This window comes from Zea mays, chromosome 2 (genome assembly GCF_902167145.1).
Source record: "Zea mays cultivar B73 chromosome 2, Zm-B73-REFERENCE-NAM-5.0, whole genome shotgun sequence".
Lineage (NCBI taxonomy): Eukaryota > Viridiplantae > Streptophyta > Magnoliopsida > Poales > Poaceae > Zea > Zea mays.
In genome coordinates, this window is record NC_050097.1 from 24,053,164 (window position 1) to 24,125,252 (window position 72,089).

At 45.1% G+C, this 72,089-nt stretch overlaps 2 protein-coding genes across 9 annotated transcripts; both read right to left on the minus strand.

Annotated features, from left to right (window-relative positions):
* Positions 1-16,864: 16,864 nt before the first annotated feature.
* On the minus strand, positions 16,865-17,723 carry LOC103646147 (uncharacterized). Its single transcript, NM_001330657.1, has one exon. It carries the CDS (start codon positions 17,565-17,567, stop codon positions 17,031-17,033), a length of 537 nt encoding a protein of 178 aa, NP_001317586.1. The 5' UTR covers positions 17,568-17,723; the 3' UTR covers positions 16,865-17,030.
* A 2,286-nt stretch (positions 17,724-20,009) lies between these two features.
* On the minus strand, positions 20,010-42,453 carry LOC103646148 (serine/threonine-protein kinase GRIK1). 8 transcript variants are annotated; one of them, XM_020548214.3, is made up of 13 exons: positions 42,210-42,453; positions 41,955-42,079; positions 41,277-41,672; positions 40,218-40,292; positions 40,099-40,143; positions 39,050-39,124; positions 33,252-33,339; positions 33,024-33,133; positions 23,003-23,098; positions 21,065-21,131; positions 20,768-20,883; positions 20,614-20,692; positions 20,010-20,494 (listed from the first exon to the last, which is right to left on the minus strand). In XM_020548214.3, the coding sequence occupies exons 3-13, from the start codon at positions 41,646-41,648 to the stop codon at positions 20,355-20,357; spliced, it is 1,263 nt and encodes a 420-aa protein (XP_020403803.1). In that variant the 5' UTR covers positions 41,649-41,672; positions 41,955-42,079; positions 42,210-42,453; the 3' UTR covers positions 20,010-20,354. The 8 variants fall into 8 exon arrangements, with proteins under 8 accessions (XP_020403803.1, XP_020403807.1, XP_035821106.1 ...); XM_020548218.3 differs by lacking the exon at positions 41,955-42,079 and adding an exon at positions 41,893-41,954 and having other exon boundaries at positions 42,257-42,403; XM_035965213.1 differs by lacking the exon at positions 41,955-42,079 and adding an exon at positions 41,893-41,954 and having other exon boundaries at positions 42,210-42,403.
* Between the last annotated feature and the right edge of the window lie 29,636 nt (positions 42,454-72,089).

Sequence of the window (72,089 nt, forward strand, 5' to 3'; positions counted from 1 at the left end):
CAACTAGTCCTGAGGACTTGTTAAAGACTCTATATGCCCTTGTGTTTGAATCATATCCTAGTAAAAAGCCTTCTACTGTCTTAGGAGCAAATTTAGATTTTCTACCTCTTTTAACAAGAATAAAGCATTTGCTACCAAAGACTCTAAAATATGAAATGTTGGGCTTTTTACCGGTTAGGAGTTCGTATGATGTCTTCTTGAGGATTCGGTGTAGATACAACCGATTGATGGCGTAGCAGGCGGTGTTGACCGCCTCGGCCCAAAACCGATCCGGCGTCTTGTACTCATCAAGCATGGTTCTTGCCATGTCCAATAGAGTTCTATTCTTTCTCTCCACTACACCATTTTGTTGTGGCGTGTAGGGAGAGGAGAACTCATGCTTGATGCCCTCCTCCTCAAGGAAGCCTTCAATTTGAGAATTCTTGAACTCCGTTCTGTTGTCGCTTCTTATTTTCTTGATCCTTAAGCCGAACTCATTTTGAGCTCGTCTCAAGAATCCCTTTAAGGTCTCTTGGGTTTGAGATTTTTCCTGCAAAAAAGAATACCCAAGTGAAGCGAGAATAATCATCCACAATAACTAGACAGTACTTACTCCCGCCGATGCTTATGTAAGCGATCGGACCGAATAAATCCATGTGTAGGAGCTCCAGTGGCCTGTCAGTCGTCATGATGTTCTTATGCGGATGATGAACACCAACTTGCTTCCCTGCTTGGCATGCGCTACAAATCCTGTCTTTCTCAAAGTGAACATTTGTTAATCCTAAAATGTGCTCTCCCTTTAGAAGCTTATGAAGATTCTTCATTCCAACATGGGCTAGTCGGCGGTGCCAGAGCCAACCCATGTTAGTCTTAGCAATTAAGCAAGTGTCGAGTTCAGCTCTATCAAAATCTACCAAGTATAGCTGACCCTCTAACATTCCCTTAAATGTTATTGAATCATCACTTCTTCTAAAGACAGTGACACCTACATCAGTAAAAAGACAATTGTAGCCCATTTGACATAATTGAGATACGGAAAGCAAATTGTAATCTAATGAATCAACAAGAAAAACATTGGAAATGGAATGGTCAGGAGATATAGCTATTTTACCCAAACCTTTGACCAAACCTTGGTTTACATCCCCGAATGTGATAGCTCGTTGGGGATCTTGGTTTTTCTCGTAGGAGGAGAACATCTTCTTCTCCCCTGTCATGTGGTTTGTGCACCCGCTATCGATGATCCAACTTGAGCCCCCGGATGCATAAACCTATAAAACAAATTTAGTTCTTGACTTTAGGTACCTAAACGGTTTTGGGTCCTTTGGCATTAGACACAAGAACTTTGGGTACCCAAACACAAGTCTTGGAGCCCTTATGTTTGCCCCCAACAAACTTGGCAACTACCTTGCCGGATTTGTTAGTCAAAACATAAGATGCATCAAAAGTTTTAAATGAAATGTCATGATCATTTGATGCACTAGGAGTTTTCTTCTTAGGCAACTTAGCACGGGTTGGTTGCCTAGAGCTAGATGTCTCACCCTTATACATAAAAGCATGATTAGGGCCAGAGTGAGACTTCCTAGAGTGAATTCTCCTAATTTTGCTCTCAGGATAACCGGCAGGGTATAAAATGTAACCCTCGTTATCCTGAGGCATGGGAGCCTTGCCCTTAACAAAATTGGATAATTTCTTAGGAGGGGCATTAAGTTTGACATTGTCCCCCTTTTGGAAGCCAATGCCATCCTTGATGCCAGGGCGTCACCCACTATAGAGCATACTACGAGCAAATTTAAAATTTTCATTTTTCAAGTTCATGCTCGGCAATTTTAGCATCTAATATTGCTATATGATCATTTTGTTGTTTAATTAAAGTCATATGATCATGAATAGCATCAATATCGACATCTCTACATCTAGCACAAATAGACACATGCTCAACGGTAGATGTAGAGGGTTTGCAAGAATTAAGTTCAACAATCTTAGCACGCAAAATGTCATTGTTATCTCTAAGATTGGAAATGGAAGCATTGCAAACATCTAATTCTTTAGCCTTAGCAAGCAATTTTTCATTTTCAATCCTAAGGCTAGCAAGAGAATCATTCAATTCTTCAATCTTAGCAAGTAAATCAACATTATCATCTCTAAGATTGGGAATTGAAACATTACAAACATTAGAATCAACCTTAGCAATAAGTTTAGCATTTTCATTTCTAAGGTTGGCAATAGTATCATGGCAAGTGCTTAGCTCACTAGACAATTTTTCACATTTTTCAACTTCTAGAGCGTAAGCATTTTTAACCTTAACATGCTTTTTCCTTGATTAGGAAGTCCTCTTTGAAAGGGAAATGTGCCCTTGGGCCATTTCTAAGTATTTTGGTGATTGAGTGCCAACACAAGTGCTTAAATATGAATCTATACCCATGGATGGACATAGTACAAATCAAGAGTAAAGGTATGTTTCTAAGCCTTAGTACATTGTTTTGAAGACTAATATATTGTGTCTAAGTGCTTGAAACAGGAGAAATCGAGTCAAAGAAAAGTTGGATGTGTACAGCCAAAAGGCTGTTCGGTCTGGAGCACCGGACTGTCCGGTGGTGCACCGGACAGTGTCCGGTGGTGCACCGGACAGTGTCCGGTGCGCCAGGTTGCCTCGAGCGAAGTGGCCGCTCTCGGGAATTTGCCGACGGCGTACGGCTAAAATTCACCGGACTGTCCGGTGTGCACCGGACTGTCCGGTGAGCCAACGGTCGGCCGGGCCAACGGTCGGCCGCGGAATCCGTGCGCGACACGTGGCCGAGCCAACGGTCGGAAGGGGGCACCGGACTGTCCGGTGTGCACCGGACTGTCCGGTGCGCCAACGGCTCCCAGATCTGCAACGGTCGGCTGTGCCGTTTAAGGAAAGAAATCGGGCACCGGACAGTGTCCGGTGTGCACCGGACTGTCCGGTGCGCCCGAAGACATAAGGCAAGATCAGCCTTCCAGAATTGCTCTCAACGGCTCCTAGCTGCCTTGGGGCTATAAAAGGGACCCCTAGGCGCATGGAGGAGTACACCAAGCATTCCTACAACATTCCTAAGCACCAAGACATCGATCTCACGCATTTGTTTCATTTGTGATAGCATCTAGAGCTCTTGTTGAGTTGCGAACTCTTTGAGTTGTGTTGCGAGCTCTTGTTGCGACTTGTGTGCGTGTTGTTGCTCTGATCTTTTGAAGTCTTGTGTGCGTTGCTCATTCCCCCTTTGCTCTGTGTTCTTTGTGAACTTCAATTGTAAGGGAGAGAGGCTCCAAGTTGTGGAGATTCCTCGCAAACGGGATTGAGAAAAAGCAAGCAAAACACCGTGGTATTCAAGTGGGTCTTTGGACCGCTTGAGAGGGGTTGATTGCAACCCTCGTCCGTTGGGACGCCACAACGTGGAGTAGGCAAGCGTTGGTCTTGGCCGAACCACGGGATAAACCACTGTGTCATCTCTGTGATTGATCTCTTGTGGTATTGTGTTTTGTTGAGACTCCTTTCTAGCCACTTGGCATTTATTGTGCTAACACTTAACAAGTTTTTGTGGCTATAAGCTTAAGTTTTACAGGATCACATATTCACCCCCCCCTCTAGGTGCTTTCAATTGGTATCAGAGCCGTTCTCTTCAAGAAAGGGACTAATCGCCCGAAGAGATGGATCCTAAGGGGAAAGGAATCGTGATCAACGACAAGGAAAAGGAGTCTTTCGTCAACGAGCCAAAAGATGACAAATCCAACGACTCTGGCTCGGGCCACAGACGTAAAGATGGGAAGAAGAAGAAGACAAGACGTATCAAGGAGATCGTCTACTACGACAGCGACGAGTCTACTTCTTCCCACAAGGACGACGACTACGACAAACAAAAGACGGTTAACTCAAACTTTTCTTTTGATTATTCGCGCATTCCGCACAGCTCAAATGCTCATTTGCTCCCCATTCCACTTGGCAAGCCTCCTCACTTTGATGGAGAGGACTACGGATTTTGGAGTCACAAAATGCGTACACACCTATTTTCTCTCCATCCAAGCATCTGGGAGATTGTGGAAAGTGGAATGAAATTTGATAGCTCGGACAGTCCTTCGTGTATTAATGAACAGATCCATAAAAATGCACAAGCTACTACTGTGTTGCTAGCCTCTTTGTGCAGGGACGAGTATCACAAGGTGAGCGGTTTGGACAATGCCAAGCAGATTTGGGACACCCTCAAGATCTCTCATGAGGGGAATGATGTCACCTTACTCACCAAGATGGAGTTGGTGGAGGGCGAGCTCGGACGATTCGCGATGATAAGGGGCGAGGAGCCGACGCAAACATACAACCGGCTCAAGATCCTTATCAACAAAATAAGGAGCTACGGAAGCACGCGATGGACGGATCACGACGTCGTCCGCCTAATGCTAAGGTCATTTACCATTCTTGATCCTCACCTCGTGAACAATATTCGTGAGAATCCCAGGTACACGAAGATGACGCCCGAGGAGGTACTCGGAAAATTCGTAAGCGGGCGGATGATGATCAAGGAGGCAAGATACGTGGACGACGCCTTGAATGGACCGATCAACGAGCCTCAACCCCTTGCTCTCAAGGCAACAAGAAGCAAGGAGGCGCTACCTAGCAGGGTGGCACAAATTGAGGCGGCCGGACTTAATGATGAAGAGATGGCCCTCATCATCAAAAGATTCAAGACGGCGCTTAAAGGTCGCAAGGGACAGCCAAGCAAGACCAAAGCCAAGGGGAAGCGTTCATGCTTCAAATGCGGTAAGCTTGGTCATTTTATTGCTAACTGTCCCGATAATGAAAGTGACCAGGAACAAGGGAGCAAGAGGGAGAAGAAGAAGGCATACAAGAAGGCAAAGGGCGAGGCACATCTAGGCAAGGAGTGGGATTCGGATTGCTCCTCCTCCGACTCCGACAATGAAGGACTCGCCGCCACTGCCTTCAACAAGTCATCCCTCTTCCCCAACGAGCATCACACATGCCTTATGGCAAGGGAGAAGAAGGTGAGTACTCAAGACTCCACTTATGCTTCTTCTAGTGATAATGAGTCTAGTGATGATGATGACATAGATTATTCATGCTTGTTCAAGGGCTTAGATAGATCTAAGATAGATAAAATTAATGAGTTGATTGATGCTTTGAATGATAAGAATAGATTACTAGAAAAACAAGAGGATCTTTTATATGAGGAGCATGATAAATTTGTTTGTGCACAAAATTCTCTTGCTCTAGAAATTAAAAGAAATGAAGTGCTTTCTAGTGAATTATCTTCTTGTCATGAAACCATTGCTACTTTAAAAGGTGTTAATAATGATTTAAATGCTAAACTAGAAGTGGCTAGTAAATCTAACTCTTGTGTAGAACATGTTATGGTTTGCACTAGGTGTAAAGATTTTAATGTTGATGCTTGTAGTGAACACCTAGTTTCAATTTCTAAATTGAATGATGAAGTGGCTAGTCTTAATGCTCAACTTAAGGCTAGCAAAAGCGAATTTGATAAGCTAAAATTTGCAAGGGATGCCTACACGATTGGTAGACACCCCTCAATTAAGGATAGACTTGGCTTCAAAAGGGAAGCCAAGAACTTAACAAGCCATAAGGCCCCCATTCCCGCTAAGGAGAAAGGGAAGGCCCCTATGGCTACTAGTGCTAAAAAGAACCATGCCTTTTTGTATCATGATAGGAAAAATTCTAGAAATGCTTTTAGAAGTTATGATGCTTTTGATTCACATGCTTATGATTCTTATGCTATGACTGCTTCTAGTTCTCATGTTGTGCATGATAGAAAGGTTGTTATTCATAATATGCCTAGAAGAAATGTTGTTAATGTTCCTAGGAAATTAAATGAACCTTCTACAATATATCATGCTTTGAATGCTTCCTTTGCAATTTGTAGAAAGAATAGAAAGGTAATTGCTAGGAAGTTAGGGGCAAAATGCAAGGGTGATAAAACTTGCATTTGGGTCCCTAAGGAAATTGTGACTAACCTAGTAGGACCCAACAAGAGTTGGGTACCTAAGTCCCAAGCCTAAATTTGCCTTGCAGGTTTATGCATCCGGGGGTTCAAGCTAGATTATCGACAGCGGATGCACAAACCATATGACGGGGGAGAAGAAGATGTTCACCTCCTACGTCAAGAATAAGGATTCCCAAGATTCAATTATATTCGGTGATGGGAATCAAGGCAAGGTAAAAGGGTTAGGTAAAATTGCAATTTCTAATGAGCACTCCATATCTAATGTGTTTTTAGTAGAGTCTCTTGGATATAATTTGCTATCTGTTAGTCAATTATGCAACATGGGGTATAACTGTCTATTTACAAATGTAGATGTGTCTGTCTTTAGAAGAAGTGATGGTTCACTAGCTTTTAAGGGTGTATTAGACGGCAAACTTTATTTAGTTGATTTTGCAAAAGAAGAGGCTGGTCTAGATGCATGCTTAATAGCTAAGACTAGCATGGGCTGGCTGTGGCATCGCCGCTTAGCACATGTGGGGATGAAGAACCTTCACAAGCTTCTAAAGGGAGAACACGTGATAGGTTTAACTAACGTGCAATTCGAAAAAGATAGACCTTGTGCAGCTTGTCAAGCAGGTAAACAAGTGGGAGGAGCACATCACAGCAAGAATGTGATGACCACATCAAGACCCCTGGAGCTGCTGCACATGGACCTCTTCGGACCCGTCGCTTATCTGAGCATAGGAGGAAGTAAGTATGGTCTAGTTATTGTTGATGACTTTTCCCGCTTCACTTGGGTGTTCTTTTTGCAGGATAAGTCTGAAACCCAAGGGACCCTCAAGCGCTTCCTCAGGAGAGCTCAAAATGAGTTTGAGCTCAAGGTGAAGAAGATAAGGAGCGACAACGGGTCGGAATTCAAGAACCTTCAAGTGGAGGAGTTCCTTGAGGAGGAAGGGATCAAGCACGAGTTCTCCGCTCCCTACACACCACAGCAAAATGGTGTGGTAGAGAGGAAGAACAGGACGCTAATCGACATGGCGAGGACTATGCTTGGAGAATTCAAGACCCCCGAGCGTTTTTGGTCGGAAGCCGTGAACACGGCTTGCCACGCCATCAACAGGGTCTACCTTCACCGCCTCCTCAAGAAGACGTCATATGAGCTTCTAACCGGTAACAAACCCAATGTATCGTACTTTCGTGTATTTGGGAGCAAGTGCTACATTCTAGTGAAGAAGGGTAGAAATTCTAAATTTGCTCCCAAAGCAGTAGAAGGGTTTTTGTTAGGTTATGACTCAAATACAAAGGCGTATAGAGTCTTCAACAAATCATCGGGTTTGGTTGAAGTCTCTAGCGACGTTGTATTTGATGAGACTAATGGCTCTCCAAGAGGGCAAGTTGTTGATCTTGATGATGTAGATGAAGAAGACGTTCCAACAGCCGCTATGCGCACCATGGCGATTGGTGATGTGCGACCACAGGAACAATTGGAGCAAGATCAACCTTCTTCCTCAACTATGGTGCAACCCCAACTCAAGAAGATGAACAGGTTCATCAACAGGAGGCGTGTGATCAAGGGGGAGCACAAGATGATCATGTGATGGAGGAAGATGCGCAACCGGCACCTCCAACCCAAGTTCGAGCGATGATTCAAAGGGATCATCCCGTCGACCAAATTCTGGGTGATATTAGCAAGGGAGTAACTACTCGATCTCGATTAGTTAATTTTTGCGAGCATTACTCCTTTGTCTCTTCTATTGAGCCTTTCAGGGTAGAGGAGGCCTTGCTAGATCCAGATTGGGTATTGGCCATGCAGGAGGAACTCAACAACTTCAAACGCAATGAAGTTTGGACACTGGTACCTCGTCCCAAGCAAAATGTTGTGGGAACCAAGTGGGTGTTCCGCAACAAACAGGACGAGCACGGGGTGGTGACGAGGAACAAGGCTCGACTTGTGGCAAAAGGTTATGCCCAAGTCGCAGGTTTGGACTTTGAGGAGACTTTTGCTCCTGTGGCTAGGCTAGAATCAATTCGTATCTTGCTAGCATATGCCGCTCACCATTCTTTCAGGTTGTTCCAAATGGATGTGAAGAGCGCTTTCCTCAACGGGCCGATCAAGGAGGAGGTGTACGTAGAGCAACCCCCTGGCTTCGAGGATGAACGGTACCCCGACCACGTGTGTAAGCTCTCTAAGGCGCTCTATGGACTTAAGCAAGCCCCAAGAGCATGGTATGAATGCCTTAGAGACTTTCTAATTGCTAATGCTTTCAAGGTTGGGAAAGCCGATCCAACTCTCTTTACTAAGACATGTGATGGTGATCTGTTTGTGTGCCAAATTTATGTCGATGACATAATATTTGGTTCTACTAACCAAAAGTCTTGTGAAGAGTTTAGCAGGGTGATGACGCAGAAATTCGAGATGTCGATGATGGGCGAGTTGAACTACTTCCTTGGGTTCCAAGTGAAGCAACTCAAGGACGGCACCTTCATCTCCCAAACGAAGTACACGCAAGATCTGCTAAAGCGGTTTGGGATGAAGGATGCCAAGCCCGCAAAGACTCCGATGGGAACCGACGGACACACCAACCTCAACAAAGGAGGTAAGTCCGTTGATCAAAAAGCATACCGGTCAATGATAGGGTCTTTACTTTATTTATGCGCTAGTAGACCGGACATTATGCTTAGCGTATGCATGTGTGCTAGATTTCAATCCGATCCTAAGGAGTGTCACTTAGTGGCGGTGAAGCGAATTCTTAGATATTTGGTTGCTACGCCTTGCTTCGGGCTCTGGTATCCAAAGGGGTCTACCTTTGACTTGGTTGGATACTCAGACTCCGACTATGCTGGATGTAAGGTCGATAGGAAGAGTACATCAGGGACGTGCCAATTCTTAGGAAGGTCCCTGGTGTCGTGGAACTCTAAGAAACAAACCTCCGTTGCCCTATCCACCGCTGAGGCCGAGTATGTTGCCGCAGGACAGTGTTGCGCGCAACTACTTTGGATGAGGCAAACCCTCAGGGACTTTGGCTACAATCTGAACAAAGTCCCACTCCTATGTGATAATGAGAGTGCTATCCGCATGGCAGACAATCCTGTTGAACACAGCCGCACAAAGCACATAGACATCCGGCATCACTTTTTGAGAGACCACCAGCAAAAGGGAGATATCGAAGTGTTTCATGTTAGCACCGAGAACCAGCTAGCCGATATCTTCACCAAGCCTCTAGATGAGAAGACCTTTTGCAGGTTGCGTAGTGAGCTGAATGTCTTAGATTCGCGGAACTTGGATTGAATTGTAGCATACATGTGTTTATGCCTTTGATCATGTTCATTCTGCATTTTGTTGCTTATTTTGTTGCTCAAGTTGTACACACACTCCCTGGACCTCACAAGTCCGTTGCAAAGTGATGCACAGTTTTAGGGGGAGACGTGTTGCAACTTGACCCTTTGAGACTAACCATTTGTTTGAGTTTGAGTGTTTTAGTCTCAAAGGAGAATTAAAAGGGAAAATGTGGACTTGGACCATGAAAGACTTCCACTGCACTCCGATGAGAGGGTAACTTGTTCCAAGTTCATCTCATGTACTCTTATTGCCTTTGTATTCTTATTGAAGATTTTGGTGAGGCAATGGGGTTCTGGGGCCAAGATTGATCCCGTTTTGGTGCTTGATGCCAAAGGGGGAGAAAATAAAGGCCAAAGTGATAAATGGATCAGCTACCACTTGAGAGATTTTGAAAACAGTAGAATAGAGCTTTTGGTTTGTCAAATCTCTTTTGTCTCTTTTATCAAAAGTTGGCCTCTTGTGGGGAGAAGTATTGATTATGGGAAATAGGGGGAGTTTTTGGAATCTTGAATCAATTTTCTTTGGAAAACCTCTCTTGATGTCTCTACAAGTGAATTTGACTTAGAGATAGGATTTTGAGGTTGATTTGAAAAACAAACCAAGTGGTGGCAAAGAATGATCCATATATGCCAAATTGAATCAAAATAAATTTGAGTTTTATTTGAAGTGATATTGCACTTGTTCTAGTTGCTTTATGTTGTGTTGGCATAAATCACCAAAAAGGGGGAGATTGAAAGGGAAATGTGCCCTTGGGCCATTTCTAAGTATTTTGGTGATTGAGTGCCAACACAAGTGCTTAAATGTGAATCTATACCCATGGATGGACATAGTACAAATCAAGAGTAAAGGTATGTTTCTAAGCCTTAGTACATTGTTTTGAAGACTAATATATTGTGTCTAAGTGCTTGAAACAGGAGAAATCGAGTCAAAGAAAAGTTGGCTGTGTACAGCCAAAAGGCTGTTCGGTCTGGAGCACCGGACTGTCCGGTGGTGCACCGGACAGTGTCCGGTGCGCCAGGTTGCCTCGAGCGAAGTGGCCGCTCTCGGGAATTTGCCGACGGCGTACGGCTAAAATTCACCGGACTGTCCGGTGTGCACCGGACTGTCCGGTGAGCCAACGGTCGGCCGGGCCAACGGTCGGCCGCGGAATCCGTGCGCGACACGTGGCCGAGCCAACGGTCGGAAGGGGGCACCGGACTGTCCGGTGCGCCAACGGCTCCCAGATCTGCAACGGTCGGCTGCGCCGTTTAAGGAAAGAAATCGGGCACCGGACAGTGTCCGGTGTGCACCGGACAGTGTCCGGTGTGCACCGGACAGTGTCTGGTGTGCACCGGACTGTCCGGTGCGCCCGAAGACATAAGGCAAGATCAGCCTTCCAGAATTGCTCTCAACGGCTCCTAGCTGCCTTGGGGCTATAAAAGGGACCCCTAGGCGCATGGAGGAGTACACCAAGCATTCCTACAACATTCCTAAGCACCAAGACATCGATCTCACGCATTCGTTTCATTTGTGATAGCATCTAGAGCTCTTGTTGAGTTGCGAACTCTTTGAGTTGTGTTGCGAGCTCTTGTTGCGACTTGTGTGCATGTTGTTGCTCTGATCTTTTGAAGTCTTGTGTGCGTTGCTCATTCCCCCTTTGCTCTGTGTTCTTTGTGAACTTCAATTGTAAGGGCGAGAGGCTCCAAGTTGTGGAGATTCCTCACAAACGGGATTGAGAAAAAGCAAGCAAAACACCGTGGTATTCAAGTGGGTCTTTGGACCGCTTGAGAGGGGTTGATTGCAACCCTTGTCCGTTGGGACGCCACAACGTGGAGTAGGCAAGCGTTGGTCTTGGCCGAACCACGGGATAAACCACTGTGTCATCTCTGTGATTGATCTCTTGTGGTATTGTGTTTTGTTGAGACTCCTTTCTAGCCACTTGGCATTTATTGTGCTAACACTTAACAAGTTTTTGTGGCTATAAGCTTAAGTTTTACAGGATCACCTATTCACCCCCCCCCCCCCCCCTCTAGGTGCTTTCACTCTTGGGAGTCCAAGAGATCATCCTTTTCATGGATAGCACTAATTAATTCATTTAATTTTTCTTTTTGTTGCATGTTTAGGTTGGCAAAAAGGGTACGCAAATTATCCTCCTCATCACTAGCATTATCATCACTAGAGGACTCATATTTAGTGGAGGATTTGGATTTAACCTTCTTCTTTTTGCCGTCCTTTGCCATGAGGCACTTGTGGCTGACGTTGGGAAAGAGAAGTCCCTTGGTGACGGCGATGTTGGCGGCGTCCTCGTCGGAGGAGGAGTCGGAGGAGCTCTACTCAGAGTCCCACTCGCGGCACACATGGGCATCGCCGCCCCTCTTCTTGTAGTGCCTCTTCTTCTCCTTTCTTCTCCCCTTCTTGTCGTCGCCCCTGTCACTATCACTAGATAATGGACATTTAGCAATGAAGTGACCGGGCTTACCACATTTGTAGCACACTTTCTTGGAGCGGGGCTTGTAATCTTTCCCCCTCCTTTGCTTGAGGATTTGGCGGAAGCTTTTGATGATAAGCGCCATTTCCTCATTATCGAGCTTGGAGGCGTCGATTGGTTGTCTACTTGATGTAGACTCCTCCTTCTTCTCCTTCGTCGCCTTGAATGCCACCGGTTGTGCTTCGGGCGTGGAGGAGGTGTCTTGCTCGATGATTTTCTTTGAGCCTTTAATCATTAGCTCAAAGCTCACAAATTTTCCTATAACCTCCTCGGGAGACATTAGCTTGTATCTAGGATCACCTCGAATTAATTGAACTTGCGTAGGGTTAAGAAAGACGAGGGATCTAAGAATAACCTTGGCCATCTCATGGTCATCCCATTTTTCGCTCTCGAGGTTGCGCACTTGGTTCACCAAGGTCTTCAAACGGTTGTACATAGCTTGTGGATCCTCCCCTTGGTGAAGCATGAAGCGACCGAGCTCCCCCTCGATCGTCTCCCGCTTGGTGATCTTTGTCACCTCGTCTCCTTCGTGCGCAGTCTTGAGTACATCCCAAATTTCCTTCGCACTCTTTAACCCTTGCACCTTATTGTACTCCTCTCGACTTAGAGAGGCGAGGAGTATAGTGGTGGCTTGGGAGTTAAAGTGGTGAATTTGGGCCACTTCGTCCGAGTCGTAGTCTTCATCCCCTACGGATGGTACCTGTACACCAAACTCAACAACATTCCAAATGCTTGTGTGGAGTGAGGTTAGATGATGCCTCATTTTGTCACTCCACATATTATAATCTTCACCGTCAAAAACCGGTGGTTTGCCTAATGGAACGGAGAGTAAAGGAGTACGTTTTGAAATACGAGGATAGCGTAGGGGAATCTTACTATACTTCTTGCGCTCGTGGCGCTTAGAAGTTACGGACGGCGCATCGGAGCCAGAGGTCGATGGTGATGAAGAGTCGGTCTCGTAGTAGACCACTTTCCTCATCTTCTTGTGCTTGTCGCCTCTCCTATGCGACTTGTGGGAAGAGGATTTCTTCTCCTTTCCCTTGTTGCGGGACTCTTCCGATGAAGTCTTCCCGTGGCTTGTAGTGGGCTTGTCGTCGGTCTCCATCTCCCTCTTGGCGTGATCTCCCGACATCACTTCGAGCGGTTAGGCTCTAATGAAGCACCAGGCTCTGATACCAATTGAAAGTCGCCTAGAGGGGGGGTGAATAGGGCGAAACTGAAATTTACAAAGTTAATCACAACTACAAGTCGGGTTAGCGTTAGAAATATAATGTGAGTCCGAGAGAGGGCGTAAAAACAAATCGCAAGCGAATAAGGAAGTGAGACACAAGGATTTGTTTTACTGAGGTTCGGTTCTCTCAAACCTACTCCCCGTTGAGGTGGTCACAAAGACCGGGTCTCTTTCAACCCTTTCCCTCTCTCAAACGGTCCCTCGGACCGAGTGAGCTTCTCTTCTCAATTAAACGGGAACCAAACTTCCCCGCAAGGACCACCACACAATTGGTGTCTCTTGCCTTGATTACAATTGAGATGATCGCAAGAAAGAATGAGAAAAAGAAAGCAATCGAAGCGCAAGAGCTCAAATGAACACAACAATCACTCTCTCTAATCACTAAGGCTTTGAGTGGAATTTGGAGAGGATTTGATCTCTTTGGTGTGTCTAGAATTGAATGCTAGAGCTCTTGTAAGTAGTTGGAAGGTGGAAAACTTGGATGCCATGAATGTGAGGTGGTTGGGGTATTTATAGCCCCAACCACCACAAAGTGGTCGTTGGAAGGCTGCAGTCGCATGGCGCACCGGACAGTCCGGTGCGGCACCAGACACTGTCCGGTGCGCCAGCCACGTCACCTGGCCGAAGGGTTCCGACCATTGGAGCTCTGTCTTGTGGGCCCGCCTGGCTGTCCGGTGGTGCACCGGACAGGCCCTGTAGGCTGTCCGGTGTGCCACCCGCGCGTGCCCTGCTTCTCTGCGCGCGCAGGCGCGCATTTAATGCGTTGCAGTCGACCGTTGCGCGCGAACTAGCCGTTGCTCCGCTGTCACACCGGACAGTCCGGTGTGCATTGGACAGTCCGGTGAATTTTAGCGGAGCGGATTCCCGAAGCTGGCGAGTTCAAAGTTGCTCTTCCTTGGGGCCCCGGACACTATCCGGTGGGGCACCAGACAGTCCGGTGAATTATAGCAGAGCTCCTCTGAAAATTCCCGAAGGTGAAGAGTTGGGCGTCGAGTTCCCTGGTGCACCGGACACTGTCCGGTGCGCCCGACCAGGGTGCCTTCGGTTGTCCCTTGCTCTCTTTGTTTGAACCTATTCTTGGTCTTTTTATTGGCTTATTGTGAACCTTTGGCACCTGTAGAACTTATAGACTAGAGCAAACTAGTTAGTCCAATTATTTGTGTTGGACAAATCAACCACCAAAATTAATTAGGAAATAGGTGCAAGCCTAATTCCCTTTCAAGAAGGATGCGTGCTTGCCATGTGAAGCCGACCAGCGGGACCCGTGCGGGAGAGCGGCTGGGCCAGGCGGGAGGCGAGTAAGTGGGTTGGGATAGAGAAGATTAGGCCCACGCGCAAGGAGATCCTTCTTTTTTTTTGGTTTTCTATTTTCCATTTCCAAATCAACTAAATGCAGATTTAAATTGCAAATTTATTTAGAATGCACATTTCAAAAACTCCAGGATGAATATAAATCGTTGTTTTTTTATTATACTATTTAATCAAATGCTTTCAAATATAAATTTCATACACACTATCACAGAGAATATGTATTTTAAGAAATATAATCTCTAATATAAAATTCTCTAGAGAATAGCTATAAATATTCATTTCAATCAAGGGTAACAAATTCATATAGAGATTATTTTATTTAAATCTTTATTAGGAACATGTTTTTTTAGGTGATGTTGTTTTGAATGTAACAAAATTCTTATTGGAAGGCATTCTAATATCAAAATCCTTGGAAAACTTTTACTAAATTTTCACAATAAGATTTTTGGGTGTTACAATCAGCCTCTCCCTCTATATGGGGTGTGTTGTGGAGGGACTGTTGGAGGAGTTTTTCACCCAAACATCATCCTAAGGGCTAGTTTGGATACTTTGGGATTAGAGTGTTTTGAAGGGATTGGAGAGGGTGTAAATCCCTAATAGATCAAATACTCTCTCAATACATCTCAATCCACTCCAATCCCACTCGTTACTAGAGTATCCAAACTAGGCCTAAGTGGGTGGGGGAGGCATGGGGGGCACCGTTAGAGGTGGCCTAGCATCTCCAATAATGTCTCAAACTAGTGTCTCAAAATAAAATATAAGACTCTACGTAGAAAAAACTACTCTAACAATATCTTATTTCATAAAATTTGGTCAAAAATTATAGGGCACCATCTCAAGTGCCTCAAATGTACTACTTCATCGGTCCACATGATTTAGTCGTTTTTTATTTGTTCTAAGTCAAACTATTTTCGCTTTGACGAACAATATATATAAATTAAATTATTTTAAACTAAAATAATTATATATTATAGTAGTTCAAGTATTGATAAATTTAGTAATTTTATTTTTATATTATAAAATCTTATGAAACATCCGATATAACCGGTTTAAGTTAATAGTAATTGACTTAAAATAAACCTAAAAATATTGTGGATGGAGAGAGTACATTGTAGTGAGGTGTCATATAATCTAGATTTAAGATTTTACTATTGAAGCAGAATGTTTTGTTGGTGTCTTAAATTTTATAAAATATACTAATTTTTTAAATTATAAAGCATTTTTTATAAATTACTTTGTTTGAAGATGCTCTAAAGCATAACAGACGGAGACGGTGTAGAGGGGAGCGATGGAACCGTACGCCCTACAAACACAACGTAATCTCCCTTTTCGGAAAAGAAGGACGGCAGATTTTTCTAGTTTCGCCTAATACACTTCATAGCAGTAGCAGGATATGGTTTTCTGTTTTGTTGGGACGAAGATCCGGTGAGCCGGGCGTTTGTGGACGGCGATATGCTCGTGGTCCTCCGGCCCGAAACGGCGATCACAACTTTTCTCGGCAAAAGCTGGGGGAGATGTCGCGGGGGATACACCTCTATCTTCTACTATCTCTCTCCGGTTGGCGGCTGGCCTGCTCTTGCGTGTCGCGGTGGTGCGCGGCCGCATGATTGCGTCCGTGCAGCCCCCACGCCGGAACTGTGACCGCGCGCGCCGCCCTTTCTTTGCTGCCGCCTGCAGCCCGCCGGGATGTATCTGCCTTGCCTGTGCGCCCGAGCCGCGAGGGAGAGCGCCAGGGCCAGGCCGCTGCCTCCCCTGGTCCTGCGCCTGCGCCTGCGCCTGCGACTGCGACTGCGAGCCATCAGCGGCGCGTTTGCCCCGTGAACGGACAGCGGCCTCCGCGTACGATCCCATGATTGTTGCTGTAGAAATCTGGCAGCGCACAGTAGCCGCCGCTGGACAGCGTCAGGCGCCGGGAAATCTCGGGCTGCTGCCAGGGGCCAGGGCGCGCGGTGCACTGTGCTCGCCGGACCTCGTCAGTCAGTCACCACGCCAGCCTCCTAGCGAGAACGGCAAGTGGTGCCTAGCTAGTAGCGAGGCCGGCGCGCTGGCGTGCTGCGTGCAAAGGCGCTGCGCGGCGCAAACGGCGTGCTCCAACCAACAGCCGACTCGATCGGTCCTAGCATGGGGGTACGGATGATGAAGGCGTGCGTGTACGGTTCGTGCAGTGGTTGGCGCACCGTTCGAGGACGCTGAATCTGGATGGCACGCCTTTCCGGGCATCGGATTGTGGCGCATGGTAGCACAAATGGTAGGGCATGGGACGAAACTGGAGAGATCAGGCGGTGGCCCGTGCCGGACGTGCTCGCGAGTCTCGACCTGATGAGAAGTTTGCAGTTAAGTCAAGAGAGGGAGAGGGACACACAGAGCATTTGCTCCCGTAATACGTACACACTACTACTAGCGGAATTGGCAAACGTGGTGAATTCAGCACACACGTCCAGCAAGCAACAGTTGTGTGAATCCTTCCAGTGGTCTGAGGGTGAATCCGAAGACAAGAAGCAGTAGACATGGACGAAACAAGTAACCGGATGGATGCACCAGGACCAAGAATCCAGAGAACAAAATCAGCTAGGCCTAGGCCAGGCAGCCCCGTACGTTTCTGAAGCAAAGCGCACATGCATGCATATACACCATCATCCGCCTCCGCCACCGGCCGGCGGCGGTCAGGGGGCCTCCGTCGTCGTGCGGCGTCTCTCCCTCCCTAATCAACGACTACCGCGCGCCCCGCCTGCCTGCCTACCACCTGCCGAAGCCCTTCTTGGCCGCGGCGGCGAGGGCCGCGGCCCGCTCGAACCGCGCGGCGGGGCAGGGGATGCTGATGACGCCCGGGTGCTGGAACCCGAACTCCTCCTCGGCCTCCCTCAGCAGCTCGCCGAACGTGGGGTGGTTGAAGTACACCACGGGCACCACGTACCGCAGCGACTGCGACGCCTCGCCCTCGCCGCCGACGTACACGGCCACCTGCCCCTTGGGCGTGCTCACCGCGGGCTCGCCGTCGCCGTCCGGCAGCATCCGGTGCCCGCCGCCGGCGGCCCTCCACCCGAGCCGCAGGCGCCGCGCCAGCGACCGGCCCCACCGCAGCACCGGCGCGAGCTTCCTCGCGGTAGCGCCGCGCCCGGGCGTGCAGCCGCTGCCGGCGCAGGTGGGCTGCTGCTGCTGCTGCAGGCGGCAGTAGCCTCCCCGGCGCCGGCGCCGGCCGCAGAGCGCCCGCCGCCACAGGCCGAGCAGATTCCGGCCGAGACGGACCCCGCCGTGGCGGGACCTCCTTAGCATGGCGAGGAGGATTGCAAGAGAGAGAGAAACTGCGGGAAGGTCTCTCCTTCGTTGAGAGTCTGTCCTTCCCCTCCCTAAGCAGACGCACCGCACGCAGGGAGTGTTAATGGTGCAAAGTCGCAATCGCAACGGAAGCGCGCAGGAGTGAGCCCGGACCCGGAGCACGGAGGGGGGGACCCATGTTTTATAGACCTGCACCGCTTTGGGCCATGCGCGAGTGGAAAAATCGACATCCCTTGGCCACAGTGGCTTGGATTTGCCGAGCTCTCGTCGTGGCCAGGCGGCGTTTGTTCGTAAATCGTAATGGTAATGGCTGGTGTGGCTCGGACGGTGCGTGGTCCATCCATGGTTCCTTTGCTCCATTTTAGCTGCATGTCGCTTTGTTGGCTTTTTTCCTTCCAAATAACTTCTTCCGGCGTTACTGCTGAGCGACGGCGAGCTCGCACCAGCGCCCTTGTATCAATCAGTTCGGCTGTGAAAAAATCATGGTACACGCACGGCACGCTCTGCCTACCAGCAGATTGCCGCGAACCTGAGATCAAGCAACAGGAGAGCTACGCACAGGCTATAATCTATCTTTCTATCCAAAACTGTATAGTATTTGTGGAGCAGGCCTGCCACAGATTTATCGAACACGTTTCGTGTTGGCCACATGTGGATACAGATGTGCAACTAACCCCGTTATTGCACGATCGTGTGGTGTGGATCCTGTCCCCGTTGCACTCTCCCAGTACGACCTGCACCGGGTGCGCGTGCATCTCCCAGTCCAACTTTCGTCCAGGACCAAATGTTGGACTACTTCCGGGTGCGCGTGCACATCCACTATCGGTGTGGAAATTCTGGTGTGTAATGCTGAGCTGGATCAAGCGACAGATCAGCGAAGCTGGTATTACTAGTGTACTACTCTCTCAGTTCTACGTCTACTTCCAGAATTCAAATGTTGTTTAAAAATAAATATATCTCCGGACAGAAGACAACGTAAATCTAATTGTTAGATTTGCTACTTGTTTTCAGAGGAACCACCTGGTTTAACCGTCACTCACTTGTGTACGCAGGTGACTTCACGGCACGTACCACTACCGACAAGCAAGTAGTACGTTTTCACGAACTAGTGGTGTAGTGCTGCTAGCTAGGATAGGAATACCAGAGAGGCATCTGCGTACAAATAGCTATTCATCAGCCACTCGCCCAGCGCTGAATCATCAGTGGCGGTACGTTTTTCCTTCCTGCTCGTACGGAAATATCTGGGCGCCCCATCAATCCCCCCGCCAGGCCGCCACCTGTTGCGCGCACGTCGCGGTCGGCGGGCCAAGACAAGACTCCACACGGAGGACCAGCAGCGAACCACACCCAAATCCACCCACCCCGTCCTCCTCCTTCGTACGGGAAATCTCCGTTCATGTTTAGAAATATCCTAGGATTAGGATGTCTCGAGTCGCGACAAGTTTGGAGGTACGGAGTACAACAGGTCAGAGTGCGACAGGTGGCCCAAGAGACTACTACGTATTCTTTCTTTCTTATTTTTTTCTATCTTTACCGGGGCCGCCTGAAACGCGAAGGCCCAAGGTTCGCGGCAGGGGGCAACTTTCTAGTGTCTAGTACTTGCTGTCTTCTCCGGCGGGGTCACGCAGTCGTATTTTCATTTTTTTTATTTTTTAGTTTCGAGCCGACGAGGTTGCGTGTATCAGATCAGTAGCAGTTTGAAACTGGCGTTGTCAGTTTAGCGTTTCTGTGTTGCGTGAAGTCAGCTGCGATCGGATGGATCGTCTCCGGCGCCGGATACTAGCTCAGACCATTTCTGTAAATAACTGTGCAGCGTGCAACGCTCGCATGCGCGCAAGAGAAGAATTTTTTCTGTCAACGGCAAGGGTATCAGCGGCAAGGGCATCGGTTTTCTTCTCGCCGACATGGGGAGACAGCTACGACGGGTACAACAAGGCAAGAGGTGTGCGCCACGCATTTGCCACACTGGACCACTGGCTGGTGCGACTCATCAACGGATTGGGCTGATGATGAGGCGCGGAGCCGTACAGCGACCGTTCGTCGATCGAGGCTAGCCGCTGGCTTGGAATGGTACCGGTTGGATTGGTGGCAGTGCCACGTCGAACTTGTCTTGGTCGAGGTCTGAACGCCCAACATGACGCCGTTTGCGTTTGTTATGATGGAAACTCGACGGAAGTTAAGCGAGGAATTGCCCTTCGTCATTTGTTCTGAGCCTCTCAAAAAGCTCTCCGCGCTTATCTGCAGGCGGACTTCACAGTCACATATAAATTCAGTGGTTGCCGGGCAAATTGGGGGGGTCTTGGACACTTGGATTATCCTCAGGAATTGTGTTGGATTATCCTCAAGAACAAGAAATGTGTTGGATTATCCTCAGGAAAAGTACTCGATTAACTCGACGAAAGTTAAGCGAGAATTTGAGCTGTTATAAAAACCGTTCAGTAAAACAGCTTCACCAATGGCTCCTTATATGAAATGGAAGCTTCACCCGTAGACCATCCGTAAAGATACACCTTTTTTCAAAAAAAAAATTCACTTATCCATTCCTCTCGGATCATAAAAAAAAACATCACCCGTTAAGCTGCGTTTGACAACGTGAAACTGTGACAAACGTTGCCTTACTGGCATAGGGTTACGCAGTATATATTCTGTAGCAAAAAGAAATATGTTCAGTCGAGCGCGTATTAGAAACAGGGAACACGGAACAACGAACTCATCGTCAGGGCTTCGCTTTGCCGATCATCAATTATCTACGCTAGACCTATTAGACCATCCGAGGATGCTTTGTTATTGAACTTCTTCCCGGACATCATTCCTCTTCCTGCGGCCAAACCCACATCTACAGATGAATTCAGGGACTGGCCCCTCATCCCCAGCGACCCAAGGATGCTCAGCCGCAGCACGCAGTGTGATGCGATCTCCTGGATCTGCAAATCAAGCACATGGAAAGAGGGACATGGTAAGGACATGCGTTAACTGAGGACCTAACAAAACTTCAGGCCATCAGAATCATAAGGAGGGGGTGAGATAACGACCAAAAAGGCACCTTTGCAGAGAAGCCTTAGGAGCAAATCGGCAAGTTGGGGATTCACGTCGCCAGGTAATTCCACAGGATCATTGGCAATCTATTTTGGAGTAACCACCCGAGTCAGTTTCACGCAGAGTAATTCAAGCAAAAGGAAAGGAACATTTCTTCGCACCTTATCATAAGTTTCCTGCAATGTATCCCCCAGAAATGGATAGTGCCCAGAGACCATACAATATAAAGTTACACCAACTGCCCATGTATCAGATGCTCTACCATGGTAGGCTGAACCTGCAGTTAAAGGACGAGATACTTCACCATATTTTGAAAGTCTATACCGAGCAGCCAAAGAATGGTAATTTAAATTAACGGCAGAAAAATTCTGATCTATTCCATTTTTTGTTAATTTGTGGTTCTATGGACCAGTTTTATGTGCAGCATTTATAACCTAAATATCAAAAGCTAGTTGTACCTTGACAGCACTCCGGGGCAGTGAAAACAGGAGTGCCAGGAGATCTCCAAAGCATATCATCATCATCCTACATTGCAAACGCATAAGTATCACAGTACTAATATATCAGTAAAACACCAATATGACAATATATCAAATTTGATAGTCCCGAAGAATTCACCATAAAAAACACACTTACTTTGAAGCGTTCGAGTGCATTTACTTGAGTAAAAGACTGTAACAAGCTTCTGTTAAGGCCCATAAGGTCCATATGCCTATATATATGCTACAGTACCCGAGGGGGGTTCTTATCTCTCATCTCGCCTAATCAAGGTTAGTCACATGGTAACAGAGCAGGTTAGGGTTAGGGTTTACATCTAAACCCGATTCTGATCCAAATTTTTGGCGCTATCGCGCCGTCGCTGTGCTGCCATCGCGACCAGCTCTCCGGCCTGCCGTCGTGGCCACCCCCTTCCCTCTGCCGCCGCGGCCACCCCCTTCCTTCATCCTGCCGCCAGGGACCAGATCGATCTCGGCCTGCCGTCCGCCGCCAGGGATCTCGGCCGTGCAGCCGCCAGCTCGGCCGCGCAGCCTTCTTCATCGATCCGTCGTCAGCCAGGGGCGGATCTTCCTCTCTCACTTCACCGTCCGCCGCCAAGGATCTCGGCCGCGCAGTCCGCCGCCAGGGACCTTGGCCCGCCTTCTTCATCAATCCGCCGTCAGCCAGGGGCGGATCTCCCTCCCTCCGTCAGCCAGTGGTAGCGCGCCTTCTGCCGGGGGTTCTTTGCCAGGGGCAGAGCGCCGTCCTCCCCAGGGGCAGCGCGCCTCCTGCTGCCAGGGGCAGAGCGCCGCCCGCTACATCGATCTGCCGCCAAGGGCGGATTTCTATTTCTGCCTGCGCCGTTCCGCCGCTGGGACAAGTTCTGCGGATTCCCGCCAGCCGCCGTTGCGCGCAGGGCCGTGGATCCGCTGCTCCCGCCGGAAATCTGCACCAACCGTCGCCGTTGCGGACAGGGCTGCGGATCTGCGACGTTGCTGCTCCCGCCAGCCACTGTTCAACTCGGCTTCCGCGCCCAGGACTCCCGTCAACTCGTCCAAGTCGGGTTGCTCTGGTTTGTTTGGTCTCAGGTCTCCTGTTCTCCCTGATTTTTGATTCAATTCAATATGGCGACAAATGCTATTGTGGTAAATATCACTCTTGATGGTCAAAATTATCCGGAGTGGGCTTTCTGTGTTGAGACTGCACTCCGAGGACATGGATTACTCTTCCATTTGACCGATGCGGCACCTGTTCTTGCTGATGATCGTCGCAATGCTGATGATATCAAAACATGGCAGCTTAATGATGGTAAAGTGATGGCTGCTATGGTGAACAGCGTCAAACCATCTATGATTATGAGTTTGTCTAAATTCAAAACTGCTAAAGCCATCTAGTCTCATTTGAAGGAGCGTTTTGTTCAGGACAGTGGTGCTCTATTACACACTCTCATGCAGCAGACACATGTTATTGAGCAAAATGATATGAGTATTGATGAGTACTACTCAGCCTTTGATCGCCTGATGAGTGCTTTGACATCAATGGTGCTATCTCTCATCTCGCCTAATCAAGGTTAGTCACAGCTTCATCCAAATTTGTGGGCCTGCCTACTTAACAATGGACATATACTTCCAATGAAGAACAAGAAGGCATCTTAGCTTGTTTCCAACTCAAGTTATCTTAAAACTCCTCATGTGGGCAGGGAGCAAAGATTATATTTTAAATTAGTTTGCATCAATATAAACCTGGTTTGAGAAACTATGAATCTAGAGAGCCATTTTTTTATCAAAGCAAGAGCGATTATCAATAATAGAAAGAGGCATTTATCTCTTTCAAGGGTGGGATCAATCAGCTGAAAAAACAATGTTTCCAGACAAGAAAAAATCAATAAAATACACAAGTTACAGGACTAAAGAAACCACCTCAAAAACCTGGCTAACACTGAAATCCCCGATCTTCACGTTGCCGGTACTGGTAACCAAGAGATTGTCTGGCTTGATATCACCATGAATAACATTCTGTGTACAAAAAAAAAATATTACTCTCCCAATCAATGGAAGCAGACAGCATACTGCAAACTGCATAACAAAAAAAATATGTCATAAAATGGGGTAGAGAATCATCAACTGGAAATCTGGGAACTGTTGAATTTGCTTTTCTAGGTAAGCACAATTGTGAACCATGGTTGCGAGTTTAGTGCCATTGTCCTGATGTGGACCAGGATTCCAGGAAACCTGGTTTATATCAAGGTTGCTACGATGCAGGGGAATGGCCAAAGGGTGTTATTTGAATTATGGTATTACATGATTGAGATGAGACTTTTCTTTTCTCGAACTGGCAGAACAATTGCTTGTCATTATATTAAGATAAAAAAACAGGCCCAGAGGGATCATAACACTCAGATAGAAGACAGAACACATGCCAACACATGTGCGCTCACACTCAAGACACAAGAAAAGATTACAAGCACGCCACGACAAACCAAATGAAGATCAGCACCAAAGAGACTCCAACTCAGAGGTCCCTGAAGAATACCGAAAAGTGGAGTCCTCTTTGATCTCTTGGTACCTGACCTTAGAATTTTTTTCTGGAATACGCAGGAGAGCTGCGTATCGTTGCATTAATAGAAAGAAAAGAGAGGGGGATAGAATCCCGGTACAGAACACACACACACCACTTATAAACTAACTAAGGATCACCGACTATCAAGGAGGAAACACGACCCACAACACTGATCTAAGCTAGCAACTCATCAACTTGGAGGAAGGACAGAGCCTTGGCTCCAGTCAAGGACCATAGCACCGCCTCTTCCCTAGCCACTCTAAGGGCAGTGACCAGGCTGGGATTACAACCATCAAAAACACATCTATTCCTATGCTTCCAAATGGTCCAAGCACCTAGGATCACTAGAGAATTAAAACCTTTTCTCAATAAATCAGATGCCCGAGAGCTGCTAGACTTCCACCACGACTCAAAGGAATCCTCCTGAACTGGACATAGAACCTGCAGCCCCACTAAACTAAGGAACTGAAACCAGAACTGCTTGGCAAAAACACATTTGACCAGCAAATGATTCATGGTTTCAGCCTCTTGGTCGCACAGGGGGCACTGCTCAGGTCGGTCTAGTCCTCTTTTTATAAGCCTGTCAGCAGTCCAGCACCTATTATGTTCCACAAGCCATATAAAGAACTTGCACTTGCCAGGAGCCCAAGATTTCCACACACGTTCTGCTGGTTCGAACTGAACCGAACCAAGGAAGAGAGCTTTATAAGCAGAACTAGTTGTATACTCCCCTGAAGCGCTGAATTTCCATAAGTGGCGATCCCTTATTCCAGGTTGGAGCTCAACTGCATCAAGCACTTCACAGAGCTCCAAGAATTCAGCAATGACTCTAACTGAAATTGCCCCATTCACATCGGAGATCCACTGAAAATTAGGGAGCACATCTTTGACCAACTGTCTATTGGCATGCGCTCGCAACCTTACGATGTTTCCGAAAGAACAATAGCATAACCACAAACTACCAATTTTGGAAGGAAAATTGATTTTGGCCTACAGGCGCCACCTGGACCAGATCCATGGATTGTAATATCTCCATCCAAATTTATTTATCAAAGGCACGGTCGACTAGCAAAGTTGTAATTGTCTCACCCACCTGATCACAAAGAGAGCACAAACAGCTTGGTGGTTTCAGGCAAGCCTCGGCGCTCAAGGCAATAAAATTGTAAGAAGTCCAGCAGCGGTTATGACAAGTGTGATATCCTGGTCCCGGGGATGATGAATTAATAGAGTACTCATATCAACAAGGTGCATCTTTTTCTTTCGAAAGCCTATCTCGAAAGAACCTCCATGTTAAGCGTGCTTGGCTTGGAGCAATTTGGGATGGGTGACCGACCGGAAAATTTTCTCGTGTGCACAAAAGACTCGTGTTGATCTGTGGGGACAATATATGATTCTAGAGAGCTGACAGGAGTAAGTACTGCCGGTCCGAGAGTGGACGGGGTGTTACAACAGGCTAACCAAATGAAATATTTGACTTTGTGTCCAAGATTTCCAGTCTTTGCAAAAAATCTTACTTGGTGCTTGGTGGTGTCTGATGCAGAAGCCAACCAGATGTGCTTCTTTAAGATCTTGCAGTTCCACTCCGAAATCTCCAAAATCTGAAACTAATTCCTCCAGAACTTGTACTGTAACAGTCCCTCATATATCTCTGGTCCAAGTATTATCCAACAATGCCTCCCTAACAATTATCTTCCTTGAAATACCTTTGGATATCAGATAAAAAATACTAGGTGCATGGTTTTCCAATGACTAACCCAATAACTTCTGTCAAGTCAAAAAATTAGTGGTTTCCCCATTACTGACCTCGGTCATGACCAAGATAGAGGACACTACCACTGCGTTACCAGGTACTGATGTGCCAAAAATAGCCCAGGACTAATCAGGTTCAGTCTTCTGAATCCAAAGACATTTAATTCTTAGTCCCCCGCTGAGAATCTCAAAATAGTGTGTCCAGCCCTGCTAACTCCACAAAAAAAAATCGCCTTCTTAGATAGATGTGAGTACAGCCTTAACAACACAGCAATACCAGCAGGGTGAATAGGTGCGGCTTTCCAATCTGGAAGTCAATTGGCAACCCAAGGAGGCCCAGATATGTGCAAGGAAAATCCACAAGAGTACAAGACATGAATTCATGCACAATGTCAGTATATGTTTAAGTACATTGATAGTGATGGCTGAGCACTTAAGGATGTTAGTTTTGAGCCCTGACATTGCGTCAACGCACAAAAAAATGTTTTGCCTTCTCAAGATCCTCACTGGGAAGACTTCAAAACTAAAGACCACACCATGGGAATACATTGAAACCTGGTGGCTCACTCGCCTCCTGGATAGAAGTTTTAGCAATCCATTCTCTGCCTTTGCAAACACCGAATCACCACATCCATAACCCAAATCAATAACATCCGTAACATCCGGCTCACCATTGAGAAGGACATTGTTGATGATGTGGCAAACAGATTGCAAATCATGTTACGCCAACATGCCCCCGAAATGGTTGACAATGTCCAAAAGAAAACTCCAAGACACCAAATCGAATGCTTTAGATGTATATAGTTTTAATAACAACCAAAGCTCCTTTTGTTGGGTTTTTTTTCTTTTTCTTCAACGCCCAGGAGAGTTGTGCATCATTAAATTAAGAGAAGAAAAGAGTCTAAAATGGACTAAAGTACAAAGCCCAAAAGGTAGAACAAACAGACCCACCAACCTCCTATTGAGCAGTGGCCCAGCCTCCTCCTGTGCATGAAAAACAGCACGAAACGAGAGGAGGCAAACAGCAAAAGAAAACTGTATTTTATCCTTTTGTTGGTGGAGAAAACAGGTTGTGCCTTGAACCAAAAGGAAACTGTATTTTATGCTTTGACATTGAATAACTGCACTTCAATAGCCTTGGGAGGGTTGAGATCTAGGAAACAATATTTGAGAGTGGAAACATCATTCTTACTTGAATTAAATTCATGTACACAGCAGTGTTATTACGGCGTCGCCTAGCCACCAACTAGGTGTCCAAGCGCCCATCCGAACTCGCCATGGCTCGACGCCTCGCCTAAAGCCAGTGCGGTGGCCGCTTGGAAGGCTAGGCGTCGCGGCGAGAATGCTTAGGCGTCGGACTGGGCACCATGGCGAACAACTAGCGTGGACTAGGTGAACTGAACAGGTAGTATTTTGGAATAAATTGAACGACTGTGTGAACTTCGCGCCGTGGACAAACCCTAGTCTGCCGCCGCCGCTTGCAGCTTCTCCACCATTGGAGCTTCCATCGATAATCCTCTGCCTCCCCTTCCCCGTCCGCTCGCCACTCCGGTCAGCGGCTCCGCTCCACTCTACTCGCTGCTCTGCTCATCGCTCAGCACCGCTCAAGACTCAGCAGGAAGGACTAAGGAAGGAGGATGAGAGGAGTAGAGAACTGATGGCTGTGTCCTGTCTACTGTGGAACTGGAATAGAGTAGCATTACATTAAGTATTGAATCTATTGATTTCTTGGTAGTTGGTGTTAAGGCCCATTAGGCCCAGGCCTATAGCCTATATACATCAGATAGTCCTTAGGGACTGATCATCATTTGTTAATCCTAAGGTTAGTAACATGTTATCAGAGGAGGTTACGACTAGGGTTTCTCAAATCTTCTAGCCGCCGTCGCGGTCTTCCTCCCGCTGCCGTCGCAGCCCTTCCACCGGACCTCCACCTCCCTCCCGGCTGCCATCGCAGCCGCGTCCCTCCCGGCTGCCGTCGCGGCCGCGGATTTTCTTTTTCCCGCCGCCGTCGCTTTTCCTCCCGTCAGCCGTCCACCCCGCGCACTCGCCGCGCGCTCCTCCCATCTGCGCGCGAGGTGCCGCGCGCCCGCCCGTCCGTCGTCGATCCCGCGCGCTCGCCGTGCGCTCCCCTGCTCCGATCCGGCCGCCCCTGCGCGCGAGGTGCCGCGTGCTCGCCAGGATCGGCCGCCCGGGGTCGCTGCTGGGTCGTCCTCGCCTCTCTGCGCGCCGCGCGCTCGCCAGATCCGGCCACTACTGCGCGCGAGGCGCCGCGCCCTCGCCAGATCCGGCCGCTCCTGCACGCGAGGCGCCGCGCACTCCTCTGCTCCGATCCGGCTGCCCACGAGCCAGAGTCCTCTGCTCGCCTGCTGCCTGCTGGGACGTCGCAGATCCCTCCCCTGGACGTCGCAGATCACTTCCCTGCGCAGATCCGTCTGCCAGCTGTCCTCTGCACCAACCCTGCGCAGATCTGTCCGCCGCACCAACGCGGTCACCTCGCCCAGATCTGATTCGGCGACGTGGTCACCTCCGATCAGTCCAGAATTAGCCTGCCTCTTGTGCTGATCTGCTGGGAGTCAGCTTTATTCAGGCTTCTTGCCAGGAATTTTGGTATTCTCTGACTGTTCTCTTGCTCTTCATTATGTCGACCAATGCTATTGTTGTCAATATTATGCTTGATGGTCAGAATTATCCCGAATGGGCTTCCTGTGTTCAGACTGCATTAAGAGGTCATGGTTTACTATTTCATTTGACTGAAGATTCACCAGTCCTAGCAGCCGATAGAAGCAATGTTGCTGCAATCAAGACTTGGCAGATCAATGATGGCAAGGTAATGGCTGCAATGGTCAATAGCACTAAACCAACCATGATTATGAGTCTGTCTAAATTCACCACTGCTAAGACTATCTGGTCACATCTGAAGGACCGGTTTGTTTAGGACAGTGGTGCTCTTTTACATACCCTTATGCAACAGACTCATGTCATTGAGCAACATGATATGTCCATTGATTAATACTATTCAGCCTTTGATCGTCTTATGAATGCCTTGACTTCCATGGTGCCTGCTTGTGCAACTGTGCCTTGCCCAGCCCACAAGTTTATTGAGAAGTTTTTCACATACAGATTTGTTATGGGAGTTCGATCTGAATTTGATACTCTACATGCAAGGCTGCTTCACAGTTCTGATACTCTCACCATGACTCAGGCGTTATTTGAATTACTTGCTAAAGAGACTCGTCTTAAGTCCATGTCTTCTATTACTGGTGTGAGTTCTCACAGTGTGTTGGCTGCTGCTCAGAAGTCCAGAAACACTTCTTTTCCGCCTTGTGAACATTGCAAAAAGACCACTCATCGATCTGAGAACTGCTTCGCTAAGTTTCCAGAGAAGCTGGCTGATTTTCGTGTTCGTCGTGCTACTCGTGGTCGTGGAACAGGACCATCTCCTAGAGGCTCAGTTGCAGTGGCTGCTACTTCATCTGCTGGTGCTTTGTCATCATCTTGGGTTCTTGATTCTGGAGCTTCATTTCATGTGACATCTGATCAGTCACGGCTGGCGACTACTACACCTGTCACCGAGGGTACTTGAAAGGGAATTAGGCTTACACCTAGTTCCTAAATAATTTTGGTGGTTGAATTGCCCAACACAAATTGTTGGACTAACTAGTTTGCTCTAGATTATATGTTCTACAGGTGCCAAAGGTTCATCTATAACTGTACTAAATCGACTGTCCGGAATACCGTAGATTATTCCGGACAGGAGAAGCTTTTTGGAAAAACAGGCCAAGCGCGGACCGTCCGGTCCTCTACGGCGGACCGTCCGCGACACCAGGATACCCTTCGGACAGAACCAATGCAAAAATACAAGTGTCCACTACGGACCGTCCGGAGGAAAAGCAAGGACCGTCCGAGCCCTCGCGCGGACCGTCCGAGCCCTCGCGCGGACCGTCCGGCCTCAGGTGCGGACCGTCCGGTAGGTGAGAAACCGAAAAACCCGAAGGTGACGGGTTCGGAGAAATGAATTATAGCGGCCTCGCGGACCGTCCGGGCCAGGCGGGCGGACCGTCCGCGACTGGCTTTATCTGACATCTGACGACGCATTAAATGCTATATAGCCGTTGATATAGCCGTTACTGTTGACCGTTGCGTTTTCAGCCGTTGATCTACAGGGGCGGACCGTCCGGACCTGGCACGCGGACCGTCCGCGCTCAGCAGAATGGAGCAACGGCTAGGAAGTGGTTGGTGGCTATAAATACAACCCCAACCACCTCCATTCACTTCATCCAAGCATTCCAACCTTCAACATTCAATACAAGAGCTAGCAATCCATTCCAAGACACATTCAAAGCCTCCATCTCTCCAAGTTTCACAATTGAGAAAAGAGATCATTAGTGATTAGTGACTTGAGAGAGAAAGTGATCCGTGTGTTATTTGTCGCTCTTGTCGCTTGGCTTTTTCAATCGTGCTTTCTTGATTCTTCCATTGCGATCAAACTCACTTGTGATTGAGGCAAGAGACACCAATCTTGTGGTGATCCTTGTAGGAACCTTGTGTTCCAAGTGATTAAGAAGAGAAAGCTCACTCGGTCCGAGGGACCGTTTGAGAGAGGGAAGGGTTGAAAGAGACCCGGCCTTTGTGGCCTCCTCAACGGGGAGTAGGTTTGCAAGAACCGAACCTCGGTAAAACAAATCCGCGTGTCACACTCTTCATTTGCCTGCGATTTGTTTTGCACCCTCTCTCGCGGACTCGTTTCTATTTCTAACGCTAACTCGGCTTGTAGTTGTGTTTATATTTGTAAATTTCAGTTTCGCCCTATTCACTCCCCCCCTCTAGGCGACTATCAGTACTTCTGTTCAGACTGCTGATGGTACATTATGTCATGTCACCCACAAGGGTTCTCTTTCTGATTCAAATTTTATCGTCCCAAATATATTTTTTGTACCTCAGTTATCCATGGATCTACTATCAGTTGGTCAAATTACCGATCACAATTGTTTTGTTGGATTTGATGACTCATCTTGTTTTGTACAGGATCGCTCTGATTGAGTCATCACAATAGGGATTCTTGAGTGGCAGCTAGCTATGATTGATGAATTGGCTGCTCTTGAACGCACTGGTACATGGGATATCGTTCCTTTACCCTCACATGTTGTTCCTATTACATGCAAATGGGTCTTCAAAATTAAGACAAAATCATATGGTTCCATTGAGAGGTATAAAGCTCGTCTTGTGGCTCGTGGTTTCCAACAGACTCAAGGCCTTGATTATGATGAGACTTTTGCTCCTGTTGCACATATGACTATTGTTCGAACCTTGATTGCAGTTGCAGCCTCATCTTCTTGGACTATCTTCCAGATGGATGTCAAGAATGCTTTTCTCAATGGTGATCTACGTGAAGAAGTGTATATGAATCCTCCTCCGGGGGTTGATACTCCCTCAGGACACGTTTGTCGTCTTCGTCGCGCTTTGTATGGGCTGAAACAAGCCCCTCGTGCTTGGTTTGAGCGGTTCATCTCTGTCATCACAGCTGCTGGTTTCTCTTCTAGTGAACATGATCCTGCATTGTTTGTTCATGTCTCTCCAAAAGGGCGCACTTTACTTCTATTATATGTGGATGATATGTTGATTACAGGTGACAACTCAGAACACATTTCTCATGTCAAGCAGCATCTTAGTAAGGAATTTCAGATGTCTGATTTGGGTCCACTTAGCTATTTCTTGGGTATTGAAGTTCAGCAGACTTCAAAAGGTTCTTATCTGTCTCAATCCAAGTATATACAAGATCTTCTCGATCGATCTGGAATTACTGATACTCGGACAGTTGCAACACCAATGGATATTCATTTAAAACTTCGACCGCAGGATGGGACACCTCTAGCAGACCCCACTCGGTATCGTCATATTGTGGGTAGTCTTGTTTATCTCACCATCACCAGACCTGATATTGCTCATGTTGTTCATATGTTGAGCCAATTTGTATCCAAACCAACCTCAGTTCATTATGGTCACTTGCTTCGTGTGCTTCGATACTTACGTGGGACACAATCAAGATGTTTACTCTATGATTCTGCTAGTCCTCTTCAGCTACATGTGTATTCTGATGCCACTTGGGCAAGTGACCCTGTTGACCGTTGTTCTACTACAGGTTACTGTATTCTTCTTGGATCCTCTCCTATTGCCTGGAAATCCAAGAAGCAAGCGGCCATATCTCGTTCTAGTGCTGAAGCCGAACTTCGGGCTCTTGCGACTACTACTGCTGAATCATTTGGCTGCGCTGGCTTTTGGCTGACCTTGGTGTTTCTTGTGACACTCCTACACCTCTATTATGTGATAACATGAGTGCTATACAGATTTCTCATGATCCTGTGAAGCATGAACTTACTAAACACATTGGTGTCGATGCATCATTTACTCGGTCTCATTGTCAGCAGAAGACTATTGACCTTCAATAGTACCCTCAGAATCTCAATTGGCAGATTTCTTTACCAAAGCACAAACAAGAGCACAACATCAATTTCACTTGATCAAACTCAACGCTTCAGATCCTCCTTCTCCACATTGAGTTTGAGGAGGGGTGTTAAGGCCCATTAGGCCCAGGCCTATAGCCTATATATATCAGATAGTCCTTAGGGACTGATCATCATTTGTTAATCCTAAGGTTAGTAACAGTTGGTACCGAGTATTGATTGATCAAATGCTTAGTATTTCTTTGATTAAATGGTTAACATATAGCTTGATAACCTGGAGCTTTATGCTACAACAGAAACCAAGCTCTGCTCCATGGCATCGTCCTAAATCTTGATTATAATTTGCCGAGTACTCGAGCTAGGACATTGACAGATTTGAAAGTTCATCCTTCCATAAAAATGAAACAAATGTCACTTCACTGGGCTTAAGCTTATGGAAACTGAAATCTCAAAGTTATCCTTCCATATCCAGGAGTCAATTGAGTTTATTTAAATGTAGTAAGCAGTAGCTTGCAGAAACCTTTAGGTCCTTCATAAATCAAGAAATACTAATTGAGAAAAAAAATAAGATGGGCAATTGCAATTCGCACAAAACCAAGCCTGATTACTGAGATGAGCATGCAAGTGTGTTACGAACACTGGGCCCACGGCGCAGTGCCAGGTCAGCCGTGAGTACTGTTCACGCGCGGTACTGTAGCATGTGGCAGTTCCGGCCAGCTAGGGTTTGTTAGAGTTGCTTAGCTATTAAGTTAGGGTTATCCCTCTATATAAGGAAGAGCAGGGTGTTATTAGAAGCCGAGCAAGAATAATAGATCTGGGTTTACCAAGGGCCTCCTATGGGAGGGCGAGTACCGGATCTATCTTATCAAATATTCATGTTTGTAACAAAGTGATGAGTTTGCTATCCATCTTGGCCACCAATTATAATTTATAAACAACTCTACAAAGAGTGGGGATTTGTGGAATGAAAACAGGTTGCTTGAATTAATCATCGCAAAAAAACAAATATCTGTGCGAACAAAATTTTCAAAATCCCAGGATTCTACAAAATTATGTTAAACATAATATTGATCATCTCACATATCATTAGTATTTCTAAATACTAAACTTTGACGTGGCACAGTATTAATCATGATAAACTAGTTATTGAAATGAAAAACTGAGAGCTTACATGGGAGTGAAGATACAAAAGACCAGATATTATGTCTCGCAAAAAAAATCTTGCAGTAGCTTCTTCTAAACCATTATCACAAACCATTTTTCCTTCAACATACTCAAGAACTGGAAATGCAAATGAAAAAAAGATGTAACTGATAATTGGGAGAACATCCCTGGAATGCAAAATGTGATGGGCCATCAATAAAAAATGTTTATATAACAGTGGGAGCATATTGCATACCCATGTAAAATTTATCCATGTTTGGGTCATCAATCACTTCAACGAGATTTACAATGTTGGGGTGGTTCAACATTTTCATTATGGATACCTGTCTCAAGAAAAGGCACAAATAATGAAAGGGGACAAGCAATTAAATACTGTACTCTGTACACAATAGAAAATGCAGCCTATTAGCATGTAAAACGAGGAAATGTTGTATCTACACATGCAGTGTGCTATCATAGCACCAGTTACCCCTGATCCACCAACATATTGACGATGGGTATGTTAAGGCCCATTAGGCCTAAGCCTACTGCCTATATCTAATATTCTATAGTCCATAGGGACTTGTTATGCCTTGTGAATCACAAGGTTAGTAACATGGTAACAAAGCAGGTTAGAGTTAGGGTTTTCTGATTTTTTAGCCACCGTCACGGCCCCCTCCTATCGCCGCGACCTCACGCGGCCCATTGCCGCGGCCTCGTGCGGCCGTCTGTGCCTCTCGGGCCGCCGCCACAACCCTTTATCAGTCGTCGCAGGCTAGGCTGCGGGTCGGCACCGGCCGCCATCACGGGCCACGGCCTCCTCACCGACCGTTGTCGCGGGCTCTCGTGCCCTCCATCTCCTCCACATCGGCCTGCACGTGCAGCCTGTCCACTGCTCGCACGCGGGCTCTAGATCAACCACGCCAGCCTCCTCTACGTACTGGTCGTCCAGGCTGCTGCCGACGTCGCCGCTGCCTCTGCCAGCTCTACGCAAACCAGGTTCCCTGCTCAGATCAGCTTCAACGCGAACCATCCATTGCTCCTCTATTGCTCCTGTCATTCACCAAGATTTTGGTACCAATACTCCAGATTTTACTCAGATTTGTTGTTCTTCAGTGTTCTCTAAACTTCCAATATGTCGGTCACTGCTATTGTTGTCAATATTGTGCTTGATGGTCAGAACTACCCCGAGTGGGCATTTTGTGTTCAGACTGCACTGAGAGGTCATGGTTTACTTTTCCATTTGACTGAAGATTCACCGGTTTTAGCAGCTGATAGGAGCAATGCTGCTGCAATCAAGACTTGGCAAATCAATGATGGCAAGGTAATGGCTGCAATGGTCAATAGCACTAAACCATCTATGATTATGAGCTTGCCCAAATTCACAACTGCTAAGGCTATCTGGTCTCATCTGAAGGACAATGGTGCTCTTTTACATACCCTTATACAACAGACCCACGATATTGAGCAACATGAAATGTACATTGATGAATATTACTCAACTTTCAATCGTCTTATGAGTGCATTGACCTCCATGGTGCCTGCTTGGACAGTTGTGCCTTTTCCAGCTCATAAATTCATTGAGTTCTTTACCTACAGACTTGTTATGGGAGTTCGAGCTGAATTTGACTCTCTTCATGCAAGGTTGCTTCAGAGTTCTGATACTCTCACCATGGCTCAGGCATTGTCTGAATTACTTGTCTAAGGGACTCGTCTTAAGTCTATGTCTTCTATTACTGGTGTGGGTACTCACTGTGTGTTGGTCGCTGCCCAGAAGCCCAGGAGTACCTCTTCTCAGCCTTGTGAGCATTGCAAAAAGATCACTCATCGATCTGAGAACCGCTTTGCTAAGTTTCCGGAGAAGTTGGCTGATTTTCGTGCACGCTGTGCTACTCGAGGTCGGGGTACAGGACCATCTCCTAGAGGCTCAGTTGTTGTTGCTGCTGCTTCATCTGTTGGTGCTTTGTCATCATTTTAGGTTCTTGACTCCAGAGCATCATTTCATGTGACATCTGATCTGTCGCGGCTGGCGTCTACCAGACTGCTGATGGTACAATATGTCATGTAACCCACAAGGGTTCTCTTTCAAATCCTAATTTTATTGTTCCGAATATTTTCTTTGTACCTAAATTATCAATGGATCTGCTATCAGCGGGCCAAATTACAGATCACAATTGTTTTGTTGGATTTGATGACTCATCTTGTTTTGTACAGGATCGACGCACAGTGGATGTGATTGGGACTGGTTGCCGCCGTAAATCTTCTCCTCGCCTCTAAATCTTGGACACATTGCGTCTTCCTTCATACCATACCTCTTTAGCTCATGTGCTTGTTGTTTCGGGACCTGCTGCGTCTTTTGCCCAGTGGCACCATCACCTTGGTCATTTATGTGGATCTCGTTTGTCTAGTCTAATAAAGTCAGGATGTCTAGGCCCTACATATGTTGAGTCTAGTTTTCATTGTAAAGGTTGTCACCTTGGAAAACAAATACAACTTCCATATTTTACTAGTGGTTCTCATTCTGCTAGACCTTTTGATCTTATTCACTCTGATGTTTGGGGTCTTGCTCCCTTTGTTTCAAAGCGTGGTCATAAATATTATGTCATTTTAATTGATGAGCATTCTCGTTATACTTGGATTTACTTAATGAAATGTCGCTCTGAATTGACCTCTATTTACAAGTCCTTCGCTCGTATGGTTCACACCCAGTTTTCTACACCTATTAAAAAAATTCGTTCTAATTCTAGTGGTGATATTATCTGAAAAAATTTGCAAGCTATTGAACTTAGAAGGTACACTAGCTAAACTTTCTTGCCCTAGTGCCCATGCCCAAAATGGCATTGTTGAACGCAAACATCGTCATAATATTGAGAGTGCACGCACTCTTTTGATATCTTCTTTTGTTCCTTCACACTTTTGGGGTACTGCGGCCATCATCCAAACTTTCTGGCAAAACACCTGGTGAAGTTCTTTTTGGGACACCTCCATGTTATGATCACCTTTGTGTGTTTGGATGCACATGTTATGTCTTGTTACCACCACGTGAGCGGACTAAATTGACTGCTCAATCTGTTGAGTGTGTTTTTATTGGATACAGTCCTGAACACAAAGGCTATCGTCGTTATGATCCATCCCCTCGTCGTATTCATGTTTCTAGAGATGTGAGTTTTAATGAAAATCGCCCCTTCTTTCACAACCAGTCCACTCAATCCTCATATTGCCCAACAGAGTCCACATCGTTCATGTGTCTTCCTTCCAATCCTGATTTTTCATCTGCACCATCATCTTCAACATCCACATCTGATGTCCTCATTCCCATAACACCACCTTCCACCTCCACGTCATCTTCACCTTACTCTTCCAAATCACCTGTCATCCAAACCTACATTCATCGTTCCCGCTCTATTTCCACGGCTAGTCCTGATACTGATCCAATTCCAGATTCTTGTACTAACGATACTGAGTCTCGTGATGTTGTTAAATCAGGGATATCGTCATCGTGAACGTGGCACCATTGAACCTCCAAATCGCTACGGTTTTCTATGAGCTGGTGTGGCAATTGTTGAACCTTCCACTTATCAGGAGGCTTCTGGGATACCTAAGTGGCAGCTTGCTATGATCGACGAATTGTCTGCTCTTGAACGCACTAGTACTTGGGATATAGTTTCTTTACCCTCGCAGGTTGTTCCTATCACATGTAAATGGGTCTTCAAAGTTAAGACAAAATCTGATGGTTCCATTGAGAGATATAAAGCTCGTCTTGTGGCTCGTGGTTTTCAACAGACTCAAGGACTTGATTATGATGAGACATTTGCACCTGTTGCACATATGACTAATGTTCGTACCTTGATTGTTGTTGCAACATCAAATTATTGGAGTATCTCTCAGATGGATGTCAAAAATGTTTTTTCTTAATGGTGACCTGCATGAAGCTTATATGCATCCTTCTCCTAGAGTTGATGCTCCCCCATAGCATGTTTGTTGTCTCCGCCGCGCCTTATATGGTCTAAAACAAGCTCCTCGTGCTTGGTTTGAGAGATTTATTTCTGTCATCACGGCTGCTAGTTTTTCTTCTAGTGATCATGATCCTGCATTATTTGTTCATATCTCTCCAAAAGGCCGCACTTTACTTCTATTATATGTGGATGATATGTTGATTACATGGGATGATTCAGATCATATTTCTCATGTCAAGAAGCATCTTAGTAAGGAATTTCATATGTCTGATTTGGGACCTCTTAGCTATTTCTTGGGCATTGAACTTCAACAAACTCCAAAAGGTTTTTATCTGTCACAATCCAAGTACATACAAGATCTTCTTGATCGCTCAGGACTTACTGATACACGCACAGTTCTGACACCAATGGATATTCATTTACAACTTCGCCCGACTGACGGGACACCACTAGCAGATCCATCTCGATATCGACATATTGTGGGAAGCCTTGTTTATCTCACAATCACTAGGCCTGATATTGCTCATGTTGTTCATATTCTAAGCCAATTTGTATCCACACCTACCTCAGTTCATTATGGTCATTTGCTTCGTGTGCTGAGATATTTACGCAGGACAAGATCCAGATGTTTACTCTATGCATTTGATAACCCACTTCAGCTTCATACTTACTCTGATGCAACTTGGGCAAGTGATCCCATTGAACGCCACTCTATTACATGTTATTGTATTCTACTTGGATCCTCTCCATTGCCTAGAAATCCAAGAAGCAAGCAACAATATCTCGTTCTAGTACTGAAGCAGAACTTCGAGCTCTTGCTACTGCTGCTGCTGAAATTATTTAGCTGCGATGGCTCCTGGCTGATCTTGGTGTTTCTTGTCACACCCCTACACTTCTATTATGTGATAACATGGGCGCTATACAGATTTCCCATGATCCAGTGAAGCATAAACTTACTAAACACATTGGTGTTGATGCATCGTTCACTCGGTCTCACTATCATCAAAAGACTATTGATCTTCAATATGTCCTCTCAGAATCTCAATTGGTAGGTTTCTTCACCAAAGCGCAAACCAGAGGACAACATCAATTTCATTTGATCAAACTCAATGCTTCAGATCCTCCACTTCCACCTTGAGTTTGAGGGGGGTGTTTAGGCCCAGGCCTACTGCCTATATATATTCTATAGTCCATAGGTACTTGTTATGCCTTGTGAATCCCAAGGTTAGTAACAGGGTATCTATTTAACCTCTTACAGCAGCTTGAGTCAAGATTACGACTGAATTTCATCAATTTGAGAAGGAAATGAAGCTACAAAAGTACAAATCAACAGGTTCATGATAAAACTAAAGAGAAACTAACAATGACAGCAAACAGATAGTTTCCGTGTAAACTGAAGACATATGAATTCTGTATCACACTCCCCTGGATCATTTTCTCTTCAGAGGATAAATGGGGATCTATTGCACAAAAAGTGCTGAGTTAACTGCTTATCAATAGCTGCGGAACATCGATTCATGATGCGATCATAAGAGTACTATAACTGCAAATAAATGTTGTTGGTTGCCTTTATATCATATAAATGCACTCCTGATATCTGAGGTAAGCATCCTCACATACTAATGATCAGAGTAGTTCATAGTTGTTGTTTTTTGTTAAGTAAACGGGCAGACCTAATGTTGAAGGCTCCCACATGAGTGGGCCTGGGGAAGGGATAAACCGAGGCAATCCTTTCCCCCGCAAATACAGGGAGGCTCTTCGAACCCATGACCCGGTGACTCAGTGAGACAGCTCTCACCACTGCACTAGACCTGCCTTTCTCTTTTGTTAAGTAAATGAAGGTTCATAAATTGTGGGATCCGGGATCCCAAAACAAAATTTTCTGGTACAATTGAAAAGTTACTTACAGTTACATGTCCAAGTATCATATATAACAACAAACAGCATTTCGAATGGTTAGCTCATGGATGATATATCCTAAAGAGATAGCATATCTAAAGCATGTGCAACAACTTTAAAAGAGAACTAGGTCGCATATGCGTGACAGTTAAAAAAATATAATCATTGCACATTCAGATAAGCTGACAAAATCACTCACCTCTCGAAGAACATCTGTCATGGCAGTTTTTGTATGTACAACATGTACTTTCATCATGTATGGCTTATTCAGAACCTGAAAGAGAAGGACAGAGGCTAAAATTCCAGAAGTGAGACATTAGCGCATGCACCCAGCACATATACAAGGGTTAACAATAACAGTATTGAGACTTGACTACTTGAGAGCAAAGGAAAGGAAATGGTGAGACTGAACAAACTCCTGAAGCAAGCAAATCATAAACAAAGAAATAAAGTACAAGTATAATAGGTACCACCTAGCAGTAGAGAATAGCTAATCGTGATATTTAACAAGAAAATGTAATCGTGAAAGCCTACTTATCTCTGTTTACAAGTCGTCCGACTAATCGCGATTAATCGCGATTAGTCGGGCTGGTCGCCTGGAAGAGGGCGATTAGGAGGACGACGCGATTAGGGTTTCTAGTCGTCCTAGTCGTCCGACTAGTCGTCGACCTGGGCGATTAGTCGTCTGGTCGAACACTTCCTGGTCGTTTTTGGTCGTTGCAGTTTTGGTTCTGGGATTCACTCTGGTTTTTGGCCCATCTACAGTACTGGGCTTCACTTTGGTTTTGGGCGATTAATCGTTTTTGTTTGGATGCTGATCTGCTCTAGGTAGCAGCCAGCAGGTAATGCAGTACTTTTTACTGAATTACTGCAAGTAATTATGCCAATATTACTTTCAGTTTGGACTTTGGACTTTGGATGGATTCAGTTTTACACTTTTACTGAATTACTGCTAGTCTGCTACTAATTATGCCTATATTATTGCAGAAATGCAGTGTTTATATAGTTAATATATAGTTATATACATATACATATGTCCTTAAATCTATAGGACAACTAAAGGACGACCAGAGGTCGACCAGGACCGATTAGGTCGACTAATCGTCGCCCTAATCGCGATTAGTCGCCTGGTCGCCCCTCTCACTCGACCAGCTGGTCGCCCGACTTGTAAACATTGCTACTTATGATGAAAAGGGTTCATAAAAAAGACATGTATGCTACTGACACAAGAGTAGCAGAAAACAATACCTTTACTGCATACAGCTTCCCATCTTTAATGTTTCTGTACAGAACCTGTTTAGCAGCAAAGCAAAAGGAATCTAAACATCTATTTGAAAAAAAAAAACAATATATCCAGGGTACCTTACCACTTTTCCGTAGCTTCCAGAACCGATCTTTCCCAAGTGGACATATTGGTTGACCATCTTATTACCATTTTCATCCTTAACATGTCAAAAGTAACAACATTATTGTAATGTTCAATGCAAATTGCAAAAACTAACTTCTCTCATACAACTTGCTACCTTCATTTGGCATACAAAAGCCAGTTGTTAGAACTAAGCAGGAAATAAACCCAACCAAGCTCTTGGATTGTTAATCAGAACAGTGAAACCAATGCAGAGTTATGCTTTGGAATTATTCTCAAATGTTATATGAAGTGAGATTTTGTTGGGGAAGTAAAAACAGGCTTTTCCTATCATGCAACAAGAAGGATGCACAGGTTGTTTAAGATGCCGGAAAAGACACATTACTTCTTTATAGTTTTGAAATAACAACAATAACAAAGCCTTTTAGTTCCAAGAGAGACAAAATTTATTCGGCACCCAAAAATGTAAAAACAATGCACCTATCACACTCCATCACCAGTGTTCACTTGAAGAGGGGCAAAATTGTTGGAATGCTACAATGTACAGCTCTGAGTTTTTGTGGCAAAAATGTTTAGCCAGTATGCATTCTATAACTACTGATGGACATGAATAACAGCTCATTTTTAGCAAGAATATGTGCAAATACTAAGCGCGCAAAGACCCTTCTGATAGATCAAGTCTTTCTTTTTCCAAAAGACAAACTTAACATCAAAATTCAAAACTAATGGGAGATGTGACATGTCAGTTGCCTGATATGGTATAAGCCAGAAAGCTGAGCTACCTCAGTTGGACAAGGATGTGGATGTATGCCTCCCAGGTTCAAGTTTTCGTCGAGGTGAGTTTGGGTGCCTATTTTCTTCTTATGAAATGCCACCTAGTTCCTCATAAGTTGGTCTAGTTTTTTATATGATATACGCCAGGTTCTTATGAGAAGTTGGACTAGCCCATGCATACAGTGGGCAAGATTAGGTGGAATCTAAATAGACATTGTTTCAAATCAAATATGGAAATGCAAGTAAAGAGACAGGTGGACAAAAAACTGAAACCTTAAAGAGCTACCTCTGAGCGAAATACTTTTTTAGTCTCTTTAACTGGGACCTCTCTACATGCAAAGCCATTTTGAGCTCTTAACTGTATAATATCTTCAGAACTCTTCCTTGATGGTCCATCATCACTTCCGTCAAGATAGTCAGAATCATCTCTATCGTAGAAGCTTCTATCATGATCATCTCCATTGTAGAAGCTTCTATCAAGATCATCCCCAGGATCATCTCCAGTGTAGAAACTTCCATCATGATCTTCAGCTGATTGACGCTTCAGTAAATCTTCAGTTAACATGCCATCAGCATCCTGATGTTCACATACAGGTACACTGGGCTTCCTTAAAAAGCTAAAGCAACAGCAGCAACCGATGTCTGTAAGGTCCGCCATTCAGAATGAGTAGGTGCCAGAAACCTAAATGATAAAAACAAGGGACAAGGTTAAAAAAAACACCGGAATAAAAAAAGCCGCAACTTTTTCTGCTACTTTCCTGGCTGCCATATCGTCACTGAAGATGATATGAAACTACAATAATAGCATACATGCAGAAACCAAAAATGTCACTCAATCTCAGATCGTTGCAGTTAAACTTATGCAAGAAAAACCAACTTCAGAGGCTCAGAGATTCCAGTACCATACAGATTAACACCAGATGGAAGTATACAAAGAGCAACAGCACACACTCGAGTACTCGACCTGAAATTGATAGGGTTAAACTTGAGCTCGATAACAATGTCCAGGGGTTCCACCGCCCAGACAGATTAGCACCAAATGGAAGGACCCAACGACAACGACCATCACTACGCCTCGATATCAACCTTCTACTCAGGAGGCGGAACCAGTAAGGATACCGAACAGAAAATTGAAAAAAAATCGAAGTTAGTAGGCATTAAGGATTGGGTTTGGGTGCTCTGTTTCGCAAAGCAGGAAGGGAAGAGAAGGGGAAAATACTAGAGGGTGCTCGTCGCCGGCGAAGGACTCGAAGAAGACCTGCGCACCTGCGAGGGCGTCGGCGTCGGTAGCCCAGTCGTCGCAAAGACAGGGGGAAAGAGAGCGGGAGGGTGAATGGCGGCGGCGATCCGGCCGTAAGCCCAGTCCGGGCGTTCGGGATTGTCCGGGCTAGGGGGAGCGCACCCACACGGGGCTTCGGCTGGGCCGTTTTCTATGTCCCGTTCCTTTTCACGCAATATCGTTATTTTCTTATTTCTTTTACTTCCTTCTTTTCTCTAATATACTCTTTCCATCTGCTTCAAAAAAAATCGAGGCTTGGCTCGGGCCCATTCATTCTCGACTCGGAGAAGTTCACAAGATTGAATGAGCTTAAACCAAGATTAATTTTATGGCTCGCTTAGCAAGCTGAGTCTGGACGAGTTCGAGCCGACTCACAAACATGTCAGATTATGTAGTGCTATGTTATGACACTTTTACATTTCTATATTATTTATTTTCTTTTTTTTTGGATCTAACGCTAGATATAGTTAAAAATATGGTATTGGATTTTTGTACATATTTTTTATTTTATACATGATAAAAATATGTTCAGAACTCTCAATACAATCGAGTCGAGCCTAACTCATTAGTTGACCGAGCCTAGTCGAGCTAGGCTCATCTCTCGTTTCCAACCCTACTCCTCATCCTGAAACAAGTTTTAAGTTATGTATAAGTCGAACTTTCTTGAATTATAAAAAAATACTATCAAAATATGTATATATAGAAGAGATAAAGTTATTAAATTGGAAAAATAAGAAAGAAAAAGATCACATCACATACAACACGCGCGTGTCTAACCAAAAGGTAAACACATTGTTGTAAAATAAATAAACTCATCCCTTCTTATCTCCTTTCAAAGAGCTGCGTGTGTCGTCTATGAAGGGTCTAAATTTGTTTTTCTTCCACATGTCTAATTTGATAAAAATAAGATTTGCCTCTTTATAGGTAACTAATGATGAAACCACAACAGGCACTATCTTGTTCTCCTTGTTGTCATCTTATATTAACACTTAATTTTTTTCATCTTTTTCTAGCCTCCACCGCTCATTCAGATTCTTCTACAACACAATATAGGACATGGATCCCCCATTGGCAAGCGATTATCTGCCACCACATGCGCCTTTGGAGGCAGTGGGATAAGAACAACCGAATGATAGGAGTAGACGCTCCGGATTCCGAGTTTAGTGTTGTGTTAGGTGATTGTTGTGCGCTAATATTTTTTTGTCGGATTATGTATCGTTGTAAGCTATTACTTTATCGAAATATATGACGTCGAGGGACATGGATAGGGAAGGGATGACAACGATGAATTTCTCGTCGAGGAATAGCTTTCCATCCTTTAAGGACGGAGTAAGAAAAAAATAGGAGGGACTGAACTAAATCACAGTAATATAGAGTCTATTCTATATTATATGTGTACACTAAAAATCTTAGGAGAGGCTCTAGTGGGGCTCCATAGGCTCGACAGCGGTAGGGGGCTCGAGCCCCGCCCACCCCACCGCTGCCTTCGTCCCTACATCCCTGTCCCTGCGACAACAAAACTCCCACAGACGCTCGCAGGGCACACTTTTCCCATTTTCATTTCCCACGTAGATAAATCTTCGACGAGGATTATCGTCTTCTCTGAAAGGGAAATAGAGAAAAACATTTTCCTAAATGATTTTGGTGGTTGAATTGCCCAACACAAATAATTGGACTAACTAGTTTGTTCTAGATTATAAGTTATACAGGTGTCAAAGGTTCAACACAAACTAATAAAAAGGTCCAAGTTAGGGTTAAAAAAGAAAGGAGCCAAAGAAACCGAAGGTTGCCCTGGTCTAGCGCACCGGACTGTCCGATGCGCCACCGGACAGTGTCCGGTGCGCCAGGGTGGATCAACTCCAACTCCTCACCTTCGGGTTTCTAGAAAAGTCACTCCATTATAATTCACCGGACTGTCCGTGTAGCACCGGACTGTCCGGTGTGCCAGCAGAGCAACGGCTACAGCGCAACGGTCGACTCCAACGGAAACCTGAAAAGCGCTACAGTGCGCGGACAGTTCGCGCAGAGTCAGAGCAGGCGCCAGAATGCGCACCGGACAATGAACAGTACCTGTCCGATGCGGCACCGGACGATCTGGTGCCCCAAGCTGTCAGAGCTCCAACGGTTGAACCCTAACGGTTGGGTGACGTGGCTGGCGCACCGGACTATCCGTTGCGCCCATCGACAGCAGCCCAACCCCAATGGTTGGTTTGGTGGTTGGGGCTATAAATACCCCCAACCACCACCACTTCAAGGCATCCAAGTTTTCAGACATTGCATTCAATACAAGAGCTCTAGACTTCACTCCAAGACACAAAACAAAAGATCAAATCCTCTCCAAGTCCCAAACTCATTCCAAAGACTTAGTGGCTTGTGAGAGAAAGACATTTGTGTTCATTTGAGTTCTTGTCGCTTGGATCGCTTTTCTTCTTCCTCCATTCTTATTCTCAAGCAACTTGTAATCAAGCAAGAGACATCAAGTTGTGGTGGTCCTTGTAAGGGGTCTAAGTGACCCGTTGATTAAGGAGAAAAGTTCACTCGGTCTAGGTGACCGTTTGAGAGAGGGAAAGGGTTGAAAGAGACCCGGTCTTTGTGACCACCTCAACGGGGAGTAGGTTTGCAAGAACCGAACCTCGGTAAAACAAATAACTGTGTCATCCACTTTATTTGCTTATGATTTGTTTTTGCCCTCTCTTTCGGACTCGACTTAGTTTCTAACGCTAACCCCGGCTTGTAGTTGTGCTTAAAGTTTGTAAATTTCATATTTGCCTATTCACCCCCCCTCTAGGCGACTTTCAATTGGTATTAGAGCCCGGTACTTCATTAGAGTCTAACCACTCGAAGTGATGTCGGGGGATCATGCCAAGAGGGAGATCGGGATCGGCGGCGACAAGTCCGCAAACTTGGGGAGAACACACTCAAGGGAGTTCAGCCACAAGCACAAGGAGGAATCCTCTTCCTCCATCAAGACACAACGGAGAGGTGACAAGAAGAAGAAGATGAAGAAAGTGGTCTACTACGAGACCGACTCTTCGTCACCCTCCACCTCCGGCTCCGAATCGGCATCTGCCACTTCTAAGCGCCATGAGCGCAAGAAGTATAGTAAGATGCCCCTCTGCTATCCTCGCATTTCCAAACGTAATCCATTACTTTCCGTCCCATTAGGCAAACCACCGGTTTTTTACGGTGAAGATTATTCTATGTGGAGTGATAAAATGAGGCATCACCTAACCTCACTCCACAAAAGCATATGGGATATTGTAGAGTATGGAGCACAGGTACTGAAGGAAGGGGACAAGGATTACAATTCAGAGGAGGTCGACCAAATCCAACACTTCAACTCCCAAGCCACTACTATACTCCTCGTCTCTTTAAGTCGAGAGGAGTATAATAAGGTGCATGGGTTGAATAGTGCCAAAGAGATTTGGGACGTGCTCAAGACCGCGCACGAAGGAGATGAGGTGACCAAGATCACCAAGCGGGAAACGATCGAGGGGGAGCTCGGTCGATTTATGCTCAACCAAGGAGAGGAGCCACAATCCATGTACAACCGGCTCAACACCTTGGTGAACAAGTGTGCAACCTCGGGAGCACAAAATGGGATGACCATGAAATGGTCAAGGTTATTCTAAGATCACTCGTTTTTCTTAATCCTACACAAGTTCAATTAATTTGTGGTGATCCTAGATACAAGCTAATGTCTCCCGAGGAGGTTATAGGAAAGTTTGTGAGCTTTGAATTGATGATCAAAGGCTCCAAACAAATCATCGAGCGAGGCGCCACCTCTACACCCGAGGTGCAACCCGTCGCATTCAAAGCGACGGAGGAGAAGAAAGAAGAGTCTACGTCAAGTAGGCTCCTCATCGACGCCTCCAAGCTCGACAACGAGGAAATGGCGCCCATCATCAAGAGTTTCCGCCAAATCCTCAAGCAAAGGAGGGAGAAGGATCACAAGCCTCGCTCCAAGATAGTTTGCTACAAGTGTGGTAAACCCGGTCATTTTATTGCTAAATGTCCATTATCTAGCGATAGTGACAGGGGCGACGACAAGAAGGGAAAGAGGAGGGAAAAGAAGAGATACTACAAGAAGAAGGGCGGCGATGCCCATGTATGCCGGGAGTGGGACTCCGATGAGAGCTCCACCGACTCCTCCTCCGACGAGGACGCCGCCAACATCGCCATCAACAAGGGTCTTGAAAGTCGCCTAGAGGGGGTGAATAGGGCGAAACTGAAATTTACAAAGTTAATCACAACTACAACACGGGTTAGCGTTAGAAATATAATCGAGTTCGCAAGAGAGAGTGAAAAACAAATCGCAAGCGAATAAGGAGTGTGACACGCGGATTTGTTTTACCGAGGTTCGGTTCTCGCAAACCTACTCCCCGTTGAGGAGGCCACAAAGGCCGGGTCTTTTTCAACCCCTTCCCTCTCTCAAACGGTCCCTCGGACCGAGTGAGCTTTCTCTTCTCAAATCAACCGGGAACAAAACTTCCCTGCAAGGACCACCACACAATTGGTGTCTCTTGCCTCGGTTACAAGTGAGTATTGATCTCAAGAAAGAATGAGAAAGAAGAAAGCAATCCAAGCGCAAGAGCTCAAAAGAACACAACAAATCACTCTTACTTAACACTAAAGCTTTTGTGGAATTTGGAGAGGATTTGATCACTTGGGTGTGTCTTGTATTGAATGCCTAGCTCTTGTAAGTGGTTGGAAGGTTGAAAACTTGGATGACTTGAATGTGGGGTGGTTGGGGGTATTTATAACCCCAACCACCAAACTAGTCGTTTGGTGGAGGCTGACTGTCGCATGGTGCACCGGACAGTCCGGTGCGCCAGCCACGTCACCAGGTCGTTGGGTTCCGATCGTTGGAGCTCTGACTGCTGGGCCCGCCTAGATGTCCGGTGGCACACCGGACATGTACTGTAGAGTGTCCGGTGCGCCACTTCGCGCGTGCCTGACTTCTGCGCGCTCTGGCGCGCATTAATTGCTTCTGCAGGTGACCGTTGGCGCGAAGTAGCCGTTGCTCCACTGGCTCACCGGACAGTCCAGTGAATTATAGCGGAGCGAATTCATGAAGCTGGCGAGTTCAGAGTCGCTTCATTCCTGGAGCACCGGACATTGTCCGGTGTACACCGGACAGTTCGGTGAATTATAGCGGACCGCCTCTGAGTTTTCCCGAAGGTGAAGAGTTTGACTTGAAGTCTCCTGGTGCACCAGACACTGTCCGGTGCGCCAGACCAGGGCTGCCTTCGGTTATCCCTTGCTCTTTTTGTTGAACCCATTTCTTGGTCTTTTTATTGGCTAAGTGTGAACCTTTGGCACCTGTATGACTTATACACTAGAGCAAACTAGTTAGTCCAATTATTTGTGTTGGGCAATTCAACCACCAAAATCAATTAGGAAAATAGGTGTAAGCCTAATTCCCTTTTAATCTCCCCCTTTTTGGTGATTGATGCCAACACAAACCAAAGCAAATATGGAAGTGCATAATTGAACTAGCTTGCATAATGTAAGTGCAAAGGTTGCTTGGAATTGAGCCAATATAGATACTTATAGAATACGCATGGATTGTTTCTTTATTTTTAACATTTTGGACCACGCTTGCACCACATGTTTTGTTTTTGCAAATTCTTTTGTAAATTCTTTTCGAAGTCCTTTTGCAATTAGTCAAATATAAATGAATAAGATTTTGCGAAGCATTTTCAAGATTTGAAATTTTCTCCCCCTGTTTCAAATGCTTTTCCTTTGACTTACACAAAACTCCCCCTTGATAAATTCCTCCTCTTAGTGTTCAAGAGGGTTTTAAGATATTGATTTTGAAAATACTGCTCTCTCTACCTTTTTGAACACAACGAGATACCAATTTGAAAAATCATACCAATTGAAAAACTCTTTTTAAAATTAGGTGGTGGTGTGGTCCTTTTGCTTTGGGCTCATGCTCTCTCCCCCTTTGGCATAAATCGCCAAAAACGGAATCATTAGAGCCTTTTCAAACTACTTTCTCCCCTTTGGCAAATAAAATATGATTGAAGATTATACCAAAGACGGAGAGATGCTCGGAGCGACGGCGAAGGATGAGTTACGTAGTGGAAGCCTTTGTCTTCGCCGAAGACTCTAATTCCCTTGTAATATACATATGACTTGGTTTGAAATTCACTTGAAAACACATTAGTCATAGCACATGAAAGAGATATGATCAAAGGTATATGAATGAGCTATGTGTGCAAATCAACAAAAGAAGTTCCTAGAATCAAGAATATTTAGCTCATACCTAAGTTTGTTAAAGGTTTGTTTATCAAGAGGCTTGGTAAAGATATCGGCTAATTGGTCTTTAGTATTAATGTATGCAATCTCGATATCTCCCTTTTGTTGGTGATCCCTTAAAAAGTGATACCGAATGGCTATGTGTTTAGTGCGGCTATGCTCAACGGGATTATCCGCCATGCAGATTGCACTCTCATTATCACATAGAAGAGGAACTTTGGTTAATTTGTAACCATAGTCCCTAAGGGTTTGCCTCATCCAAAGTAGTTGCGCGCAACAATGGCCTGCGGCAATGTACTCGGCTTCGGCGGTAGAAAGAGCTATGGAATTTTGCTTCTTTGAAGCCCAAGACACCAAGGATCTTCCCAAGAACTGGCAAGTCCCCGATGTGCTCTTCCTATTAATTTTACACCCTGCCCAATCGGCATCCGAATAACCAATTAAATCAAATGTGGATCCCCTAGGATACCAAAGCCCAAACTTAGGAGTATAGACCAAATATCTCAAGATTCGTTTTACGGCCGTAAGGTGAGCTTCCTTAGGGTCGGCTTGGAATCTTGCACACATGCATACGGAAAGCATAATATCCGGTCGAGATGCACATAAATAGAGTAACGAACCTATCATCGACCGGTATACCTTTTGATCCACGGACTTACCTTCCGTGTCGAGGTCGAGATGCCCATTGGTTCCCATGGGTGTCTTGATGGGTTTGGCATCCTTCATCCCAAACTTGCTTAGAATATCTTGAGGGTACTTCGTTTGGCTTATGAAGGTGCCCTCTTGGAGTTGCTTCACTTGAAATCCCAAGAAATACTTCAACTCCTCCATCATTGACATCTCGAATTTTTGTGTCATGATCCTACTAAACTCTTCACATGTAGATTCGTGAGTAGACCCAAATATAATATCATCAACATAAATTTGGCATATAAACAAATCATTTTCAAGTGTTTTGGTAAAGAGCGTAGGATCGGCCTTTCCGACTTTGAAGCCATTATCTATGAGAAAATCTCTAAGGCATTCATACCATGCTCTTGGGGCTTGCTTGAGCCCATAAAGCGCCTTAGAGAGTTTATAAACATGGTTAGGGAACTCACTGTCTTCAAAGCCGGGAGGTTGCTCAACATAGACCTCTTCCTTTATCGGTCCATTGAGGAAAGCACTCTTCACGTCCATTTGGTAAAGCTTGAAGCTATGGTAAGTAGCATAGGCTAATAATATACGAATTGACTCAAGCCTAGCTACGGGTGCATAGGTTTCACCGAAATCCAAACCTTCGACTTGGGAGTATCCTTTGGCCACAAGTCGAGCTTTGTTCCTTGTCACCACACCATGCTCATCTTGCTTGTTGCGGAAGACCCACTTGGTTCCTACAACATTTTGATTAGGACGTGGAACCAAATGCCATACCTCATTCCTAGTGAAGTTGTTGAGCTCCTCTTGCATCGCCACCACCCAGTCCGAATCTTGAAGTGCTTCCTCTACCCTGTGTGGTTCAATAGAGGAAACAAAAGAGTAATGCTCACAAAAATGTGCAACACGAGATCTAGTGGTTACCCCCTTATGGATGTCGCCGAGGATGGTGTCGACGGGGTGATCTCGTTGAATTGCTTGGTGAACTCTTGGGTGTGGCGGCCTTTGTTCTTCATCCTCCTTGTCTTGATCATTTACATCCCCCCCTTGATCATTGTCGTCATCTTGAGGTGGCTCATTTGTTTGATCTTCTCCCTCATCAACTTGAGCCTCATCCTTATTTTGAGTTGGTGGAGATGCTTGTGTGTAGGAGGATGGTTGATCTTGTGCATTTGGAGGCTCTTCGAATTCCTTAGGACACACATCCCCAATGGACATGTTCCTTAGCGGTTCCTTAGCGCGATGCACAGAGCCTCTTCATCACCTATCTCATAAAGATCAACTTGCTCTACTTGAGAGCCGTTAGTCTCATCAAACACAACGTCACAAGAAACTTCAACTTGACCATAGGACTTGTTGAAGACTCTATATGCCCTTGTGTTTGAATCATATCCTAGTAAAAAGCCTTCTACAGTCTTAGGAGCAAATTTGGACTTTCTACCTCTTTTAACAAGTATAAAGCATTTGCTACCAAAGACTCTAAAATATGAAATATTGGGCTTTTACCGGTTAGGAGTTCGTATGATGTCTTCTTGAGGATTCGGTGTAGATACAACCGGTTGATGGCGTAGCAGGCGGTGTTGACCGGCTCGGCCCAAAACCGATCTGAAGTCTTGTACTCATCAAGCATGGTTCTTGCCATGTCCAATAGAGTTCTATTCTTCCTCTCCACTACACCATTTTGTTGTGGAGTGTAGGAAGAAGAGAACTCATGCTTGATGCCCTCCTCCTCAAGGAAACTTTCGATTTATGAGTTCTTGAACTCCGTCCCGTTGTCGCTTCTTATTTTCTTAATCCTTAAGCCGAACTCGTTTTGAGCCCGTCTCAAGAATCCCTTTAATGTCTCTTGGGTATGAGTTTTTTCCTGCAAAAAGAATACCCAAGTGAAGCGAGAATAATCATCCACAATAACTAGACAGTACTTACTTCCGACGATGCTTATGTAAGCTATCGGGCCGAATAGATCCATGTGTAGGAGCTCCAGTGGCCTGTCAGTCGTCATGATGTTCTTGTGTGGATGATGAGCACCAACTTGCTTCCCTGCTTGGCATGCGCTACAGATCCTGTCTTTCTCAAAATGAACATTTGTTAATCCTAAAATGTGCTCTCTTTTAGAAGCTTATGAAGATTCTTCATCCCAACATGGGCTAGTCGACGGTGCCAGAGCCAACCCATGTTAGTCTTAGCAATTAAGCAAGTGTCGAGTTCAGCTCTATCAAAATCTACCAAGTATAGCTGACCCTCTAACACTCCCTTAAATGCTACCGAATCATCACTTCTTCTAAAGACAGTGACACCTACATCAGTAAAAAGACAATTGTAGCCCATTTGACATAATTGCGAAACGAAAAGCAAATTGTAATCTAAGGAATCTACAAGAAAAACATTGGAAATTGAATGGTCAGGAGATATAGCAATTTTACCCAATCCTTTGACCAAACCTTGGTTTCCATCCCCGAATGTGATAGCTCATTGGGGATCTTGGTTTTTCTCATAGGAGGAGAACATTTTCTTCTCCCCTGTCATGTGGTTTGTGCACCCGCTGTCGATGATCCAACTTGAGCCCCCGGATGCATAAACCTACAAAACAATTTTAGTTCTTGACTTTAGGTACCCAAATGGTTTTGGGTCCTTTGGCATTAGACACAAGAACTTTGGGTACCCAAACACAAGTCTTTGACCCCTTGTGCTTGCCCCCAACATATTTGGCAACTACCTTGCCGGATTTGTTAGTTAACACATATGATGCATCAAAAGTTTTAAATGAAATGTCATGATCATTTGATGCACTAGGAGTTTTCTTATTAGCCAACTTAGCACGGGTTGGTTGCCTAGAACTAGATGTCTCACCCTTATACATAAATGCATGGTTAGGGCCAGAGTGAGACTCCCTAGAATGAATTCTCCTAATTTTTCTCTCAGGGTAACCGACAGGGTACAAAATGTAACCCTCGTTATCCTGAGACATGGGAGCCTTGCCCTTAACAAAGTTGGACAATTTCTTAGGAGGGGCATTAAGTTTGACATTGCCTCCCTGTTGGAAGCCAATGCCATCCTTAATGCCAGGGCGTCTCCCACTATAGAGCATGCTTCTAGCAAATTTAATTTTTTTATTTTCTAAGTCATGCTCATTGATTTTAGCATTAAGTTGAGCTATGTGTTCATTTTGTTGTTTAATTAAAGCCATGTGATCATGAATAGCATCAACATTAATGTCTCTACATCTAGTACAAATGGAAGTATGTTCAACAGTAGATGTAGTGGGTTTGCAAGATTTTAATTCTACAACCTTAGCATGCAATGTATCATTTTTACTTCTAAGGTCGGAAATTGTAACATTGCAAACATCAAAATCTTTAGCCTTAGTAAGCAATTTTTCATTTTCATCTCTAAGGCTAGCAAGAGAAATGTTTAATTCTTCAATCTTAGCAAGCAAATCATCATTATCATTTCTAAGATTGGGAATTGAAACATTACAAGCAATAGAATCAACCTTAGCTAACAAATTAGCATTCTCATTTCTAAGGTTGTCTATAGTCTCATGGAAAGTGCTTAGCTCACTAGATATTTTTTCACATTTTCAACTTCTAGAGCATAAGCATTTTTAACTTTAACATGCTTTTTGTTTTCCTTGATTAGGAAGTCCTCTTGGGAGTCCAAGAGATCATCCTTCTCATGGATGACACTAATTAATTCATTTAATTTCTCTTTTTGTTGCATGTTTAAGTTGGCAAAAAGAGTACGCAAATTATCTTCCTCATCACTAGCATTATCATCGCTAGAGGATTCATATCTAGTGGAGGATTTAGATTTAACCTTTTTCTTTTTGCTGTCCTTTGCCATGAGACACTTGTGACTGACGTTGGGGAAGAGAAGTCCCTTGGTGACGGCGATGTTGGCGGCGTCCTCGTCGGAGTCCCACTCGCGACAAACATGGACATCGCCACCCTTCTTCTTGTAGTACATTTTCTTCTCCTTTCTTCTCCCCTTCTTGTCGTCACCCCTGTCACTGTCACTAGATAGTGGACATTTTGCAATAAAATGATCGGGCTTACCACATTTGTAGCATACTTTCTTGGAGCGGGGTTTGTAGTCCTTCCCCCTCCTTTGTTTGAGGATTTGGCGGAAGCTCTTGATGACGAGCGCCATTTCCTCGTTGTCGAGCTTTGAGGCGTCGATTGGTTGTCTACTCGATGTAGACTCCTCCTTCTTCTCCTCCGTCGCCTTAAATGCGACCGGTTGTGCTTCGGATGTGGAGGGATCATCTAGCTCATTGATTTTCTTTGAGCCCTTAATCATGTACTCAAAGCTCACAAAATTCCCAATTACTTCCTCGGGAGTCATTAGTGTATATCTAGGATTACCACGAATTAATTGAACTTGAGTAGGGTTAAGGAAAATAAGCGATCTAAGAATAACATTAACCATTTCGTGGTCATCCCACTTTTTGCTCCCGAGGTTGCGCACTTGGTTCACCAAGGTTTTGAGCCGGTTGTACAAATCTTGTGGCTCTTCCTCTTTGCGAAGCCGGAAGCGACCGAGCTCCCCCTCGATCGTCTCCCGCTTGGTGATCTTGGTTAGCTCATCTCCCTCGTGCGCGGTCTTGAGCACGTCCCAAACTTCCTTGGCGCTCTTTAATCCTTGCACCTTGTTATACTCCTCTCGACTTAGAGAGGCGAGGGGTATGGTTGTGGCTTGGGAGTTGAAGTGCTCGACTTGGGCCACCTCGTCCTCATCATAATCCTCATCCCCTACGGATGGTACCTGTACACCAAACTCAACGACATCCCATATACTTTTGTGGAGTGAGGTTAAATGGAATCGCATTAAATCACTCCACCTTGCATAATCTTCACCATCAAAAGTTGGTGGTTTGCCTAATGGGACGGAAAGTAAAGGCGTATGTTTAGGAATGCGAGGATAGCATAAGGGGATCTTACTAAACTTCTTGCGCTCATGGCGCTTAGAAGTTACGGAGGGCGCGTCGGAGCCGGAGGTAGATGGCGATGAGGTGTCGGTCTCGTAGTAGACCACCTTCCTCATCTTCTTTTTCTTGTCCCCACTCCGATGCGACTTGTGGGAAGAGGTCTTCTTCTCCTTCCCTTTCCCTTTGTTGCGGGACTCTCCCGATGAAGCCTTCCCATGGCTTGTAGTGGGCTTGTCGCCGGTCTCCATCTCCTTCTTGGCGTGTTCTCCCGACATCACTTCGAGCGGTTAAGCTCTAATGAAGCACCGGGCTCTGATACCAATTGAAAGTCACCTAGAGGGGGGTGAATAGGGCGAAACTGAAATTTACAAAGTTAATCACAACTACAACCCGGGTTAGCGTTAGAAATATAATCGAGTCTGCGAGAGAGAGTGAAAAACAAATCGCAAGCGAATAAGGAGTGTGACACGCGGATTTGTTTTACCGAGGTTCGGTTCTCGCAAACCTACTCCCCGTTGAGGAGGCCACAAAGGCCGGGTCTTTTTCAACCCCTTCCCTCTCTCAAACGGTCCCTCGGACCGAGTGAGCTTTCTCTTCTCAAATCAACCGGGAACAAAACTTCCCCGCAAGGACCACCACACAATTGGTGTCTCTTGCCTCGGTTACAAGTGAGTATTGATCTCAAGAAAGAATGAGAAAGAAGAAAGCAATCCAAGCACAAGAGCTCAAAAGAACACAACAAATCACTCTCACTTAACACTAAAGCTTTTGTGGAATTTGGAGAGGATTTGGTCACTTGGGTGTGTCTTGTATTGAATGTCTAGCTCTTGTAAGTGGTTGAAAGGTTGAAAACTTGGATGACTTGAATGTGGGGTGGTTGGGGGTATTTATAACCCCAACCACCAAACTAGCCGTTTGGTGGAGGTTGTCTGTCGCATGGTGCACCGGACAGTCCGGTGCACACCGGACAGTGTCCGGTGCACCAGCCACGTCACCAGGTCGTTGGGTTCCGACCGTTGGAGCTCTGACTGCTGGGCCCGCCTGGATGTTCGGTGGCACACCGGACATGTACTGTAGAGTGTCCGGTGCGCCACTTCGCGCGTGCCTGACTTCTGCGCGCTCTGGCGCGCATTAATTGCTTCTGCAGGTGACCGTTGGCGCGAAGTAGTCGTTGCTCCGCTGGCTCACCGGACAGTCCGGTGAATTATAGCGGAGCGAATTCCCAAAGCTGGCGAGTTCAGAGTCGCTTCATTCCTGGAGCACCGGACAGTCCGGTGAATTATAGCGGAGCGCCTCTGAGTTTTCCCGAAGGTGAAGAGTTTGACTTGAAGTCCCCTGGTGCACCGGACAGTCCGGTGCGCCAGACCAGGGCTGCCTTCGGTTATCCCTTGCTCTTTTTGTTGAACCCATTTCTTGGTCTTTTTATTGGCTAAATGTGCACCTTTGGCACCTGTATGACTTATACACTAGAGCAAACTAGTTAGTCCAATTATTTGTGTTGGGCAATTCAACCACCAAAATCAATTAGGAAAATAGGTGTAAGCCTAATTCCCTTTCAGGTCTCCTCTTCCCCAACGTCGGCCATAAGTGCCTCATGGCAAAGGACGACAAAAGAAGAAGGTAAAATCTAAAGCTTCCACTAAATATGCAACATCTAGTGATGATGCTAGCTCTAGTGATGATGAGGATGATTTGCTCACACTTTTTGCCAATCTTAACATGCAACAAAAAGAAAAATTGAATGAATGAATTAGTGTTATTCATGAGAAGGATGAACTTTTGGATAGCCAAGAGGACTTCCTTATTAAGAAAAATAAGAAGCATGTTAAGGTTAAAAATGCTTATGCCCAGGAAGTAGAACAATGTGAAAAATTAACTAGTGAGCTATGAAAGTTCTCTATGCCCGGGAACAGGATCTGGATGTCGTCTAGAGGGGGGTGAATAGGCGGATAATAATTATCACTTTAAAACTGGAAATTCTTACTCTACTCGAAGGCTGGATCGCAGTGGAATGAAAGACCCTTCGAGTAGGTTGCAGTGGAATAGAAGTTCCTGTCTTAAAATACCCTGCACTTCGAAGACAGCTTGTACCACATATAAATATAGAAGTGCAAGTATAAACAACAAATAAGACAGAAAAACAGAACACAGCACAGAGCAGAGCACACAGACACAGGGATTTATCCTGAGGTTCGGCCAAGCCTGAAATGCTTGCCTAGTCCTCGTTGGAGTTAGCCACACCTGGGCTTGGAGTCTATTTCAACTCCTTCCTCCGTTTGCTCAGATCTGTCAATATGACAGATAGAGCCTTCCACTATGTTGATATTGGTTACAACAACGCTGTGACTGCTTACAGTCTTCTTGACAGCACTTCGGCAGAGTAACAACATGCTCAAGATTTTGCTCTAGCTCTCAACAGCACTTCTCCACTCTCTAAAGGCTTATAGCTTTGCCTCCACACAACTAGAGAGATATACAAGAGAGGGAGAGAGAGAATTGATCCAAATGATGTATACACTTGTTGGCTGCACTTCTCATTTGTTTGAGGCGCCTAGGGGTCCCTTGTATAGCCCCAAAGGGACTAGGAGCCGTTGGAGCTTCATTTGGAAGCTCCGAGACTTCCCTGGTTGCGGGTGCACCGGACTGTCCGGTGGCGCACCGGACAGTGAACAGTACGCGCATAGGGCACGACAGAGAATCCACTTATTGACTGGTTTCCTTTTCTGTGGGGCACCGGACCATCCGGTGTGGAGCACCGGACCGTCCGGTGCGCCATATGGCCGTTGGCGCTCGTCGACGTGGCAGTTAGCCATTGCACGGCTGGAGCACCGGACTGTCTGGTGCCACGCGTGGATTGTGCGGTGATTTATAGTCGATGTAGCCAGATAACACCCGAGAGCGACAAGTTCACAGACCTTGCATCGGACTGTCCGGTGCACACACCGGACTGTCCGGTGAGTAGCTCCGGACCGTCCGGTGCTGCACAGATCAGCACCTTTTCTTCCTTTCTTTCTTTGTCTTCTTTTGATTCTTTTGGACTTCACTTAGCTGAGTCCCTAGCACCGAGACAAGAATGTTTAGCATATAAAATAATTGACCAAGCGTCTAGAGCTTACCTTTACTGTTTATTTGCATCTCTTTACCACTTGGTATGTTTGATGTCAATGTTGGACTCTAAACCATCAAGTCAACTTGACTTGATCTGGATTGACATATCTGAGCTCCAACCCCCTTGTTCACTTCTCGAGCTTGATCTTGAGCCTTATGACTTACACCACATAATTGTATATGTTACCTCATTGGTTGTAAGTCATGTCCTTATGTAGTGATCCTCGATGCACCATAACTCTTCTTAACTCAATCATCCTTGACTTTGCAAGTCTTCTTCTTCACCCGTGGCTTTGGGTTCCTGGTCTCCTTGACCTTCTCCCGTGCACTCGGTACCTCGAAGCTCTTCTTGTCTCCTTCCTTGGCTTGATCGGTTGTCTCTGAGTTACGCACATCGAGGCTCGCTTAAGCAGTGTTCATTATCTATAGATAATCCAGTCTTTTGACCATCACACTTGTTCACTTGTGTTGAACCCTGTTAGCTTTGCATTAATCACCTGTTCAACACTTAGCACACTTGTTAGTCCTTTAATTGGGTTGTTATCCAAACACCAAAACCCATAAGAGAGCTTTCAATCTCCCCCTTTTTGGTGATTGATGGCAACACAATTAAAGCTTACACAAGAATAAGATTTAAAGCACAAATTTTGAATTCTAAATTTATAGAATGTTCCCCCTAAATATGTGCTTACATTAAAATCTTAACTTTGGCCTTATATGCCAAATTGCACATACTTAGGCTAATTCGAAGCATGACTATACCTTAGCACTCGTGGGATACATTATGTCAATAATTAAATCGTGATGCGTATAACACACAAACACACAAAATCAGAGTTAAACACCAATTAAATTGATATACCACAGGAATATCAACCTACCACTATTCACCATTAAGATACTAATTTAAAGCACCAGAACCACATGAATATCTATTACAGGACAAACACAATAAATACCAATTGATTCATATCACCGGAAGCACTAATTATGCATTATCACCATTTAATACAATAAGAAGCATATGATAAGTATTATTAACAAAACTAACACATTCTTCCTTAAGATCAAAGGAACTCAAGGAAACCCCTTTGAGTCCTTTAGCACACAAAAAAATTTATCTTCACCCTTAAGATAAGCTTTCCTCTCAGGTCGAGGTAAGCTTTAATGCACAAATTCTCCCCCTTTGACATCAAACACTAAAACCATATTCAAGCAAGAACATAGGATGATGTCAAGGGGCAGTAGGGTATGAAGCAGGGAAAATGCAACACACTAACATTACCCCCCCTTATACATTAAACATATGCAACACAAGCATTGGAGGAAAATTAAGGTACAAATACGCAAAAAGGTCAGTACCTCCTTTTGTACCTTTACCATGTTATGGTGTACTTTCCATCTAAGTAGGCGGAGTTCCTTTTGTCATCAATTGAAGATTTCCATCTTGAAAGTTTTATCTCTAGGGAGCTCCTTCACACTTGTGCCTGATCCTTTATCCTGACCTTTTCTTGTTGCTAAGACACCAAACTTAGAACAAGTTATAGTATTGTGGCACAAGATGAAGCTTCTATTCTAGTTATTACCAAAAGATACCAATTGAAGCACACTACCAAGGCTACTAATTGAAAAGATCATCACTGTCATAGCTCCATGATATTTAAAGATAAGCATCTAGGATCACCAACTATTATAGAGCATGAGCAATCTTTAACTATGCAATTACTCACAACTTTAGATACCAATTACTCAACTTGTGGAGGTACCCAAGTCCCGATTGCTCCATTTCCTTTTTCCACCTTGAGACTATATAGGATCACTCAAGAAACAGTTAGTCTCAAAAGACACAGGTTATGTGTGCTTGAGAGCATCTAGAGGGGGGGTGAATAGGTGATCCTGTAAAACTTGAAACTTAATGCCACAAAACTTGATTAGTAGTTAGCACAATAAAGCCAAGTGGCTAGAGAGGAGTTCTTGCAAGACACGATAACCACAAGAAGATCAATCACAGATAGACACAGTGGTTTATCCCGTGGTTCGGCCAAGTTCAACACTTGCCTACTCCACGTTGTGGCGTCCCAACGGACGAGGGTTGCAATCAACCCCTCTCAAGCAGTCCAAAGACCCACTTGAATACCACGTTTTTTTGCTTTGTTTACTATATCCCGCTTGCGAGGTATCTCCACAACTTGGAGCCTCTCGCCCTTACACTTTAATGTTCACAAAGAAGCACGAAAGTAAGGCTGGGATGAGCAACGCACACAAGACACAAAATCAGAGCACAACCACGCACACAAGTCACAACTCGAGCTCACAACACAACACAAAGAGTTCTCTACTCAAATGGAGCTCTAGTTGCTATCACAAAGAATCGAATGCGCGAAATTGGAGTCTTGGTGCTTAGGAATGCTTAGAGAATGCTTGGTGTATTCCTCCATGCGCCTAGGGGTCCCTTTTATAGCCCCAAGGCAGCTAGGAGCCATTGAGAGCATTCCAGGAAGGCAATTCTTGCCTTCTGTCGCCTGGCGCACCGGACAGTCCGGTGCACCACCGGACACTGTCCGGTGCGGATTTCTTTCCTTCTTTGGCGAAGCCGACCGTTGGAGATTCAGAGTCGTTGGCGCACCGGACACTGTCCGGTGCACACCGGATAGTCCGGTGCCCCCTTCTGACCGTTGGCTCTGCCACGCGTCGCGCGCGGATTACGCGGCCGACCGTTGGCTGGGCCGATTGTTGGCTCACCGGACAGTCCGGTGCACCACCGGACAGTCCGGTGATTTATAGTCGTACACCGCCGTCGAAGTCCCGAGAGCAGCCAGTTGACAGACGCCAGCCTGGCGCACCGGACACTGTACGGTGCACCACCGGACAGTCCGGTGCACCCAGACCGAGCAACCTTTTGGCTGTACACAGCCAACTTCTCCATAATTGTTTCTCCTGTTTCTAGCACTTAGACACAATACATTAGTCTTCAAAACAATGTACTAAGTCTAGAAACGTACCTTTAATCTTGATTTGCACTTCTTGAGTCCTTGGCACAATTTAACACTTAGGCACTTGTGTTGGACACTTAATCACCAAAATACTTAGAAATGGCCCAAGGGAACATTTCCCTTTCAATCTCCCCCTTTTTGGTGATTTATGCCAACACAATAAAAAGCAACTAAAAGAAGTGCAACTTCAATGCAAATGAAAACTCAAATTTGTTTTGATTCAAATTTGGCATATTTGGATCATTCTTTGCCACCAGTTGGTTTTGTTTTTGCAAATCAACCTCAATTTCCTATCTCTAAGTCAAACATACTTGTTGAGACATAAAGAGAGTTGTTCCAAGAGAAATTGATCAAAGATTTCAAAAACTCCCCCCTTTTCCCACAAGAGGCCAACTTTTGACAAAAGAGACAGTAAGAGATTTTTGACAAACCAAAAGCTCTATTCTAACATTTTCAAAATTCTCAAGTGGTAGCTGATCCATTTATTGCTTTGGCCTTATTTTCTCCCCCTTTGGCATCAAGCACCAAAACGGGATCAATCTTGACCCTTGAACCCCATTGCCTCACCAAAATCTTCAATTAAGAATAGAAAGGAAATAAGAGCATGGCGATGAACTTGGAATAAGTTACCCTCTCATCGGAGTGCAGTGGAAGTCTTGCATGGTCCAAGTCCACCTTTCCCTTTCAATCCACCTTTGAGACTAATCTTAAGAATACTCAAGCACATGGTTAGTCTCAAAGAGTCAAGTTGTAGCACATCTCCCCCTTAATATGTGCATCACTTGCAAATGGACTTGTGAGGTCCGGGGAGTGCTTGTACAACTCGAGCACCATAGATAAACAACAAAATGCATAAGGAACATGATCAAAGCATAAGACACATGTATGCTACAAATCAATCCAAGTTCCGCGAATCTAAGACATTTAGCTCACTACGCAGCCTGCAAAAGGTCTTCTCATCTAGAGGCTTGGTAAAGATATCGGCTAGCTGGTTCTCGGTGCTAACATGAAACACTTCGATATCTCCCTTTTGCTGGTGATCTCTCAAAAAGTGATGCTGGATGTCTATGTGCTTTGTGCGGCTGTGTTCAATAGGATTGTCCGCCATGCGGATAGCACTCTCATTATCACATAGGAGTGGGACTTTGCTCAGATTGTAGCCAAAGTCCCTGAGGGTTTGCCTCATCCAAAGTAGTTGCGCGCAACACTGTCCTGCGGCAACGTACTCGGCCTCAGCGGTGGATAGGGCAACAGAAGTTTGTTTCTTAGAATTCCATGACACCAGGGACCTTCCTAAGAATTGGCACGTCCCCGATGTACTCTTCCTATCGACCTTACATCTAGCATAATCGGAGTCTGAATATCCAATTAAGTCAAAGGTAGACCCCTTTGGATACCAGATCCCGAAGCAAGGCGTAGCGACTAAATATCTAAGAATTCGCTTCACGACCACTAAGTGACACTCCCTTGGATCGGATTGAAATCTAGCACACATGCATACACTAAGCATAATATCCGGTCTACTAGCACATAAGTAAAGCAAGGAACCTATCATAGACCGGTATGCTTTTTGATCAACGGACTTACCTCCTTTGTTGAGGTCGGTGTGTCCGTCAGTTCCCATTGGAGTCTTTGTGGGCTTGGCGTCCTTCATCCCAAACTGCTTTAGTAGATCTTGCGTATACTTCGTTTGTGATATGAAGGTGTCATCTTTGAGTTGCTTCACTTGTAACCCAAGGAAGTAGTTCAACTCGCCCATCATTGACATCTCGAATTTCTCAGTCATCACCCTGCTAAACTCTTCACAAGACTTTTGGTTAGTAGAACCAAATATTATGTCATCGACATAAATTTGGCATACAAAAAGATCAACATCACAAGTCTTAGTGAATAAAGTTGGATCGACTTTCCCAACCTTGAAAGAATTAGCAATTAGAAAGTCTCTAAGGCATTCATACCATGCTCTTGGGGCTTGCTTAAGTCCATAGAGCGCCTTAGAGAGCTTACACACGTGGTCGGGGTACCATTCATCCTCGAAGCCAGGGGGTTGCTCCACGTACACTTCCTCCTTGATTGGCCCGTTGAGGAAAGCGCTCTTCACATCCATTTGGAACAACCTGAAGGAATGGTGAGCGGCATAGGAGCCTAGCCATAGGAGCAAAAGTCTCCTCAAAGTCCAAACCTGCGACTTGGGCATAACCTTTTGCCACAAGTCTCGCCTTGTTCCTTGTCACCACCCCGTGCTCGTCTTGTTTGTTGCGGAACACCCACTTGGTTCCCACAACGTTTTGCTTGGGACGAGGCACCAGTATCCAAACTTCATTTCTCTTGAAGTTGTTGAGCTCTTCCTGCATGGCCAACACCCAGTCCGGATCTAGCAAGGCCTCTTCTACCCTGAAAGGCTCAATAGAAGAGACAAAAGAGTAATGCTCACAAAAATTAACTAATCTAGAACGAGTAGTTACTCCCTTGCTAATGTCACCCAAAATTTGGTCAACGGGATGATTCCTTTGAATCGTCGCTCGAACTTGAGTTGGAGGTGCCTGTTGTGGATCATCGAGTGCTCCCCCTTGATCACATGCCTCCTCTTGATGAACCTGTTCATCATCTTGAGTTGGGGAATGCACCATTGTTGAGAAAGAAGGTTGATCTTGCTCCTTTTGTTCCTGTGGCCGCACATCTCCAATCGCCATGGTGCGTATTGCGGCCGTTGGAATGTCTTCTTCATCTACATCATCAAGATCAACAACTTGCTCTCTTGAAGAGCCATTAGTTTCATCAAATACAACGTCGCTAGAGACTTCAACCAAACCCGATGATTTGTTGAAGACCCTATACGCCTTTGTATTTGAATCATAACCTAACAAAAACCCTTCTACAACTTTGGGAGCAAACTTAGAATTTCTACCTTTCTTTACTAGAATATAACATTTGCTCCCAAATACACGAAAGTACAAAAAAATGGGTTTGTTATCGGTTAGAAGCTCATACGAAGTCTTCTTGAGGAGGCGATGAAGGTACACCCGGTTTATGGCGTGGCAAGCCGTGTTCACGACTTCCGACCAAAACCGCTCGGGTGTCTTGAATTCTCCAAGCATTGTCCTCGCCATGTCTATGAGCGTCCTGTTCTTCCTCTCTACCACACCGTTTTGTTGTGGTGTGTAGGGAGCGGAGAACTCGTGCTTGATCCCTTCCTCCTCAAGGTACTCCTCCACTTGAAGGTTCTTGAACTCCGACCCGTTGTCGCTCCTTATCTTCTTCACTTTGAGCTCAAACTCATTTTGAGCTCTCCTTAGGAAGCGCTTGAGGGTCCCTTGGGTTTCAGACTTATCCTGCAAAAAGAATACCCAAGTGAAGCGGGAAAAATCATCAACTATAACAAGACCATACTTACTTCCTCCTATGCTTAGATAGGCGACGGGTCCAAAGAGGTCCATATGAAGCAACTCCAAAGGTCTTGATGTGGTCATCACATTTTTGGTATGATGAGAGCTTCCCACCTGTTTACCTGCTTGACAAGCTGCACAAGGTCTATCTTTTTCGAAATTAACATTTGTTAGACCTATTATATGTTCTCCCTTTAGAAGCTTGTGAAGGTTCTTCATCCCCACATGTGCTAAACGGCGATGCCACAGCCAGCCCATGCTAGTCTTAGCAATTAAGCATGCATCTAGACCGACCTCCTCTTTTGCAAAATCAACTAAATAAAGTTTGCCGTCTAGTACACCCTTAAAAGCTAATGAACCATCACTTCTTCTAAAGACAGACACATCTACATTTGTGAATAAGCAATTATATCCCATGTTACAAAGTTGACTCATAGACAACAAGTTATATCCAAGCGACTCAACTAAGAATACATTAGAAATAGAGTGCTCGGATGAAATAGCAATTTTTCCTAGTCCTTTTACCTTGCCTTGGTTCCCATCACCAAATATGATTGAATCTTGGGAATCCTTGTTCTTGACGTAGGAAGAGAACGTCTTCTTCTCCCCCGTCATGTGGTTTCTGCATCCGCTGTCGATAATCCAGCTTGATCCCCCGGATGCATAAACCTGCAAGGCAAATTTAGGCTTGGGTCTTAGGTACCCAACTCTTGTTGGGTCCTACAAGGTTAGTGACAATTGTCTTAGGGACCCAAATGCAAGTTTTATCTCCCTTGCATCTTGCCCCTAACTTCCTAGCAATCACCTTCTTATCCTTTCTACAAATAGTGAAGGAAGCATTGCAAGTATGAAAAATTGTAGAAGATTCATAGTTTACTTTCCTAGGAACATGAACAACATTTCTTCTAGGCATAGCATTTTTCCTAGCCAAATTTCTATCATGCATAATCGAAGAACTAGAAGCAATCATGGCATGAGAATCAAAAGCATCACAACTTCTATAAACATTCCTAGAATGTCTCCTATCATGATACATGAAAGCATGGTTCTTTTGAGCACTACTAGTCATAGGGGCCTTCCCTTTCTCCTTGGCGGAGATGGAAGCCTTATGGCTTGTTAAGTTCTTGACTTCCCTCTTGAAGCCAAGACCATCCTTAATTGAGGGGTGTCTACCAATCATGTAGGCATCCCTTGTAAATTTTAGTTTGTCAAATTCACTCTTGCTAGTCTTAAGTTGGGCATTGAGACTAGCCACTTCATCATTCAAATTAGAAATTGAAACTAGATGTTCACTACAAGCATCAACATTAAAATCTTTACACCTATTGCAAATTGCAACATGTTGATTTATTAACTATTTATAACTTAGCATTCAAATCATCATTTATGCTCTTTAAGCTAGAAATAGAGTCATGGCATGTAGACAATTCAGAAGAAAGCATTTCATTCCTTTTAATTTCTAAAGCAAGGGATTTTTGTGCCTCTACAAACTTATCATGTTCTTCATACAAAAGATCCTCTTGCTTTTCTAATAACCTATTCTTATCATTCAATGCATCAATTAATTCATTAATCTTATCAACCTTAGTTCTATCTAGGCCCTTGAATAAACATGAATAGTCTATTTCATCATCGCTAGATTCTTCATCACTTGAGGAAGCGTAAGTACTAGTATTATGAGTGCTTACCTTCTTTTCCCTTGCCATGAGGCAGGTGTGATGCTCGTTGGGGAAGAGGCCCGACTTGTTGAAGGTGGCGGCGGCGAGTCCTTCGTTGTCGGAGTCGGACGACGAACAATCCGAGTCCCACTCCTTTCCAAGGTGTGCCTCGCTCTTAGCCTTCTTGTAAGCCTTCTTCTTTTCCCTCTTGTTCCCTTGTTCCTGGTCACTATCATTATCAGGACAATTAGCGATAAAATGACCAATCTTACTCACGCCAGGACGTAGGGTGTTACGCATCTCAAAGCGGCCCGAACCTGTACACAACTGTCCACTGTCTCTCGTGCATCTAGCATGAACCATCGAGCTACAGTCGGTAACACCGTCCTACTCCAAAAAGCACCTTGAGGGGTAACCCCGGGTGCGCGGTCGGGCCCAAAACACCGACAATGTGTATAAACTCTCTAAGGCGCTTTATAGGCTCAAGCAAGCCCCAAGAGCATGGTATGAATGCCTAAGAGATTTTCTTATCACTAATGGCTTCAAAGTCGGCAAAGCCGATCCTACACTCTTTACTAAAACTATTGCAAATGATTTGTTTGTATGCTAAATTTATGTTGATGATATCATATTTGAGTCTACTAACAAATCTACTTGTGAAGAGTTTAGTAGGATAATGATTCAAAAATTCGAGATGTCGATGATGGGGGAGTTAAAGTATTTCCTAGGATTTCAAGTGAAGCAACTCCAAGAGGGCACCTTCATCAACCAAACCAAGTACACTAAAGATATACTTACCAAGTTTGGAATGAAGGATGCCAAGCCCATCAAGACACCCATGAGAACCAATGGGCATCTCAACCTCGACACAGGAGGTAAATCCGTAGATCAAAAGGTATACCGGTCGATGATAGGATCTTTACTCTATTTATGCGCATCTCGATTGGATATTATGCTTTCCGTATGCATGTGTGCAAGATTCCAAGCTGATCCTAAGGAAGTTCACCTTAGGGCCGTGAAAAGAATATTGAGATATTTAGTTTGTACACCTAAGTTTGGTCTTTGGTACTCCAAGGGATCCACTTTTGATTTAATAAGTTATTCAGATGCTGATTGGGCAGGTGTAAAATTGATAGAAAGAGCACATCAGGGACTTGTCAGTTCTTAGAAAGATCCATGGTGTCTTGGGCTTCAAAGAAACAAAATTCATTAGCCCTTTCTACCGCCGAAGCCGAGTATATTGTCGCAGGCCATTGTTGTGTGCAATTGCTTTGGATGAGGCAAACCCTTAGGGACTATGGCTATAAATTAACCAAAGTCCCTCTCCTATGTGATAATGAGAGTGCAATCCGCATGGCGGATAATCCCGTTGAACGCAGCCGCACTAAGCACATAGCCATTCGGTATCACTTTTTGAGGGATCACCAACAAAGGGGGATATCGAGATTGCTTATGTTAGCACAAAAGAACAATTAGCCGGTATCTTTACCAAACCACTACATGAGAAAACCTTTACCAAACTTATGAATGAGCTAAACATTCTTGATTCTCGGAATTTTGATTGATATTTTGCACCCATAGCTCATTTATGTACCTTTGATCATCTCTCTTTCATGAGCTATGACTAATGTGGTTTTCAAGTGTATTTCATGCTAAGTCATAGATTGAAAGGGAAATGAAGTCTTCGGTGAAAACAAGGCTTCCACTTCACTCTATCGGTATCATTTACCCTTCGCCGTCACTCCGCATCGCTCTTCACTTTGGTATAATCTTCACTCATATTCATTTGTACCATTGGGGAGAAAGTAAAAAGGGCTCTAAAGACTCCGTTTTTGGCGATTAATGCCAAAGGGGGAGAGAGTATTAGCCCAAAACAAAAGGACCGCACCACCACGCCAATTTCAAAAAATTTTGAAACAAGTTGTTTTCAATTGGTATCTTTCAAATTAGTTATTCCTCTAAGAAATTCTATCTCAATTGGTATCTATATTTTAAGGAGGAGTTTTTTTTAAAAATGGTATCTAAAATACTTGATCTTCTTTCAAATGGTAAAAACCCTCTTGAACACTAAGAGGAGAATTTCATTAAGGGGGAGTTTTGTTTAGTCAAAGGAAAAGCATTTGAAACAGGGGAAGAAAATTTCAAATCTTGAAAATGCTTCTCAAAATCTTATTCATATACCTTTGACTATTTGCAAAAAAGACTTTGAAAAGAATTTCCAAAAGAATTTGCAAAAAAAACTAGTGGTGCAAAATGTTAAAAGAAAGAAAGCAATCCATGCATATCTTATGAAAGTAGAAATTGGTTTAATTCCAAGCAACCTTTGCACTTACCTTATGCAAACTAGTTCAATTCTGCACTTATATATTTGCTTTGGTTTGTGTTGGCAACAATCACCAAAAAGGGGGAGATTGAAAGGGAAATAGGGTCAAACCTTTTCCTAAATGATCTTGGTGGTTGAATTGCCCAACACAAATAATTGGACTAACTAGTTTGCTCTAGATTATAAGTTCTACAGGTGCCAAAGGTTTAGCACAAACCAATAAAAAGGTCCAAGTTAGGGTTCAAAAATAACGGAGCTAAAGAAACCAAAGGCTGCCCTGGTCTGGCGCACCGGACAGTGTCCAGTGCACCAGGGTGGATCAACTCGAACTCCTCACCTTCGAGTTTCTAGAAAAGCCACTCCGCTATAATTCACCGGACTGTCCGTGTAGCACCGGACTGTCCAGTGTGCCAGCGGAGCAACGACTATAGCGCAACGGTCGACTCCAACGGAAACCTAAAAAAGCTACAGTGCGCGGTCAGTTCGCGCAGAGTCAGAGCAGGCGCCAGAAGGCGCACCGGACAGTGAACAGTACCTGTCCGGTGCCCCAAGCTGTCAGAGCTCCAACGGTTGAACCCTAACGGTTGGGTGACGTGGCTGGCGCACCGGACAGTGTCCGGTGGCGCATCGGACTATCCGGTGCGCCCATCGACAGCAGCCCAACCCAACAGTTGGTTTGGTGGTTGGGGCTATAAATACCCCCAACCACCACCACTTCAAGGCATCCAAGTTTTCAGCCATTGCATTCAATACAAGAGCTCTAGACTTCACTCCAAGACACAAAACAAAAGATCAAATCCTCTCCAAGTCCCAAACTCATTCCAAAGACTTAGTGGCTTGTGAGAGAGACATTTGTGTTCATTTGAGTTCTTGTCGCTTGGATCGCTTTTCTTCTTCCTCCATTCTTGTTCTCAAGCAACTTGTAATCAAGCAAGAGACACCAAGTTGTGGTGGTCCTTGTAAGGGGTCTAAGTGACCCGTTGATTAAGGAGAAAAGCTCACTCGGTCTAGGTGACCGTTTGAGAGAGGGAAAGGGTTGAAAGAGACCCGGTCTTTGTGACCACCTCAACGGAGAGTAGGTTTGCAAGAACCAAACCTCAGTAAAACAAATTACCGTGTCATCCGCTTTATTTGCTTGTGATTTGTTTTCGCCCTCTCTTTCGGACTCGACTTAGTTTCTAACGCTAACCCCGGCTTGTAGTTGTGCTTAAAGTTTGTAAATTTCAGATTTGCCTATTCACCCCCTCTAGGCGACTTTCACTCTCTTAAATTATAATTAAGACATACATCCTTTATTATTAATGTAAAATATTGTCACTTATACGTATTGTTAGATGTAAGAAATCGCTATATATACATTAAAATGAACACATCTGTACAATGAGCAATCTCTTCATAAGGTGATTATTTACTTTTTATCATTAACTATTACACAAAAACATCGTCATGTGCAAATTTAACGGGTCCCCGCTAAGAACAGAGATGAAGAATGCTTCCTCGTTCCCATCCCCGTTTACTTGGTGGGTGAGATTTTTTCCGTTTACATCTCGTGGGGAAGACAATTTATCATGTACATCCCCTAGTGGAAAATTCTCCTCGGGAATCAGGGCCTCGTTGCCATCTCTATACATGAGCATTGTGCTAGATTTCATTTATGTTAGGGTCGAAACATGATTAATCATAGACTTTAGGAGCTAAATCAAAGTTATACAAGCCACGTGAAATAGTAGAAAAGATTGGGGTAGAGGCTAGTAGATTAGAAGATGGCACTGACTGGGGCATTGGACTGAGTCCACGGTCTATGCACCAGTTGGGGTGCGTCTCTGTAGTGCATGTGAATTGCGTCCATGATCGAAAGGTGTGTAGGATCGGAGACAACTCCGTCGCTACTCAATCAGGGCCAAGGGAGCACGGGAGGCGACCATACCTGGCGCAAACGAGAGAGCATCTCGACGCGCACCTGAGGTGGGGTTATTGGTGGTTATCGAGGATTGATGGTGATAGACCGTGCGAGGTAGTGGATCGTGACCATGGTGTAACTCCAGCAAACCGAAACAAAGAAGATGTAGAAAGGAGAATGACGTCACCGGAGAGTTAGCCTCACTTGACGAAGCTTGGGGCAGGGTTCAATGGAGAGAGACAGAGGGGTGGGTTGTCTTCTCTGATGTGGTCCGAGTATGGACCTCCAGCTACATATCGACGATGAGGGTGGTGGGGCACCAGGAATGAGGGTGGGAGGTGGCTTGTATAGAGAGATCAAGAGCTCGAGTTGAGCTTCGTCAATCACGGCGGTGACTTTTGGAGGCGCTAGTGTGGTGGTGGTGTGTGTGGAACGAGCTATGGGCACCTTTATATTGAGAGAGACCGGGAACCTTAAAGGCGGGCCACAGAGCTCATCCTGGCGTCCATGATTTTTGGCATGCACGGAAGGGACGGATCGAGACGCGACCGAATCGATTGGGGATCGAGAAGAGAAGGAAGGGTCTAGGGTTCGCTCTAGTGGGGTCGGGGATGCGGGAGAGGGCTCGGATTGAGAACGCTTGGCCGACAATGGCAGAGCCCCGGAGGCAATTGGGGAGAGATGCACGAGGAGGGTGATGAGTGGGTCCCACGCATTAGTGAAAGAATTAAAGGGTAGTGGCCCTGACAAGCGAGGCCTGCATGGCAGTGACTGCAAGCGAGAGTGCTCGCGCAGGCTCGCTTCCACGCGAAATTGGCTTCGGCCCACGTAAAGTGTATAGAGGGGCGCAAAAGGATGGGCTTTAGGCTAGTGGAGGGAAGAGAGGGGCGTAGGTGGGCTGGGTGAGCCGGGAAGAAATGGCCCAAGAGCGAGGGACGGGGGTTTGACCTTTTTAAATTTTGTGAAGACAGTTTAGGTTTCAAATTCACACCTTTTCAAATCAAAACAGTTTTAAAACTACCTTAGAGCACTATAAGTTTTTAAATTTGAAAAAATGTTCATAAAAAGCTTTGAACTCGTTTTCAAATGAATTCTAAACACCTTGTTTTGAAAATAGAGAACATATATTCACATCTGCACTAAATGTGAAATGAATATTTTTACCCAACTAAAATCAATGTAATGTACATGCTATATAATTAAACTATAAGCATTATTTAAAATTAATATTTCCACTTTTAAATCATTAACAAACTAAATAAACCTTTTAGATTTTAGACAAACTATAAAATCATTTACTTTTTTCAACGAAAAAACTCATAAGGTAAATTTTTTTTTATTTTGGTCGGTAACTAAATCAATCTAAACCATACATTTCACAAAACATCAATAATCCAATTATATCACCATAGCGTATGGTATGCATGTGTTCGGTTGCAATAACGGGACAGGACGACCACTAAGATAAGGTTGTTTGGTTCATAGTCAGGATAGAAGCATGACCATCCTCGAGGTAACATTCCCATTTGATGCCAGTTGTCCGTTATAATTGAGCGGACGAGAAGGGACGCTACGGGACAAGGTTGTCCACAACTATCCCCGGTTGTCCGTCCATAGCATTTCCCCTCACGTCCTTGTCCCATCCCTCCAACCAAACGAAGGACATGATCAATCCATCCCTACTTATCCTTCAAAAAAACAAAAAAAACTATGGTCATCCCAGTCCCTCAACAAAAAAAGATTAGGGATCATTCCATCCCTCAAAACAGGTCCATCCGACCATCCCATTTCCAGGTGATCTGCCCACAACCAAACACATGGTAAATCTATCTAGACATAACTAAAGAGGGGACAAATGATACCAGGTGGAAAAGTATGGCCGTAAGACCTGACTAGGTTATCATTCGGGAGTTCATGGACAGAGGTGTCAGAGAGAAGAGTAGGTGCATGTCACGAGATAGAATGAAGGAAGAATAAGGTTGGTGCATGTTTCTATGGGCTCATAATTTAGCGTTGGGTCACGTAAGAGCAAGTTTATATAATATAACCTATATCGGTTTTTATGATGTTACCATGTTATATATAGTCAACTAAAAGTCTACTCATATAATAACTCTCCCATGATACAAGTTTTGTACATTTAATATTCGGTCCACCTCTCTCTCTCACACACACAAAGAGTCATGGAGTCCGTATGTAGCCGCTCCTAGCTGGTTAGTAGTGAGCAACCCGCCTTTTCTATCTCCACTTCTCTTTCATCCACATCACCATAAATTTGATATGACATCTTTTACAACCCGTATATGTTAGCTTATTATAATTGCTTTAACAATGGAATTTAAGGATGGTCATTAATAGGACTAACACCAAGGTCTACAGGCCACACTGCCTTTATGGCAAAGACATCGAGAAGCCAAGCTAATCTGGCAAGAACATCAACCCATGACGGTCTCTAACAGATCCTTTAAACCATTCTCTAACCTATATTTAGAGAAGATTCCCCTCATCTATATGCTATAGCAGTGTCAACTAAATCGTTCTCTAGATATAGAGGGCGTTTCTCCATTCTTTGTATACATATTATCTGTTTCTCTTCTATTTATTTGTATTATTTAAATGATATAT

What these genes read in the sequence shown, in the direction of transcription:
- LOC103646147 (NM_001330657.1), bottom strand. Translation starts at nt 17,567, where the DNA reads ATGCTAAGGAGGTCCCGCCACGGCGGGGTCCGTCTCGGCCGGAATCTG.
- LOC103646148 (XM_020548214.3), bottom strand. Translation starts at nt 41,648, where the DNA reads ATGGCGGACCTTACAGACATCGGTTGCTGCTGTTGCTTTAGCTTTTTA. An exon ending in TGACAGATGTTCTTCGAGAG is followed by an intron (nt 33,340 to 39,049) that starts GTGAGTGATTTT and finishes TTCTTGAGACAG; the next exon opens with GTATCCATAATGAAAATGTT. An exon ending in CATGGATAAATTTTACATGG is followed by an intron (nt 33,134 to 33,251) that starts GTATGCAATATG and finishes TTGCATTTCCAG; the next exon opens with TTCTTGAGTATGTTGAAGGA.